The sequence below is a fragment of the Pleuronectes platessa genome, chromosome 17, assembly GCF_947347685.1.
Source record: "Pleuronectes platessa chromosome 17, fPlePla1.1, whole genome shotgun sequence".
Taxonomy (NCBI): Eukaryota; Metazoa; Chordata; class Actinopteri; order Pleuronectiformes; family Pleuronectidae; genus Pleuronectes; species Pleuronectes platessa.
In genome coordinates this window covers 7,405,248-7,477,336 of record NC_070642.1, presented here as the reverse complement: position 1 = coordinate 7,477,336, position 72,089 = coordinate 7,405,248, and the positions used below count along the sequence as shown (strand labels likewise).

At 41.0% G+C, this 72,089-nt stretch overlaps 1 protein-coding gene and 1 long non-coding RNA gene across 2 annotated transcripts; both read left to right on the top strand.

The window, feature by feature from the left end:
- Positions 1-47,369: 47,369 nt before the first annotated feature.
- Positions 47,370-48,495, top strand: LOC128460670 (uncharacterized). The gene is made up of 2 exons (XR_008342231.1): positions 47,370-47,730; positions 47,977-48,495. It is a non-coding gene; the product is annotated as an uncharacterized LOC128460670 (long non-coding RNA).
- A 173-nt stretch (positions 48,496-48,668) lies between these two features.
- LOC128460622 (uncharacterized) lies at positions 48,669-55,987 on the top strand. Its single transcript, XM_053445865.1, has 3 exons — positions 48,669-52,777; positions 53,273-55,222; positions 55,469-55,987. The coding sequence occupies exons 1-2, from the start codon at positions 48,713-48,715 to the stop codon at positions 54,854-54,856; spliced, it is 5,649 nt and encodes a 1,882-aa protein (XP_053301840.1). The 5' UTR covers positions 48,669-48,712; the 3' UTR covers positions 54,857-55,222; positions 55,469-55,987.
- The last annotated feature ends 16,102 nt before the right edge of the window (positions 55,988-72,089 follow it).

Genomic DNA, 72,089 nt, shown 5'->3' with positions numbered 1-72,089 from the left:
ACAATTGGGTAAATATTGAATGCGTTCGTCTGAAATCAATGACACACGGAGTGAACAGGTATTTTCATGAGGCTCACTCAACTCAAGTCCTTGACTTAACTACGCCTGGTATCTTGGTGACTTGCCATGTACCCCAGTGGAAGGAGAAGCACAGAAGAGGGTGTGTCAAATCTAGTGGTGTAGTGCAATGTCATACTCGAGAATAAATGCATGTTCCATTGCAGAGCTGTTGAAGGTAACAATTAATGGACCAAAGCATGATCGCCACAGTCTAGATAATCAATAGGAAACATTGCTTTGACATGGCAAGACCGGGCATTAGTCTTGGCAGAGGTACACACTGTCATAGCTCCCTTCCAGCTCTTTAATTTCCAAGTGATATATTTTTCTGTTTGTGAGAGATTAATGATTGCAACACAGAGTAAAGACTATTGAATGAAGAGTGATTCCTATCACCTCTGAATTTACTATACTAATGGCCTTTGATTAGTGTCTGGAGGATATCCCACCAGACAGGTTGGCCCATGTTCCGAAAAAGAAATTCAAAATGATGTTTCAGTTTCTGTCCAGTCAGGTCCCATTGGCAGCAAATATTTGACGCTGGTTGCATTTTTCAGATATAAACTGATAATACCTAGCCTGGATGCCAGACGAACTTAGCCCCGCCCACAACATTTTAGGTCGGGCGGTTCGGTCTGGAGTCGCTCCGTTGGGAAAAAATTATGCCCGACCGGGCCAATCAGATTGTCAGGGCGGGCTTTATACGATGATTGACAGATGATCAACGGTAACGTAATCAACCACGTCATCAAAGTGCCCTTGGGTTGAATTCGTTTTCAACAAACATGCCTGCCGCTGGCGAGCTGAGATGTGTAGATGCTGCCATTGAGTCTGTTTTAGAAGACATCGACAGCGCATTCATTTTGAAAGAGGAACACAGAACGTGGAGGCGACGCCAAAGCACCGCGCTAATCCCTATCGCCCCGGCGCTTGGCTGTTCACAACGGACACTGAAGCGACGCTGAACCGCCGGGCAGCGCTAATAATATCACCCGTTGATCCAGTAGATCGCTGCACGGCTTTGTGCCAGTCACACCGGAGGCTGAAGCACCGCGCTGCGCCAAGGCTGCCTCGCGGTGCTTCAGCCTCCGGTGTGACCGGCACACAGTTTTAACATGGGAGTGGATGGGAGCCAGCTGTTATTTAAGGCTTGGCGCTGTGCTGAAGCGTCCGGTGTGAACCCGGCGTTAGTAAATAACTCACAATGCGTTGCTTAGCATACGTCACATACTACGTTGCTGTGATTGGTTGTAGGTCTATCCAATTGAGCGAAGAAGAATTTTACTTCCTGGTCAGTTGAAACACGCCCCATAATCACAGCCCAATGGAGCGGTCTCAGACTCACATTCTGACTAGAATTGTGAGTCTGACAACGTCAGGCTAGATAATACCAAGATAACCCAGTCAAAAAGTAAAGCAGGATTCAGACTACAATCGGCTGGTTGAATTCCATCATGACCTACTCAATGTGCAGACTTTTTATTTCACCTGCCCTTACAGAAAGCCTTGACCTTTAAAATACATTTTAGCTAAAACAAAGACATGTCAGGCTACATAAAGCTACATAACCTATATACATATAACATATGTATCCTGCAGTGCAAAAGAAACACATTTTTTTCAATTGCCAATCGAGACTTCCATACTGCAGGGTTCTCCAACATAAACTTAATTCCTGATGATGTTTGGCTTTAGCTAAGCCTGTAAAGGTGCAGTGTGAAGAATTTAGTGACATCTAGTGGGGATGTTGCATCTTGCAGCTGAATACCTCCCCTTCCAAACATGAAAGAGAACATGTCGTAGCCTTCAGCTGTTATAAAAGCTCAAAATATAATTAGTTTGTCCAGTTTAGGCCACTGTAAAAGACATGGCGCTCCAAATGTAAATATAAAGTATTTCAATATAAAGGGCCCATTCTCGGGTAAAGAAAGAAACAGTTTGTACAATTAAGATGAAACACACTAGTCAAAACTTCAACAGTATTATTTTATATTCAATTTCCTGCGAATAGGTCCCTTTCACCTAAATCTTACTCACTGGAGCTTTAATTAATAAGTATTTAATAAATTGGATTAAAAAAGCAATCTCCCAACTGAAGATCGAGATTACTTTTTTTACAATACAGTAAGAAAAACTATACAATAGAACAATACCAACACCCTTTATCTGTATTACGGTAGAGTGGAATATACTGTATTTGGGTAAAAGTATAAGATTTATTAGCCAGAACACTCGAATCAATACTTCATGGGGAGTAATGGCACATAAAAGCTTCGACAAAAGTATAATCAGGTTATTTTCTGCCTCTTAATGATTCTGTTACACTTTATCAAGCAGATAATGATATATTACCCACAGCAAAAAACAAAGCCACAAAGGCAGAGGCCAACCGCTGTATATTTACAGGCCCCACAGTGTTGATAATGAGGCAAAATGCTGTGAAATTAACTTGCTTTCCACCTTTAATTTCAAGGGAACCAAGGGCTGCTGAAGAAACTAGTAACATTGCAATTGTGAGGACGTGTACTCAGGAGGAAGAGGAAGGAAAAAGAAGAATGTGTTCCGTCGCCGACCGTGTTTAATTACATCCTCATCAATAGAATACGCAGGCATCAATAATGGTCTCCCACCTACTGAATGTTCTGCATTAGGTAAACAGGAGGATACTGTTTATTCTTAACAAACATGCTCCAGAGAGCATGAATAATTCTGAAGGGCACAATCTCTGCCTTTCACAGATTAATATTTATGAAGGATATTTTCTCTTTTTTAATTTTCAACGAAAGAATGGCGGTAGCCAGGGTTCATAGGTATTTATTGGAGGGAATGAAGCGTCTGTGCTCGGACATCGTGGTGATCCAGATGTTTTGGTTTTTACTTTTTATATTGTTGCTTAAAGCAGGCCTGTCCCAGGCCTTTGCTTGGCTGAACCCGCAGATCGATCAGAGCTAACATCACATTTAATTATCCGAGATGAGAAACTCGTTCTCTGGCGTTCTCTTGCTCACACACACACACGCACACAGCTTCCTATATTTTACCTTTATTCAACCTCATCTCAAAACAGCTTCTCTCTGAACTTCCTCGTACGGAAGTGAACAACTTCTACCCATAGCTCTGAGGGAACTCATACACTATGTATGGCATATCGATCAGAGAACAAGCGCAGCACTTGCCTGCCTCCTCTGCTCCTCTCGGTTACCCCTGGAGACGTTGTTTATCTTGTTTATGTGTTGGCCCAGGTGCCTGGTCTCGGAACATGGTTGTTGTTTCCCCTCGCACGGATCAAGAGTGAGGCATCAAATGGGGGCACGGTCAGATCTCATGTCATCATGCTGATGTATTACACTCCATCAAACTGCCAATCAGCAGTCAACCTGGCAAAAGCGAAAAAACACAGAGATGAGAAGAGAGGATGATAGGATAGAGAATGTAATGCCCTTCAGTGTCTATACAATAAGATGAGAAAAACACTGGAAGAGGGCACAGCGTGTTTTAGTTTTTTTTCTTTGCCATGCTGCCAGGTGGAACGGGCCGTTATTGCAAGACTGTCTGTAGATCCCATCATCCCTCATGTCAATGATAAAAGCTAAACCTACACACACACAAACACCAGCTGAGGCAATGTAATCCTTCACAGTCACGGCTCTTTCAGCTGCCCTTCAGAGTCAATAGTTCAGATTTAATAGCTTTATAATTCCCAATGGGAACAAATGAAACCAAATGATTGTAGCAACTGTTTGTAATTGCAGTTGTGGCTTCAGAAATGTTTCCATAGACTCATTAGTGTCACAGGCCACATGCAGATCATTATTACCAATAAACAAATTACATCAAATGGGTTATGGACTGCAGTTTCTGTGTTTTTGTGTGTGTGTACTTGTACTGATATATTTGTGAGGACCATTGTGTGCCTAGAACTTATAGAGTTTTAGCCGGTCCTCACTCTGACGCACTTCCAAGGGGCCGTTTACGACTTAATTTTAGGTTTAAAGCTAGTTTTTAGAGGGTTGTGTGTGTGTGTGTGTGTCATGGTCAGTTCACTTCACACTTGTAAGAATAATGTAAATGTGACTGATGGACTGTCCACTTTAATGGCAGCTGAGAAACCTCTTCTCAAACACTCTCTAAGAATCTCCCATGAACACTCAGCTGAGCACATATCCAGTCATTTACACACAGGATGCACAAAAGATTGAGGGCATCATCCTCTTATTGAATAATTTGAGCCTCCTTCTTTGCACAATCACCTAAGAGCCTCACAATCCTTCCTCCTGCCTCCTCTTCAGTGATTGGCATGGATTTAATAGGGCAAAGTGAGACATAATAGCTTTTACCAGTATTACCCTAATAGGTGTATTTCAAGCGTAGAGCATATTTAATGCACGTTAAGTGAGCTGTGTATGTTTAGCACATGGCTTAATACAACCTCTGTGTTTTTCCTTATCGATGGAGAGGAGTCTTTTTGGAATGATGAGAAACATTTGTGAGGAAATCAAGGCGATCATCTGGCAGTGATTAGGATTGACTGAGGTTGTCTCTAGGATAATCAAACTGATTACCTGTCAATAAGCGCTCCTCTCATTAATTCCAAAAACTCATAAACTATACCGCTGATTGTAGAGACAGTGCTTCAGTAGGCATACAGTACATGAAACGAATGTCACTTCTATGATATGAAGTTATAAAATAAATCAATAATGTAATATTCTTCTTTCTATAACTATATACACATCGCTATTATCGCTATATTAATAAATTGATTCTTGACCTTGGTAACAGCAGCTAACAACAATCATCTCTACTCAAGATCCATTTACTCACTGCTTCTGGAAGTTTCACAAAGTCTTCATCATACTGAATCTGAAAGTTTCTTTAGTTGTTAGAAAAAGACCTGCAGAGCTCAACTTCTAAAAGTTCTCATAATAATGGAACATCTGTGTGAAGCATCTGTGCCATGAGGTTGAAAGCCCTTGAGCAAGTTTAACTGGACCTGCAAGGGAGATTGTTCCGTCAAATATATATAGAAAATGATCATAACCAAATTGTTTTCATACATTGGATAATAATAATAATATCATAAAATATAATAAAACTAGTTTTTTCTAGTTTTTTTCTTGTTCTTGTCAGCTTAGGCCTCAAAAAATTACTTACACTTTACTGTAAAGATTTGAAACATTACTATACAATATTCCCACGATTGACCTAGATCAGGATAAGGCATTAATTATTAACAATTATGGGGTTAACATGCTTTGCAAATAGGATATACCATTTATATTCCAGTTTACATTTTACTGAACATAGTCTGATTATACTACGCCATAATTTCTGATGTTCTTTTGCCATCAGTTCTCAACCCCCAACCTAAAATAGTTTAATATAAGAAGATATACCGTGTCACATTTTCTCTCTAATATTGCAAAAGCTAAAAAGCAAAAACAAACAAAAAACACCCCAGGTATTCTTCTTCAAGCAGTTGGTAAATGATGTACTTCAATGTCATAAAAATGCTGTGAAAACTCCAATATGATGTTATGATGTTATAAAATGTCTACGTACTGTGACAAAGTTCAGAATACTCCACTTGTCTTAATTTGATTATTGCTTATTCTAGTATGATATTAATCAGATTCAGGGTAATCAGTCAATGTTATTTAGAAAATTGGCTTGATCGGGTTAGTATCTGAATACCGGTGTTCATGTAAACATAGTCACTGATTATCATGATATGATTCCATCATTAATATTATATTATTGCTTAATTCTTAATTATAATGTCAAAGTGATATATTGGATGACAAGGAAAATAATGAATGTTTAATCAAATCCATTAAATATATAAGGAGAGATGAATATTGAAAACAAAAATAATCATTGTTTATTTTTCCATTTTTGACCTTAAATTACTATTTAATCTAGTGAAAGCCTAATCTGTTATTCTACTGATCCTGTGTTAATTAGAGATACAACATAGAAAGTTGCCATTCCATCAATACATACTGTTTTAAGCACTAAATGATGAGATTCAGTTTGAGATTTCTTATGTTTCTACAAGGTTTACTTTCAATATTATCTTTACACACGGAAACCCCCTTTGTACTTAAATGCAGACAATAGCACTTTATTTCAGCAGAAGTCACTTTAAAGGATACAGACTCTAACAAGCAGTGGAAATGAGCGTGTTGTCTGTTAAATGTTCACTCATATAGAGCTCCTCGTGCCTTCATGTCTTTAACCTCTTAAATCACAGCGCTCTCAGTTGCAGCTGGAAGCCGCTTTTATTCAAAGGCTGCAGTTCCCCTGAGCACACATGGCAGATTGTTAATTACAACAAGTCTGGGGGAAAATTACTTTATCGATTTGCATCTAGACAGCTACTTTCAGAGAAAATACAGTAAGGCCGAGGACAAATTTGAGAGAGTTGGAACTTGGTATAAAACAGTCTCCTCTGTATTAACTGCCATAGCAAATGTTTGCTACAGCGACAGTGTCTTTATCAGTTACGCATTGTTGTTTTGTGCTGCTGAGGTGAAGTCATCCAGCTTTAGGCCGCAGCAGTCCTCCATATGTCTGACATTGTGTGATATGGCAGTGCCGGCTGTTTGGCTATAGCACCTCTGGGAGCGCTGCAGTGCTGAGAGGGAAAGGGCAGTTGTGCAAGAGGCGCCAAGTGGAAAAAATAGAGCAGGATGAAAGAGGAAAAGATTGAATAGAAGGGTAGAGCGGAAGTGAGAGAGAAATAAAGAGAGGTCAGGGACCCATGTGAGAAATAGAGGGACATAGAGAGAAAATCTAATGCACCAAGGCCAGCGCCAGATAGACAGAGCCACTCTGGGCAATGGAGACATCCACGCTGACAGAACTGGCCAGAGTCCAGGTGAGGGAAAAAAAAGAGACAGGCTGTAAGGGGAATTAACTGAACGACTAGGGGCATGACTTCAACAGCCATGTCTGGAGAACTGACAACTGTAGGTGAGCCAAGAGACACTGAGGAAATATGTCAGGCAATCAGCTAAAGCTGACAAGCGTAGCCGTGGTTGCTAAAAATCTATTGACTCGATAGGAGCTGACTGCTTGATAGGTTTCTCCAGGAGCGCGCAGTGAGGTGTGTGTGTGGGGGGGGGGGAGTGTGGCCGGCTTGTTGATGTTTTTGTTTGGCCTGTGATGAGCGATGAAGGTAAAATTTCAGTACTCAACGGGCGAAGCAGCATAAAAGGTAAACTTATCAGCCTCCAGTGTCCACAGCTACGCAATAATTGCCGTGGTTTCCAAACACGAGATAGGCCACAATCATGCACACACACACACAATAACACACATTCTCTATTAAAACCATTCTTCTTTTTTTTTAAATACGAATCAATCAATATGTTCTACGAGAGAAAACAAACAGACCTATGTCTTTAATCCATAATACATCTGATATGGGCATGGATGTTTAGCCCCTGGCAAATTACAACTGCATCATGTTCCTGACATTTGCCGAGTGCATATGCCATGACTGAAAATTATCTTTATTTATTCCCTTTGATGAACATGTACCATCGTTGGTCCAAGCTAATAGCACATGCCTCATGAAACGATCCGGCAGAACATATGATGACAGAATCCGAGAAATTAGATTCCCAGTATGGCTTGCTATTTGTACTGCTAATATGATTTCTGGAAGGAGATATCTTTCTGTGTGAAACACTGATTTCATTTCCTGTTTGTTGTTCATAGTATACAATGGAGTGTTTTCAATGATCAGCCTCATCCTCTACCCTAGTTTAAATTCCAAAGGACGACCCATGTGCATTGTGAATGCTGATGCACGTTGATTGAACAAGCTCCACGCTAAAAACACCTGTGACAGCCGAGCGATATTTACCGGATGTTTATCTCCTTCAAAGCTTTATTATTATCTCATTATCTTTGAATTCTGGTGGGCCTCCATTTGCTGCATTGTGCTAAATGAGTCTTATTAACACCTGCCTCTGTCCTTGAGGAAAGAGGGAAAGAAAGGAAAGGTTGATGGGAGAAATAATCTCCACTGTAGCTTAACTTTAAGTGGTGATTTGTTCATATTTGCCGGGGATGTTATTCACAGGGAGGCATCACATCCATATCGAGCTCATTAAATGTGGATTTAAGTACAGAGAATGAGAAAGACTCTGTGTGACAGACTGTGACAGACTCTGAAGGTTGAACACTTCTCGGGGTAAATGTAGAGTTAATTGAAGTCTCATACCACATTATATTCAAGCAAAGGGAGCGTCCATGGCATTTTTCATTTACTGTGACAGACGCGACCAGCAGGTCTTCAGCCAACGCCAGCAGTCCTGTGAAGCAGCACTTAGGCAAAGTGGTGCTTTGAGCTAAATCCTAACATGCTGATGTTTGCAGGTGTTAGCATGCTAACATTTGCTAATTAGCACCTAACACAAAGTACAGCGGAGCCTGCTGCGAATGTAGTTTCAAAGGCAAATCAAAAGGTCAATCCGAGTTTGATTCTCGGGTACATATATTGTTGTGTTTATCTATGATTCATTGGCACCTTGAAATATAATTTATTATTTTGATTATTATTATTTGTTAGTTGGTAGAGTTTAAGCTAATTTTGACAACTTTAAATGCAATTACCCTGTGAAAAAACAGTAGGAAGTAGCAGAATATGGAAATACTGAAGTACAGTACCTATACATTTGCTCTTGCAGTCATTCAGATTGTAGTGGTGGGATTACCTAAGGCAGTTGGCTCCATCGTCTAGAGACCCTTGACGTTAGACATTTCCACTGCAATCCATCACATAAGTGGTTAGATATGTCAGTCTGGACGAAAGTCTTGAATCGACAGCTGCTTGCTAGCTTGGCTAAAATTGAGAGAGGTTTGCCATTACTACACAACAGTATATTTCCTTCCACCAAAGCATGCATTTGAATACACTGCCCCAATGGATTTGTACAGCTAATCCATTTACTGAAAGAAAATGCTAATGAAACACTGTTATGCACGTTTTTTTGTTAAACAGTTAGGCGACACCAAATGTTTGGCCTCTTTTTGCCAACAGTTCCCTCAAATTAACTTTCAGTCTGTAAACAGAAGCACATGTTTTGAATCAGGATTATTAATTGCCTGGGCATCTCTTTGCCAAGCACATTACAGCACTGTGGTGGCGTGGCTGACACAGTTACTTCAGTAGCAGCCTGGCTAACAAACTAAGCATCTGCTGTCCCTCCCCTATTCTCCTCCTCTAATGTCGTTACGCATGATTCAAGGCACTTTGTTACCATCGACTGCGGAGCAATGATGCATGGTTACTGATCACTCCAACAGTTTCTGTCTTAAGCCTGTTGGGTTTTTTCTCACTACTCAAACAAATCCTTTTATTCCAACCAATAATCCATCAAACCATGAAAAAGATGGTGTAATTAAGTATTGATCACAGAGTGCAGGTAAAGTATCCGATAACTAAATGTGGCTTTCTGGCCAGACATTCATCATAAGGTGAGACTAATGAACATCCGTGACTTTCCCATGAGTCGGGGATGAGATAGGAGACTTTCCAGGACCAGGTCGAGTTCGTATACGCAGATATCTGCCTCCGCATGGTGAATCAAAAGTTTAGAGAATGGCTGGCTTGTTCTGTTTATCCAAGGTTAATATAAAATTCCTCAAAATAAATCTTTCATTTTTTGCGTCCTTCGCCCCTGTGCTCTACATAATACCCTCTCTCCCTACATTGTGCAATATTACATTCTGATACGTGATCGCGGCGAAGAACCTGATGAGAGGGAGTGTGTACGTGTGTGTGTGTGTTATTGAAGAGTCATATCTGCCATTCTCCTGTTTTTATGACGACTGTATTTTCTATGAGTGTGGTCTTTATTGCGTGTTAGGAGGACTTTACTGCTAAAGGGATCACAATGAGACTTTCTCTACTGCCCCAATATACCTTTACGCCCATTTTGTTTGGTTTACACACACAGTGATACAGCAAACAACCTGAGAAAATCCCGACAACCAACTTAATTTGACCTCACACAAATGTTTTCATTGGACACATGATTTTTTGACTGCTCTGTGGGAAAGAACTCCAGGACGGATGTCTAAACATATAATTTAGTAGTTTAAACATGGTTTTAGGCCTGTGCTGTTATGGGGGACTGTGAACTGTTGCAGTGCATAATCTCCAGGGACCTTGTGGGCTTTTAAACGTTTGGAAATGCCAACTAAATCTACCTCTAACCATCCATTTATACAACATTTTAGCTGATATTACATCTCAACCTTTAATGGTCAGAGAATTTGCAGTTTGAGTGTAGAGGTTTGCTATTGACCTTTAAGTTTGAAAAAAAGCCAATAACTTAAATATAGGTCCTCTTTTGCCAGCTTTCAGAACATTTCGCCATCAAGGGAGGATGCTATTCCATGGGCTAGTGGACTATTGGCACAACAGACGCATTCCCATATCTCAACCACAGACAAAACCATTTCATAAATGTTCATCTCAATCTACAACTCACAGAACCACCATCTGAAAATGGTCTCACACTTCCCAGGAGGTGAGACACGACTCGTACATTTTACAGACCAGTTCTGGGGGTTTTCGCCTCAAACATGGAGCTTCTGCCTCTTTGGTAAGTATCTGATTTAATTTTAATTAAGCTGTAAAAATGTCACACACTCAACCATATCAGTCCCCTAAATATCTCAGATTTTTCATCATGTTTCCTGAGTTTTTCTCTTGGAAATCAGTGAAATTGTCAAAATAATACCCTTTCACATAAAATTAAAGAAAGTATAAGAAATTATCCTGGATCTGCTCTCAGATCCGCAACAACTTTAAACAGGTTAATCCTGACCCATACCACATCATTTAACCAAGTTTTATGGTAATCTGTCTGTTTGCGTTATCCTGCTAACTAACAGACACAAAAGATGATAAAAATCACAACCACATTAGTGGAATAATTACTTAAACTTCCCAAACTTAAATAACCAAACCGTTGATTGTCTGTGCCCTCAAGAACAAAATACAGTGACAGTTGCATATCTGTGGTTTGAGATTAGAAAATGGTAAAGGAACCTTCCGATGAGAATTCATTGACCCATCCATCCGTTCTCGCTGTGCAGACTTTTACGCCATGTAATAACATCACCTGACTTGCTCTTCCTCTTTTCTCCCCATCATAATTAGTATGCCAACTAAAGCGCTTCGTCACTCACACGTCAACACATGTTGTTTTGCAGCACTTACTGAAATGACTGTTGCTGTCACTCTTGGGAGCCCCGTCTCAAATTGCAACATTTGAAGGGAACCAGGACAACTCGAAGTGGAAGAGTTGTTGGCACAGGACTGTAAGTGCCTAATGGATGATCCTGAACAGCAGAGCAAGCACTTAACCACTATACCCACTGATGCCCTAGAAAACCCACCCCCACCTCACATTAGCTCGAAAAGCTGCAGAAAACCAGATGGCAACTACCCGCATACATAATAGAAAGGGTCTTTACAAAACATTGGAAATTCAAATTCCTAAAGGGGGTTGGTTCAAGGTTTTTTTTTTTATTGATTTTTCTGTCTATTTATATGGCAATTTACTCAAGAAAAAATATAGAGATGTTGACAAAAACTAGAATTACTGCCCTGCGATTTAATGCGTCAGCCAACCAGTGTAGTTTCAGTCTTCATAACTTGTTTTACAGATTCATATTAAGTTACCCTGACGTTGATCTTTAACCACTATAATCTTGTAAATTACTCTTTGAGTTGAAGGGACAACTGGTCAAAATGCTAAGACATTTCCTCAGGAATACTTTAAAAGCAAAACAAATTAGGCAGGTGTAGAGTGCTACTATCTGTGAAATTTGGTGCAGATCAGTATCTCTTCTCAATATGTTGATAAAGTAGCCAATCGTCCCTGGTAGAGATTTGCACTCTCCGAGGGCCCATCTAGTTTATGTCATGTTTTTTAAAATTTCAACTTCCTGAATGCTGCGTTCAATGCCACACATGACAGAACCGTCTTCTTAGTTCAAAACAAATGTTTGCTTATGTGCCTTTTAGCAAAAAAAAGTGTCTAGTTTTGTGAAACGTTTCATTATGAACACCCGAATCTTTACAGATATTTACGTACTGCTCACTTACACAAAATTACCAAGGACCAAGAAATTGCCTTTTTCTCCACATTCTGGAAGTAGACGATTAACACATTATTGCATCTGTGTTACACCACTGCAGATGCAATGAGCCCATTAAGACTAATGTATTTGGATTCACTAACCAAGACTGTCTCTTCTATATTTGGGAAAAAATAGTGGCAGCGAAATGAAATCGACGCAGCTGGAAGGGAAATAACACGCATGTTTCCTCCATTACATCCTGCACTTCATGACGTGTTTATGTGTGAAGGGGTGTCGGCATCCTGCTTGCCGTGCATGACTTTGCACAAGTATACGCATGTGTGTGTGTGTGTGTGTGTGTGTGTGTGTGTGTGTGTGTGTGTGTGTGTGTGTGCGTGTCTGTTTTGTGTGTAAGTATGCAGATAGAGTATTAGAAGACAGACTGTACCCCTGCTGTTCCCCACAGAGACTGTGATTAGCTAGTCTCTCCAGGACAGAGACCTCAACCAGCATCTGTGTTGCTGCTCCACGACTTCATTGATGAGACGCCACAAGTTTTGACAAGTGCCGTATGCCTTGTGTCGCAGCACGCCTCCTGTAGGAGAATCATGGGCAAGACGAGTAGCCTGCAATGAATTCTGGGCCTCTCCTGGGACCAGACCCCTAAACAAACCTTTTTGTTGCCCGACACTATGCTCAGTATAATAAAGAACATATTAGGGCTGCATTTGTTTTGGTATAAGATACTTAATTCACCATCATTTTAAGTACTCTAAAAATGATTTCCTGTTACTCAACATTTCAAAAGTTATTCTAGATAGATTTATAAGTATTTATACTCCAGTCATCTTGAACATAGCAGATACAAACAGGTGCGTAGGGACTGATTTATTCCATCTGATGTTTCTATGACTCCCTATTGAATGAATAAGTGGCAAGGATATATATTATCTCCTCATTATCTCAATGTCTCCTGGTTACATGGACAAAGGTGTGTGAAATGAATGATTTAGGTTCATGTTCGTTAAGTGACTCTTTTCAAATTTTATTTTTTTCATTGCCAAATACAGAAGATAGAGTTAAGCCAAAAGGAGAGCTCTCAGGCTGAAAGGACCAGAAATAAAATACCAAAACTAAATAAACCAGACAACATTTTAATTAAGTTGAGATGCTAAATCTCACTCCCTATCAATACATAAGGGAGAAAACTGGACAAATAAAAAGGAAACCAAACAGCTGCTGTTACCTTAAGATATATCTGGCAAAGGAGTTAAGAGGCAAAAAAGGCAATTTCTTAAAATAATTACCTGACCTGATTATCTGTTCACACTGTGGACAATGCATGCAGTAAAGCACGAGTCCTGAGAGAAAGCGATTCTGCACTAAAGTGCCTTATATCTGCTCAGCTCATTCTAAAGTTACAACCTGTAGTATTTCTTGCAGCAGCCACTTTAATTCAAGCCATTCTCTTTCTCCGTCTGTACTGGATATCTTTCTACCCACCAGTGCAGCCCTCCTCTGTACACGTGTGAGCATCTTATCTGGGCAGCTCTGTCTTCCCAGAGGCACAGATGTTGATATCAGGCTATTGCATCACCCCTTTCTCCTGGAGACAGGTACGAGAAAAGAAAGCACTACAAAAGGAGCAGGAATAAATCATCCGGCTTTTGTTATTATAATTCAGAAGGGTATAAATGGACAGGTTGACTGCTAAAAATATACAGTCTGCTATATTAGCAAAACACGTTTATAATAATATCATGTCGACTCTGATGTAAGCCATCGGTTCAAGAGTTGAAGTGTCCAAGGCGCATTGGGCTGAGAATACATTTCACTGGTATAAAGTACAATTTACAATAAAGAGACATAGAAAATAATAAATGGCAATGCAGCAGTCATGCATCTTCCAATTTTTATTTACAGACCCAGACATAATATGCAAAGCTTAAAATAAGGCTGAAGCTGAATATCTAGACCCTTAAGGACTTGGTTTATTTGATGATTGCAGCACTAACATAAAGTGCAGCGAGGGCTGATGGGAACGTTATTATTTTTGCTCATTTTTTGGTCAAATACCAAATGACTGAACCGGAAATTTCATAATAACCATGAGGTTCCATATAAAAAAAATGATACGAATGTCTGAGCCAATTGTCATAACCTATCCAATAGTTGTCATAATCTATCCAATAGAAAACATCCTAAAAAAAACACAGGCATCAAACTAATGGTGATGCTAGCAGAAAAGTCAAGGATTAACCAACACCCTTAAGATTGTCAATGCAAAATACAACAGCCGCAAATTTATTAGATGATAAGATATATCACAGAATAAATAAAAACATTAATCTCATGGTGGTGCAGTAACATTAGCCATCGCAGATCCACCTTGAGTCATCAGTCATTGGAATTTGTCCAAGAGTTTTGAAAAACCCAGATCTCTTGCCAATGGCACTGGTCAGGATCAGACTTGGGTCATTAGGATTCATCCTCTGGGTACCGTGAAAGATTTGTTCAAATGATTTTGTTCATTCAATAGCTGTTGAGCTACGTCACTAAATACTAAAGAAGTCAACAGGAACAATTTAGAGTTCAACCAAATCGACAGGTTTCATTAACTGGGCACCATGAGTGTTTGCACCAGTTGCACCCAGTAGATGTTAAGATATCTGACAGTTTTAAATGAACACTCAGTGGCAATGTGACAGATAGTGAGAGTCAGAAGAGCCCAAAAATCATTACGATTCATCTTCTGGGCACCATGAATGTGCACCAGCATTTCAAGCTAACCCATCCAATATTTGTGAGATATTTCAATTTGGATCAAGAAGTGGACTGACCAGCAGACTGACAGCTGCCATCCCTGGAGCTACACAACTAGTATACCTGAAAATATTGCTGTATTTTAGACAATATTCCTTCTCACTATTTCTTATTTACCTTCAGCAGCATATTCTCTCGAGCACGCACAGGAAATAGTGAAGTGGGCTTTAAGTGCAACCCCCCGACAATGCATAAAAATGACTTCTGCACTCTATTCTCGACGAGCCAGGACAGAGCAAACACATGGTTTGAGAATGTGTCAGAGGGTGAGTCCAAACAAGCTATTACTAAGGGAGTGAGCCACAGAAGGAGGTGGATGAAAGGGGACATGTTTAAGGAGATTCATACGTACCCCTTTATTATTCTGGGAAATTTGAGGGAAACCAACCAATTCCCCTTCCAGCCCACCCTTTAGTTCAAGCTGAAATGCAAACACTGCTGCTTTGAGGTGGTTTCTTGCACACGTTCATCGACCCCCCTCGTCCAAAAATAATGTGGCTGAAGCTGTGTGAGCGTTTGCAGTTATTCATCAATTAAGTTTAAGGTTATTGAACTTTTTATTCAGTAAACAAATCTCTCAATTCATTAAATATTGCAGACATTTCTCAGCGGAACCATTTGTGCTACAGCTGGCTAACAGAATGAATGTTGGGACCGGGAATAAATAAGCACACGATTAAATGCTTCTCGAACAATATTTGGCACATTCATCATCATCATCATCAATTTTACCTTGAAGCGAGTGTTGTGTGCGCGGTGCAACGTGTGCGGACACAAAAGCCCCGGACGTGAGCCCCACTGTGTATAAACACAGGCACCGTGTTGATGCTTGTTTTCCCAGCAGAGAATGCAGTCGACCACAGTGACACTAAACCCGGTGGACTTAAAGAACAAATGGCAGGAGTGGAGCGCAAACAAGTAGCCAAGGTCCTTTCTGCCCCTGTGGCTGCTCACTGATCGCGGATGATAAATGGCTGAACATGGCCGAACCCTCATTTGGCTCTCACAGCATCAGGTGATAAAAGCGGAGCCCCTGTCAGGCGTGGAGTGCGCTCTGCTCTGCAAGGACAAGGCCTCACACCCACAGAGACACTAGAGGAGAATGGACTTAATATTCACTGCAGGCAGGCAGTGTGTTTGGAGACTAGCAGTGGAAATGCAGGGGGATGTGTCAAGACACAACTCTGAAGCCATATAGGGAGAAGTATATACTGCTCGGGGAAGGTGTAACTCCAGCACAACTCTTGGCTAGCTATGTATTAAATACGTGCACCACAGAGTTGTTGACAGCATAGTCATACAGGCAGTTAAGGGTGGGGGAGCCACTTGGCAACCGCAGCACAATTTTGGACGATTGGACAATTAATTATCTTAGTGGGCCTCACCAGGCTAATCACTTATCAAACATCCTTGTATGGTGTGAATATACGCCGACGAAGTGAAAAGAAAAGTCTTTTAATTAAAGGACGCAAGCAAACAAAGTAAAAGCCATGGCTAATTATATTCAATCAGTTTGCAATCACAATGTTGCATGTCTCTATTACAGAACTGCAATGCCCTCATCACTGTAATTCGCACACGGCGTGTTTGGATTCGAGCAGCCTGCCTACTCGGTTTAAAACTGCTCACCCAGCTTCATATTCTCGTATGTTGCCTCTGGGGATAATTGATTTGGTTTAATATAATAGAAGACAGTGAACAGGATTGTCTCAAAGGAAATAGGACTGTCATGTGTCTTCCATTCTAATATAACATATTGTACCCTCACCTCAATCTCTGCATCTCCAAAACTAATGAAGTTGTATTTGCATACAGACTGACACCACATGAAGACAGATTTTCTACATGGCTGTAGATGTTCAAAATGATTATTCTGTCTTGTGTGCGCAGACGAGCAAACAAAGCTGCAGCAAAGGGAATTTCAGCTTTCACGTGATGACAAATGATTGGTTCTATCATATAAATGTGACTATTGTTGTCTAAAACCTCATAAAACACACAAAATACAAATCTGCAGCATTCATTGCACCAGGGATGTAATGCAGTCACTTTCTGTACCTGCATTTGTTTATTTTACAAAAATCTATATTCCAGAAGTCATTAGAAATTATCTGCTTGATGTTTCATAAGAATGAATTGCAAATTTAACCTTGATACATACAAGATACCATTTACGACAATATATTTTAAACCTGCAGCTAAATCAAAACAATAGACAGTTATTTGTTTTTGAATCCCACTAACAATAGCAACAGGACAGGAGTAGAATTTGTAATTGGATCCCACTGCTTAATTGTTCTTTTTATAAATGGAGGCTGTATATATATATATAGATATAAGTTTGCCATCTTATTTTAAATTACCACCAAACACAAAGTACAGCCTCTGGGGAACATGAATTACATTAAAGATGACAATCCATCCAGTAGTTGTTGAGATATTACTCTCCACCCCAGTGGTCCCAACTGACCAATAAAAACCAATGACACCAACGTCAAAAAAATGATTCCTATTAGCTCCTTGGGCCATATTGCATGATTTATTAGAAAATATATATTTAAGGAGATGAACATGATTCACTGATGACTTGCCAATTTTCCATGCACTGTTTTTGTTCTGTTTCTCATCTGTTTCCGGTCATCAAAGGCACCAGGCTTCAAATTGAATCATGAGATAAAAATAACAACACTGAAACCTCACTATAGTATTATTTCCCAAATCGTTGATGCTGTTCGTGCTGAGTAGTGGGTTTTATAGAGATATTCTACTTTACCGGCAATGAAATACTGGCACATGATTATCTATCGAGGAATAAGAAAAGTATAAATTTACATAATGCTAAAAGGTCCGCCCGTCCGTCTCTCAGTGCATAACACAATTTGAATGTCAAGAGCAGAAGGTTCATCAGTCATGATTGCACTAAAGTTTGCAAACCTCATCACTCCATATCCATTTGTCATGTATTTGACATAAACATGATCCAGAGACTGAAAACTAAATTACATGTCTCGTGTGAAGACAGTGATTTCCACTTGAATGGCTGACTGTATGAATGGAATCATAATATCAAGAAATGCTTCTGTGCACTTTGCTTTTATTTGGTATATGGTGGATGGTTGTGTCCCGAATGAGTGACACTTCATCAGAATAATCCAAAAATGGGATTATTTTTGTCATGCAACTGGTGTTGGTCATTAAATATTAGCTGCCGAAAAAGGATCAGGCTGTTTAGCATATGCCATGTATGAGATGATTATTCTAATTATCCTTTTAATCCTTTGGTTTTTTTGCGGTTATTCATGCCAATATTAATGTCAATATGTCAATGTTCTAATTTACCTCCTGTCACTCCGTTGGTTCTTGCCAAACATATACCATCTGGTGCTGCAGAGTGTGCGGGTACAGATCTATCCTATCTGTGTACTAAGAAGCTGATTATGGATGATTTTTTAATAGGTGGCCTTCTGAAGCTTTCATGAGCGGGAATTTCCATAACTTATTATGCTGCAGGTTTAATAATAACTTTAATAATATTAATACTTGGAGCACGCATAAATCAAAGATATTCATGGGTTAAGGGATGTATGACTTCTGTTAACAATCGTTGATTATTTTCTGATGGATGGGTCAGATCAGGTCATCAGGGAAGAGAAATTAAATCCAGGTGAAATTTGTTCTAGTGTCGAGTCGAAGGTCACATTAAAAAAAGACTGTTTAGAAATCATTAAATACAAACTGTGTACTGTATACTTACATTTTATTATATATTATTAGAATACCATTTTTAAAAACGTTTTGTTTTGAGTCAGTTAATTCTGGATTTCCAGGATCTTTGCAGTATAAATTCAGCTTAATTTGAAATGCCTGCGCTGTGTTACCTCAAAGCCATAATGTAATTGAGAACATGTAGTTTAGATTTCACTTTTGATCACACAACATAAACAAGCTTCAGGAAAATGCAACTGTTTTTTTTTTTTTTTTTTTATTTATTGCAGAAATTAATGGAAACCAATGGATTCCTGGTGAAGTTCAGTAAAAAAAAATTGTATCAACTAATTTGTAGAAAGAATAAACGTGGAAACATTCCCAGATAACTTAAAGCCGCAATAAGAGCCACTCTGGTGCTTTAGGAAAAAGTTTGAAATACAAAACTGACATTAAAAGTTGGTATAACTAAAGTGTTAGAAAACAGTTGTTAAATTAAACATCCAGCCGACACTGGGCATCCATTTGAAGTCATAAAGAGACTGCATGTAAAGATGGACGACATGTCTTCACTTCCTCACTGCTCCCCCCGTGTTGGTGGAACATTTAGTGTTACATACTGCAAACTGACAACAGAGAGCGGTCCAGGTAAGTTGGCTTCACTTTCGGGAACTTTGTCATGTTGTCCATCTTTATATACAGTCATTTAACTCTTATCATACATAAATATAATATAAGTCGAATGTTCACTCCCACATAAGCTTGGCTTTTGATTGCCTGTATATGTCGAGATTAATATCAGGCTCTTAAACTGCCAAATGGTCTGTGTATTCCATTTATCTCCATAACCTTTCCTTTATACATCTCCGCTTGATTCGTTTTCAGTGTAAGAAATATTGATGATGGCAACTTCAGGTAAATAAGAAATCTAGAGCAACTGTACACCACGGTTGATGAGAATTCCAAGGAAAATTCCAATGGAAATAACAGGAATTAAGCAAAAACAAGAAGGAAAAACAGTAACGAATATAACTAAGGCTACAGCTATAACACAACGCAAGACCCACAACACAACTGCCAAAAGACAAAACACAACTGCACATGTGCTGTGTCAAATAGCCAAATATTACATTTTAAGAGGCAACTGGCTTGATCAGGTTTCACGGAGAACGGCTCTCTTTGCTGCAGTAACTCTGATACTGTCAGCGTTTGTTGTCGCTCACACGGTTTTGTTTTCGTTGTGCGTCTTTTTGCGGTTGTGTTGTGGCTCTTCAAGTTGGGTTGTGGCTTTTGTATTTGTGTTTTCTGCTAAAGTCAGACGTCTTGGCCACCACAAGCTAGTAACTATTTCAGTTTTTGTTATTTTCAAGGACATTAATTTACTGATGCAAAGTTAGAACAGAAGCACAAAGTAACCCTGAATATATCCAGTTGTCTACATCAGTGAATTTCAACCTTTTTTGAGCCGCGGCACATTTTTTACATTTACAAAATCCTGGGGCACACCACCAACCAAAATGACACTCTATGGACTAACACAGTACATATAATACATATAGTTAGTAATATAATTTCTAAATGTATTAAAAAGCACTATTTTAAATTATTTCAGCCCTTTCTTACTCTTACCTTTTAATGAGCACAAATTGAATCAGATTTATGAAACAATCTTTGATTTAACTAAACTTTATTTAACTGAGACATATTATACCCATTTTATCACAGTTGATATGGTTCCTTGGGGTCTTATTGAAAGGTCTGTAACATATTTTGGTCAAAATACCACAAGGATCATTTAAAACAGGACCTTTTAACCCTGTCTAAAACAGATTGACCTGTTTTGAGTGCCAATAGTTACTCCCGTTTACCCGCGCTTCATTGAATTTCTTCACTTTGACATTCAGAGCACTGGGCTGAAATCACATTGCGTCAACACCCACCGTGGGCCTTCGCGATGCTTTGTTTTATTTAAACCGTCGGATTCCCCTGGTCCGCACCAGTTCTGGCTGCTAGGCGCCAGCCCAGGCGCACCGCCGGAAGGGGCCCCCCACGCGAACGGAGGGTTCCCCCAGCGGGCGCCGTAGCTGAGGTGATCCGCGAGAAGGGCCCGACACGCGTCCAGAGTCGCCGCCGCCGACCGCCGTACCCGGTCCCCTCCAACGGCCCGCCTTCCGCCCCAGCGACGGACACCGCCCCACGTACCAAGAGAAAGAAAGCCCCCGCACCACTGACGCCGTGAGGCACCGCGGAGGAGGACCTCCCCCCCCAAAAAAACGTCGAGGCGTGCCGCACGCCGAGTCTCCGGCGGCGTGGAGAGGAGGGCGACTGCTCCCCCAGCCGCGGCACCTGCCCAGCGGTTTAACCACAAATACCAATGATATCGGTGAAAGTCAAGTTTATTACCGATGTGCAGATGTCGGTAAACGTGGCAAATATCTGCCGCTACCGATGTTCGGCCGATACTTCGGTGCAACACTAGATATTAGATAATTTCCCACGGCACACCTGACGATCTCTCACGGCACACTAGTATGCCGCGGCACACTGGTTGAAAATCACTGGTCTACATGACCTATCAAGTCCCAGTAATTTGAATACGCAGCACGCACATTTCACACCGAGCAGTGCTGCCTTGCCTGCTCTCGGCTTATATTTAGCCACTGCAGCTACCTTGCATAAGTTGATAACTAGTGATACTCATTAGCTGTGACAGTTGTATGAACTAGCTTTGGGGGCAAATGTATCGAAATATCTCCAAACTATCGTGCTGGCAGACTTTAGGCCAGCTCATTAATTAAGAGTAAAGTTGGGCCTTTAGGACATGAATTAATATGATTTACACCAGGATTTTGTATTTGAAGTTGTTCCAGTCTTAATATGATTCTATACTGTGTGTGTGTGAATGGGTATTGGAAAAACTGTACTGTAAACGCTGTAAAACACTTCATCGAGAGTAAAAAAGCTTCATAAATATATACAAAACCCACATTTAGTTCAGCTGAATTCCTCCGCTCACTCAAACAACCTCCTACTCAGGAGGTTGCTGGCTTTTTTTGTTGTTATCTCTTCATCTGAGAAGTAATAACGATTTTCATATCTTCATCTAATGTAGGAAAATCTTTAATTACAGAGCCCCGGAGTGCATCCTGAATAGGTGTTAACCTCAGGCCACATTCACAAAGTCGGGGATCGGGTGATGAGATGGAAAGAGAGGCCAAGATGCCCAGGTAAAAAAGGTGAGGGCTGATATTAATCCAAATGAGTTTGCCGCTTTTGCGATTAGCACATTTATTATACCATCATTGTTTATTCTCTGGAGGCTTTTTTATAATAGTGCAGCATTTATTCATTTTGCTTCTTTGTGATACTGTTGAGACACATTTAATGATGCGTATGTTAGCTTTACAAATAACATCATAATACTTGTGATTCATCGTGTAGCAATTAGTACAACAAACCCAAAAGGGTCTAACAACTGGCTTCAAAACAACAACCCACATGAAATTTTAAAAAAGATACAGGATTTGTCCTTATCCTCCTCCACTGTTGTGATTTACTGTTTTCAGCTGATGTTATTTGGCTCTTGTTCGGAAAAGATGAGAGCTATTGCCAAGAAGGTATACGCTGAGTAATAGATAAGCTGGCAAAATAACTGATAACTGTAAATCAGCATTGACTTACTAAGCTTAAATGCTGATCAAGACCATTAGATACAGTTAGAAGCACAAATATGTTTAACCTTGCGTGGTCACAGTGTTTCCCTTTACCCCCCCATTACACCTACATTTTTGTGAATAAATTTGGATGTTTTCTGAATTCAAATTATTCTCCGTTATTTTTTTATTTCTACTCCATGGAATGAAATTGTTATAAAATCGGTTGTTGTCTAAACCTCAAATCCGTTCTCATTAGCTCTTATCTCTAAACCAGGAGGTTTACACAGTCCAGCTACCTTCCCAGTGGTGGATTAAAAGCCGCCCCGTAGTCCCAGTTTAACATCACTGCACCCTGCAGACATATATTGTCCTCAGCTGATTAGCCTGCTGGACGTCCTCAGCTCTGTGTAATAATGGCTCACAAATTAATTAGAAAGGCAAAATGAAACCTCTAATATTGCCATTAGCTAAAGCTGGCTATTACAGTGGATTTATTGATGGCTGCATGAGGTAAGTGTGGTAGTTGCTGAATGAGAGCTCATCTATTAAGTGAATTATAATAGAGCAGCAACCAAATTAAATTAATGTAGCACTCGCCAAGACGTTATTTGAATGCTTTTTCTATATATAATCTGCTATAAAGAGGTTAAAATTAATTATTAATTTAAATGTATTTTTAAAACATTAGGTAAAGTGAATTATATGCATTGTTTGTGAATTAAAATATGAATTAACATATTTATCATTGCGTCAGATTCCCTAAGAAAATATCAATGTAGTCTTAAGGTGGAACTAAATGATATTCTGCATTACATTTAAAAAAAACATTTCATTTTAGATTCCACATAAAACAAACATGAAAACCATTTGAAGATATTACGGAAACAATCCAGTCCCATTCTGAATTTCTAATTCGTTACATCATAATTTGCATAGAGTGTTGGCGGGAGAAGCAGCTATTGTTTACAGCAATGAGAACACGTCTCTGAGGGTGCTTGAACACAAATAATACACTGTTTTATACTGGTAACGCTCTCCATAGGGTTTCTATCTGTGAGTGAGGCTCCTATGAAACAGATGTGATGGACCAACGCTGTTTCCGCCTGGTCCTCAGCCTTTTGTAAAACATTGTGATCATCACAGGATGTACCGGGGACAAAGAGAGTGTCCCGATTGTTTCTCACTCTTGCTGCTATCTACTGTGCTGCTGCCTCTGCTGTGACAGGGAGTGCGTTTCTAACCTGTCTGTCACAGCGGATTGGCAGGAGAGAGTATCTTACTGTGTGTGTGAGTGTGAGTGCGTGACTGCGTGCAAGTGTGCGTGCATGCACAGATACATTACCTGACTGAGCAGACTGAGTGGCAGGCTAGTGTCTCGAAGGAGTGTTTCGAAAATTGTCACTCAGGTTGATGCGCTGTGTCGGTTGCTGTGACGTTAAGGATGTAAATTTATTCTGCTTTAATCATAACCTAAATACAGTAACAACTCATACTGAATAAAAATTATGTAATTGTACCTTATCTTTCAGTGTTGAATACTTTCAATTTATGCAGTCACAAAATGCTGGGGAGAGTGCTACACTTTCTACTCCGTCCATTTACTACATTTATTGAAATATCTATAGTAATTTTTTGATGATTTTAGACCTCGGAGGTAAAGAAAGGCTTTTCACATTTTCACGATAATAATAACTTCCTCTTTGATCAGCTGCAAATCCTCACCAAAATTAGAGGTGTATAATGCGTTGATGGAGAAGCAACAATTTTCACAAACTAGCCAATTCATTTACACTAACTTAAAGCAAATCACTTTTACTGAGAAGTAGCGCCCTCTGGTGGTTAACTCTGTTGGACTATGTGTCTGAACAATTAAGTGGTTTTCATGTCAAGACAAAAAAAAAGGCTATCAACGGGAAGCCCTGCAGCTCAACTATGTTTAGTGTTTATATCTGGTATTCATTCCTCAATGAATATCAGATATAAACACTAGTTAAGTATAATTAAAAGATTTAGGTGAAGGGGATCTATTGGCAGAAATTGAATGTAAAATATTCCTACTTATGTCTTCACTTGTGTTACATCTAAATTGTATGAATAGGGGTTTCTTTACCCTAGAATGGGACCAATAATGTTGCTTTTGCTGATGTCATTGAGTCCTCTTTCTGATTCTGGTTTTCAGGTTTGGAGAACTTTTCATCTTGGTATGTGTGTTGTGAAGAGCCCAAGGAAGGGCAGCAGTGATTAAAGCTTCCCCAAACTTTGAAGGTGAACAGCTCTTTGTGCAGCAGCTTCAGGGTTCTGTGGCAGCAGGTCCTTACTCGCATTAGCTCAATTACTGCTGGTAACCTTTACAGTTTCAGAGAGAGAGGTGCAGCCAGCGTTCCCACCTGCCAAGCAAACTGTCCATTCCCAACAGGCAGGTTTACAGCAGGTACTGAACTGGTTGAATGTAAATATATAGAATGGATTTGTAAAAAAAAATTGGAGCATATACAGGACTAAAAACAGGATGTGACCTCCGGAAAATCGAATGAAAGATGCTCCCCCCAAATGAAAGACAGCAGATTGTCATTCTGATCGTGTAGAGTAGTAATCCGGTGTTCTGATTGCAGGTTCCAGCAGGTAATCTGTAAACTATTACAGTTTCCATTTTGAAAATAATCCCCGCTAACCGAGCTATCGTCGTGAGTGTGAAGTACCTGCTCTCTGGTGACTGTCACTCTTTGCTGATTGGCAGGTTGCATTCTGGCTGAGAGCCATGAAACTGTCACCTCAGCAGGTGCCTGGGGCCTGGCTGTGCTGATATGATTTATGTAGGCGCTGATTGTGTCAGTTGCTCTGCAAATTGATTGTGTCACGCCTTCCTGTAAACCAGTGCTCTGCTGAGGCTGTCTCACAAGGCAGGGGGCAAAACTCCTGCAGGAGGGACATTTTACAGAGGAAGTTGGGGCGAAAGGGTTCCTGCGTCATTTTAAAATCAGTGTTGAACATCTTGATAGCACTGCTAAGTGTAAGTTTTGACTTTGGAGATGTAGGTCAGCAAATTCTTTAACATGTGGAAAGTGTCTGCGTGGCTTCAAAAGAGAAGAAATAAGTGGTTTTGTGACCAAACACCCGGTTCATCAGACGGCTCAGGCTCATTCATTATCTCTCCACTCCTGCATCAGGCTGCTGCAATGAAAAGGAGAGAATTTAGATGAGTGCTCCTCTGGCCCTCGTCTGGTTTTATGATTCACCCAGAGGACATCTGCAACCGGGAAAAAGGGAGTGTGGTGTTGAAAACATGAGTACCGTTTGATAAGGCTTAGAGCTGTGGCATGTCCCCAACATAAATTGAGTTGAATGAAGAGCAGTTCTTCATTCATTTAGATTTGACAGATACTGTTTATTCAGGAGCAGATGTTTCAGTACTTATGTGTGGACAGTGAAATTCTGATATGTTCTGAATCCTCATCTCTCCGTACCCCACACCGAACGTTTAGGACTTACCAATTAGCTTGCTAAAAACCATCTTATCTAGCTGGTGTAGGTCATCCCGAACACTTTGAACTGCTTCCATAAGCGCCCAGTTCTGTGACATCTGGAGCCACCATGTGCAGTGTGCGGTGATCCCAAGCCATTTGAAACGCCGGCACAGGCAGAGCTCTCAGCCAACGGTTCATACGGTGTGTGAGAGACAAGTGGGGGTAGGGCAGCCTTGTCTGCTCGTATGACGACATGGATGGACAGGAAAGCATGGGAGACGTCTAATGGTAGATTATGTGGTGGTTTGAGGGTTTAGTTTAGTTACTCAACATGGAGATTCCTGTGATGGACACGAGTCTGAAGTTTCTCGTCTCTCTACAGCAACAGTTGCTGTGCTCTTGGTTGGCATTTGAAATGCAAGCAATGCCATTTCAGAGGCAATTCGTTGTTCAAACCACTGCTGTAACCAGGCATCATTAACTGGGCATTAATTAAACCACTCTCTCAGAGCACAGTGTTCCACGTTTGAGCAGCTGAAAAATGCGATAAGCTGAATTCGTTCCCAAAACAGTGCTCGAGCCAGAAGTGAATGAGCGAGTTGCATGTGCACAGCCTTGCTATTAAAGAGAGAGGTAACACAAGGTTCATGATTCAGGTACTAAACTATATAATAGAAGAGTTGTACATTTACATTATAGCTCTACTAAAAAAAAAAACGTTTAATGTTACAGGGGCTAGAATTATCACCTGACTCTACAGTTCTCTTCAGGACTGCAGAGCGCCTAGCGAGTCTTACAACAATAGCAGCCTATTAGAACCTTGTTGTAGACCACCTGCCAAGCACCAAATTACTGACATGCACAGTTAGCGAGTAGCTAGTGAACATGGTGGAGTATTTAGCTGCCGAATAATAAGAACAGGAGCAACTCGACCAAATCTGAGCTGAAACATCTGACTTACATTTATCAAGTTGGCTAATAATGACTTAATGTCTGATGGATGAGTAAACAGATGATTCAATAAGCAGTAACCTGTTCACTGGGGAGGACATGGTTGTGAGTCTCCGGTATGCTTTGGTAGAATTTCAGAGAGTTGGTTGTACCGTTTCAGTCTTCAATTACCATATTGACTGTGGTGATTTATTTTATAGTGTCCAGCATCGACTGAAGTCAGCAAGGCTCCAAGACACACACACAACAAGCAAAGTGCATTTTATTTATGCAGTAAACACACATGGCAGAAGTAGCTTCAGATTAAGAAGTGTGTGTTAGAGGGGCGGGTGGTGTGCACAGGGGAGGGGGGAGTGGGGGATGTAACTGCAGGAGAGCTGCAAGGGCTCTGATCATAGCCAGTAACTGCTGCGTCCCACTGATGGTAGCATGCAATGTCCCCGAATTGTGTGCGTTTTAAGAGCACTGAAATTTTGTTCTGAATTTGCATTCAATGTAACAAGTTGTCGACATCTCTCTCCTCCACCAAGCTTTGTGTGTCTGTCATCTCTCCCCACTCAGAGACAGAGAGGAGGAAACGCAGTAGAACGTCTCACACTGAGCCGAAATAAACTGAGTGCTCACGGATTACGTTGTGACATCAATATCTGTGTCTCAAGTCAGTTTGTCTACTTTGCTGTCAGCGGGAACTGAACATGAAAAAAACATGTAGGACACTGCTATTTAATTTGCTCTCTTCAGCATTGACACACTATTCTTGAAGGATTTCTTTGGCAAGCTCAAGCATTCCTTTTTCAATGTTAATTCTGCACTTTTGATATTGTGCCTCTTGCACATTTTCAGCACAATTTACATATACTGCGAAAATTCTGATAACAGTGATATGTTTGTTCTATATAATCGTATGACAGGATGTTTACAGCGTTTCATTTCCAACGTTGTATTTGTGAAATAATCGTGACTTATTATCTTGAGTTTTTTTGCACTTATCCCCAGAAGCCAAGAAAATGAATATGGACAGGTTTAACTTTTGGTCATATAAATGGCATTGTTTTTTTGCATGTTTGAAGACCTCTATGTTACCCTCATCTTCTCCCTCCTGTACACAAGTATCAGCCAAACTCATCCTGGTTTACTGAGCCACCTGTTTCTTCCAAATGCTCCCAGTCACATACTGAACAAAACCCCACCCATGTATCCTATAGCTGCTAGTGAGATAAGAGGTCTTCCCACATCCAGCCTCTCTGAACTCAGCTTTAAGGCCATCACTCAATGCAGCCTCCACAGCACAGGACATCACTCACCCACTCAACGGCCACTTTAACATAATACCACCGGGAAACAGATACAGGTCGATAGGATGCAACAGGGAGCGCTTCAGCAAAAGGCTAATACCTGCAGCCAATGCAGTACCACCCATTACTAACACAGATATTGACTGTCAGTCAATGTTTACTGTTTTAGATGTCCATGTTTGTTATTGTCTTATGATGTACACCGTTTGCTGGGTGTTGCACTGGTGTTTCATGGCACGTGGTTTGTAATGTAAAGATGTGAAGGAAATGTGCATTGTTATGAAAATGGCATAACTGTTAAGGAAAATAAAAACAACTAACTAATATAATAATAGTCAAAGTTGTACCGAGAAAATATACACAGCTGACATCATGCAAAAAAAAAAGCTACTCGAGTTCCACAGCATTTTAAATGATGATAACATAGATCTATATATTTAGTTCATATAAAACCCATTCAAGAGGGCACAACCATTATTTGTGAGGCCACGGAAATCGAATCAATTAATCAGCAAGTCTAAGAGAACATGTGTGCCAAATCTGAAGGATATGCCCTTGAGATGTTTGGAGAGATTACATTCAAAAGGCCGAACAAGTGTTTTGAGAGGTCACAGTCATTTAGATGTTCGACCACCAAAATCGAATCAGGTCCTCCCTGAGTCCAAGTGAATTGTGCCAAATGCAATGAAAACTCCCTTTGGGCGTTCCTGATATATCGCGTTTATAACAACGTGATGTCATGTGAGCCTTTTGACCTTCGGTGACGAAAATTAAATCAATTCATCTTTGAGTCAAAGTTAATGTTCGTTCCAAATTTAAAGACATTTCCTCACACTGATCTTCAGATTTCACGATCAAGCAAATCATGAACATACTTTGTGTGGCCACTTCATCCAAAGTGAGGTAAAGTCTGACAGATGGACAACCCCGAAAACATTACGCCTCTGGCCACGCGCTGTCGCCATCGCAGAGGAATGAGAAAGGGCTGAATTGTATTTGTTTGAAATTTAGATGGGATGTAAGCATGTGGCAGAGGCTGTTATTCCCAAGCTGTATGCTGCATTCACTGAATATTGAATTAGATGTAAATATTATCTTCTAATCAAAATCTGTGGATTTTTTTTCGGGCTCTGATTATCTCCACAGCCAAGAGCCAGTATGTCTGGATACTTATAGCCGTCTGTTAGCTGATATTTAGCCATAGCGAAAAAAAATCTATTTACAATTTCTGAATATTTGGACAGAAAACAGTATTGAGGGGCTCTTGTCATGTCTGTAAATATGAGCTGCTGTTTCTCATATAAATTTTCAGTCCAGGTAATTCAAAACAATTCAAGTTTCTGATGTTTTTCGCTGAGAGTGGCTTGATCGCAATTTATTCTCTGAGGAATATAAATAAACCACCTGGGTAATGCCGACACAAACTCCCAAAGGAACAGTTGAATAAATATGGCACATGCGTCACAGTTTTCAGACAGATCTTTTGTTTAGCGAAGAATATCGTGTACGCACTAACACCCCCCCCCCCCCCCACACACACACACACACACACACACATTCTTGGAAGTGGCCCGTACAATAAATAATACCTCATGTGTGATGGCTCCTGCATGAGCCATCACACTCGCACAGTCATCATCAGGGCGAGAGCGGACTTTGTCACTCACATTCTGTGTCTCCTCTCAATGCTTCAGTGTCATATCAGCACATCCCACTCTGCAGACAGCATATCATGAGCTCATCATCCGCCCACACACTCTCACGGACCGTAATTGTCTGGGGTGAAGGCCGTCTGCTCTGTCGATGCCCGTGTTGATTTGTCGTGTCATTGTAAAACCTTTCCTTCAGGGACCCGTCCGTTATGGCTTTGAACCGCTTTGCAAGGAAATAGCTTAAGAATGTATAAAAGCGAGATGTAATAAATACAACAAATTCCCACCGGCTGCTACTTCAAATGTCCTGATGCTTTAATATGGAGGGAATATTCGGCATGCTAAAGAAGATTAATGCCTCCAGCTGGCACGGCATTGCCATCTAGCAGAATTCATTTTGCATGTTTAAAAAAAAAAAAAGAGCCATTGCTTGCATCAGTCACTGTATATGTAATACTTAAAAGGTATTAAAATTTAAGGGGGAATTGGAATGATCTGCCTCTGTTGAAGTGTCTGAATCTCAATCTCTCTCTACTGGATTTTCCCTCTTGCCATCTTCTTCTAATCCTTCGCTTCTTTGCGGTGCTGTAAAGCTTTGGAAATGCAGCGATAATGAGAGGCGCTCGCCGTCCATGGAAACTTGGGAAAGAAGTACCAGAGGAGAGCGAGCAAAAGCAAGCTGTGCGACCTGAATCCATGTCAGCCTGTTCTTTTTACACAACATCAAAGATGGGGAATCAAAAGGACAAAATCATACACATGGATTCATTTAAAGCAGCGACCGCATCGTCCCTTTAGTTCCGCAAAACTTTTCTGGGAATAAGTCTCGGGTGCATCTGTAAAAAAAATGTGCGGACAGGAGGCTGAAGCATTACATCATTTTGTGGAGCCTCGAAAAAGGCCCCATTCCCCGGCAGGCACCGACGAAGGATGGACACAAACGCACATTCACACGTATTCACAACGCCCGCACGTCTGAGCCCGTGGGAAACTCCATGGCCAGACCTCAGTTGCCTGGTTATGAGCTGAAGGTTGCTCATAGGGCAGCCGTGTTAAGCACGACTGGAAAGGTCAGCCACGGGGTCCTGCCAAGTATTTTATCAAATCACACAGCTGTGTGGCTGATGAGGATGGGGGGGAGTGGGGAGAGTGTCCATGTCTGATTTGCAGTGTGTGTGTGTGTGTGTTGCGTGCGAGTGTTCATCGCTGCTCGCCTGACTAGACACGCACTTGCAGTTGTCTTTCAAACTCAGTACCTACAGGGTTATTCTCGCTGCTCGTTGTTCTCAGACAATACACTTCATCCGCGACTGGCTGATGTTACAAAGAGACAGCAACAACAGAATGCGAAAGGGGGGCGGGGGGCGGCGGGGGGGATGAGTTATTAGTGCAGCATCCCTTTGCAGCGTGATTGTGTTGAGACTGTAAATCCCATCAGGTTTTTGGGGCTTTAGGATCCAGCACTCTCGTTTTCTGATTGGAACATGGAGTCCTTTGAGGTTTCACAGAGAGAGGGAGACGGAGAAACGGGCAAAGAGAAAGTGAAACAGCAGACAGAGAGTCTCGATGTCTGCTAGAGACGCGACTGCAGCAGATACAAAGGAAAAAATAAATAGCATTCCCTTTTGATTCAACAGCAGAAGTGGGCTTTATTCAACTGTGCCCTGTCAAGTATGGCATGATCATACATCCCCAGCCACTGTAAGGATAACACTCTCAATATCACATATCCATATCAGCCCTTGAAGTGTGGGCTCCTGCAGCACACACTCTTTTGGATTTTCAATAAACTGACAAATCCGAATCCTCTTGTAAATATTATCTCTGGCAGTTTTGGGGTCTCCAACTAACGAGTCCATCGTAGCCGCAGGGGTCCTTTCCAGTGAGGAGAGTCACATGAGAACTTGTCATGAGCGGAATAGCAAATGAACAACGCGTCACCCTTCACTCAAGCAATTACACACTTGCCTGCGAGAGATAACCCAAGCACGCAGGTGTTTTTTGCTAAGCAGGTCAAGACTGAAAAGAAGCATTGTTAACTGAAAACAGCATTTTCATTGCCGGCAGAACCAGCATTCAGCAAAGAGAAAAACCAAACACTATTTTCGTCTTTTTCCCAGAGTCTCATTGTACATGTCAGAACAAAATAAATATGAATACCATTACTGGATTCCATTTGTCTGGTGTTTCAGACAATTCTGATATGAATCAGAGCTATGTGTCACAGTGTGCGGCAGTGCCATCCAAGGTGGCTCTGACAAAGGAATTCATTTATTTCCTAGTTTTATTTCATCCTGTGATAAAACCACCTCAGCTCCAGAAAAATATAATGTACGTGCATTATTAGGGCATTGTAATTGTCTTTTCATGCCATACGGTGAAAATTTGGGAGTGATTAATCAAAAGTAATCATGTTACGCAGATCATACATGTTTGCATTTTGACCATAGGAACTTTCCCCTGGAAGCTTTGCAGGCTAAATTGAAATCTTAGGGTTTCCATTAAACAGTCCCGGCTCAGGAGGTTATTTCTAGGGTGGGGCCTGTTGATGTCTGGTTGGTTGAGCACATCAGTTTTTTTATTTCAGCCAATTAGTCTCCCTAATTAATTATGTAGTCCAGCATTTCAGGTGTTTTCCACGTGCTTTGTTCTCCTTTCAAATATATCGCAAAATTTGAATCTTTGTCATGTTTACTGGTGTTGCAGTGTTGCTTGATTTATCCATAGTGTTTTCCATTTATTACCTTCTATGTTCCGGCCTGCCACCAATTTTTCACACTTCAATTTCATAATAATCCAAATATTTGTAGAACCTTTCATGGTGACATTAGCAATATCTGGTTTGTGATGTTGCTTCATTGTAGAGCTGCTCCACTCATGTGACTAAAAGTTCCAGGTACTTTTACACCTTGTATCTGCTATTAAGATGTATAAAGATCTCAGTAGAAGGAAGTATAATAAGATTTTTAAGTAAATGAGAGTAAAGCATGTAAAAATACTCCATTACAAGATAACCTTAGAAAAGTATAGAAGTATGCCTCTCTGCCTTAGGTCTGTTCTTGACCAAGGTGAGATCAGGGGACCGGCCCAGCCATTCGAGGATGTTCCAGTTCTTTGACCTGAAAAAGTCTTTGGTTGGTTTGGTTGCAGGTTTAGATGAAATGATCTGCTGAATGATGAAATGTTGTCCATTGAGTTTTGATTCAATTGACTGAATCTGAGCTCAGACTGCTCCTATAAACCTCTGCATTCATCCTGCTGCTTCTGTCAGCAGTGACATCAACAGTGAGTGCCGCTGGAGCCATAACAGCCTGAGTCATTATAGTCCCACCATGTTTGACAGATCAGGTGGCGGCTCTGGGTCATGAGCTGTTGCTTTTTTCTCCACAGTTTCCTCTTTCCACAATTTTTGTAGAGGTTCATTTCATAGAACTTTGTTCCGGAACTCCAGTTTCTTTTTGTGTGTTGTTGTGAGCCACAGCCTTATCGGTTTTTGAGGTCGACCAGAGGACTGTGTATCTTGTGGTGAATCCTCTTGAGGTTCTGGTCATGGACTTTTCTCTATTGATAGATTTGCTTGAACCCTGGAGAGCACTACTGGCTTTCTTTTTCAGCCATTTAATGTAGTTCATTGAAATGCAAACGATTCTCTCCTCATCCAAATAACCTGAGTTCCCCAACCCACAACTCAGTTCATCACTTCTTGTGGATAACTGTTGTTTTTTTGGAGTGAAGCTGAATTTTGATTGTGTTTTTGTTACATGAACTAACACTAAACTGACACACAACTGCCCAAGAACCTCTCAGTGTCCAAATACCTTTCAACCCCTCACATTTTGGCAGGAAGTGTTTAAAGGGCCATGTCTCCCACCAAGTGCACTGTTGGCATTTGAAATGTAAGAATGTGTCGACCTTTTAACTGGAAGCCTAAATATGGGTGTCAAAGAAAGACAGCTAAGTAAACAGTACATTTCTCTGAAGGGAAGTGGTATTTGTAGGAAGAAGCATAAACTGGAATTACTAGATTACAAGGAAACTGACACTGCACTAAAGCACCATAATGAGAGAAGAGAACATACATGACACAGCATTTCTATATACAGTACAAAACGTCTCTGCTACAACCACCACATAACACAAGCTGCTCAGACTCTGTTTTGGGTAGTTGTAGGTTTGATAGAACATAACCCTAGGTGGGACTTCTCCAGCTGCTTGGTTACAGCTCATTCATATTCACGCTCGATGCTAAATATGTCACCCGGGGTTTACAAAGGCCCTTTTCATTATGTATAAAAACAATAGTACAAAAAATGCCAATGTAACTGAGCAGAAGTGTACAGCAGCTCCAGTCACCACTTTGTGCATTTCTCGCAGACATAATACTGGCTTCAGAAGGCAGAGAATGTGCAAAATCATGAAGTGTGACATTGAAAAGGAATCACAGAGATGAAGTGCCTCACAGGCGGCCTGGTGGTTGGTGTATTGCTCTACTCTTTTTTTTGGGTCATAATTCTATCTCTCCACTAACCCCATCCTTTGTCCGGCCCTGCTGTGCCGGCCCTGACAGTTTTCGCGATGAACATGTTAAGAGAATCCCCTCTTTGTGGAACATGATGGATGTGGCCCCCTCTCACGACAAAGTGTACATTTATATTTTACATTTTAATGGAGTATGAAAGTTCCCATTTTAGCAGCTGACAAGCAAATGCAGATCCTTACAAAGGAGAGACCCTCTGTGCATTTTCATAAACACCATCTTTCTCCTGGGAGAGCACCCAGTCTCCTGTGGCATGCGATAGATCGACAAGCAATCAGCCGATTCTAAGAACTGCTTACTTAGCCCATCACTGTAACTGAACTTTGCGGCTGCTAATACAGCTGGAAAGGATTTGAAGAAAGAGTGCCTCTAGAAGTGCTTCGGTGCAGTTCGTGCCTCATTCTCTCCTCTCCTCCTGTGACGTTTAGTCAGTCAGGGGAGACATTAGTGGAAGGAAATATATATTACAAACTTCCATCAGTCTTTGGAGAGCCATGAGTGTAATGTAGCTTCGGAAGAATACATCAATCCAGCCAACCTCAAGCTATAAAAGTTTGTTGAGCCAATGTCTAGCGATCCCTGTGATATTCTCCCTGCACAGGGCCTGATGGATTGAGTGTGAATCCGAGCTCCAAACTGAACATCAGAGTTTCTTTCCACTGGAACAGGAAGGCACCAGAAGACAGGATGCAAAGCGGGCTAAGATATTAGGGATTCACGGCAGACCCTTGAGTCGTGTCTTCTACCGGTTACAAGAAATTGCCTTCGTTTTTGTTTTTTTTGTCAAAATATGTGTTCTTGTCTGTCAGCACTCCGAGCGCTAAATTCTGTTTTTGTCACAGCTCACAGCACATACACAGGCATTTAGACACGCTATTGTGTGTTTTCCCTGTCTTTTGAATCGAAAATGTCAGGTGATCAAGTCCAATGAGAACGGCATTTTAGACAAGGCAGGTGGCACCATGCTAAAAGCTACATAAAATCAGGTTAAAGCTCCTGCATCTGTTGTGAAGGGGAAACGCAGGTTTTATGAAGCGCTATGTGTTGTTTTGTGCGTTATGACGGCGAGATGAAAACATGTCCTGCTGTGGTTTCAGGTCTCTTCAGAGGGCAGGAGCAGAGAGGCTGATAGCAAACAGCTCGCTCCCCGAGCTGCAGAAGGGAATGGATGGCCCTTTTGGTTCCATTCAAATGTTACAGAGCGGAGAGGAAGGAAACCAGCCTTGGCTGCTGCGCACATTCTTCACCGCTGACTTTACCGGTCCGTTGAGGAAGACGTGTTGAGGTTTTCACCAAAGGCTGCACCAATAAGCTCGGAGCTCGGAAATTCATTAAAGATCCAGAGGAAGAGGGAGCAATTATTAAGAAACTGCTAATGTCTTTGAGGCAAAAAAAGAAAAAGAAAAAAGAACCGCAGCAGATTCATCAGTTATAAATACGACCATTTAATTCTTGGACCCCTGTTCGGTCTGGTCTTCTAGGTGGAAATACGCCACAAACTAATGAACACATCAATACCACTATGCTTGAGGTGATAAGGGATTATAACACATTCTATAAAAACATAATGAGGGCATTAGCAACATTATTATTTGGACATTATATAACATTTTCAAAATGGGCCAAATCCCAAAGGATTTAGAGCTTTCTAGGGCAGAGGCATGACTAATAACATTTTCATGAAAGCCTTTCCACATTTTAAATGTTATTTCTATAATAATTGCCATAATTTGCAATACATGTCATTTTTCATGACAGAGATATACGAGAAAATGCTTAGATGAATTTGAATTGCGAAAAATACTCCATATTCAAGACTTAAGGGCTCCTCTGTTATGTGACATAATTATATTCTTCTCAACTGTAATCTGCTAAACTCATGACTGCGTAGCCGTCAAATAAGTCGGCTCCCTCCACGGCCATTCAAGCTCATAAATGAGACGTAAAAGCCGTGTGAATCTAAACTGTCAAATAACTGCTTTGGATGGCCCTCATCTAACTGAAGAAAACATCTACATTCATTCTCTTGTAAGGAAATCTGCCGATGAAACCTTCACAACAACTAAATAAAACTGAGACGTTAGATAGAAAATAATTAAGCACAAAGTGTGGAGGTTTTTTCCCATGCACACACACACTCATAAAGCTGGTTCTGTCAACGCAGATGGTGCTGGAGTTAATTCACACGGCATTCCCTGTGTTTAACTGGGTCATCCCAGCACCAGAGCCGTGTCTTGATACGATGTTTAGCCGACACGCAGTCCCAGGGAGCTTGAAGTGCACAAACGTTTTATTTGCCCATTAACAGGGAGGATGTTAAGACCAAACTTGAACAAAACAACGCTCTCCCTCTTGTCCTACAGTAGTTAGCAGAGAGAGGAGGGGAGATAAGAGCGGGAGCGGGGAGTTTTTAATTTGGGAAGCCTCGTAAACACTACGTGCATCTGCCCGCGTTTACATAATGTTGCAGCTGCTGCCGCTGCTACGGCTTTTTCGCCAGATCCTGCTTTTCTGCTCGGCCCAAGCACACAGGGGGAGGAAGTGGAGGAGGAGGAGGAGGAGGAGGAGGAGGAGAAAGATGAAAATGAACGTGCTGATGAGCCAGCATGAGTTTGAAATATTTTATCACCACAGCTATCATCATTATCGTCATCATCGCCTCTGTCATCTTTATGAACACAGTAGTTGTAAAAATGTCCTGATGATGATTAAGAGAAATGATGAGGTGACGATTTTGTGTGTGTTGCTGGGATTTTTTGATTTACTTTCACGCCTGTCCAAATTAAATTATTAGCCACAATTTATCTTCGGAACAATCGCAAGGTTTCTGCTTTTGAATTGCTGAGGACAGTATCGGTGCACTCTTTTTTTTTTTTAAATTGACATTCATGTAACAAAACGTCGATGCTCGGCTCCCCAGTGCACATTACAATCCATGTGAACCCACTTTCTTTTACCTCTCCGCGGGTGCCACAACAAGCTAATCCCCTCCCTGCTAACTTGTCCTCGCAGCCCATTACAGTCAGCTCACATCCAGACGTGCCACTGGGCCCGATGACAACAGGGCCTGATAAGCTATGAACGTTCCTCTGATTTTGGCCGCCTGATTGGCTCTTCGTCTGGACCAGTATAGGTCGAGCCCCCACAAGAAAAGCTCCCCCTTCCTCCTCGGCTGGGTTTCAAACTCACTTATATTTTTGCTCATACGCGGGTCATGTGCGAAATAAAATGTGCCTGTCTATAAAGTGGCCAATATACGGCCGCAGATTGAAAGAGAGATTGCCAGGCTTAGCATCTGCGACCCTCCGCCTCCTCCGTTCTCCGCTGCCCCTCTTGTCTGTTTCGAGCGAGCCAATGTTTCTGGCTCTGGGTATTTATCTGTGGCGCAAATATGCAGCCCGTGTCTTGCAGGGCAGCAGGCGTTTCAGCGACATCACAAAGATGGATTAAGTCATGCGTTAAATTGCCTCTTTGAAGGAAATGAATAAATAAATTTGAGAGACTAATTCCTTGACTCTCTGCACCATCTCTTGTGTGAGTGTGGCTGCATAATGCTGGCTTAAATGTACCCTCTGCTCTGCACTGTTCTCCGTTGTGTTCTGTTGGTGTGTTAATTCAAAAAATTACATTTGTCACGACATAGCAATGTCAAGACGCTACAAGTGCATTCGTTTACTAAATGCATTAGGACACACAGGGATGTTGGACCTATTGTCTGGGAAAATGTTTGACTACTTCAACAGTCGGACATTATAGACTCTACCCCTCGTACAGTCATCACTTCTTATATGGTGAGCCAGCGAGGACAGCACCTTCAAACACAGCAGTGAAGACCGATAGATATTTGGTAGGGCTGGGCAATATGGCCTTAAATAAATAATGCAATATTTTTAGGCTATACCGCGATAAATTATATAAATCTCAATATTTAGAAATCTCCTCTCAATCACTGTACAAATGTTAAATTCAGGAAGTGGCTTGGCTAGCGGACGTTAGCGTTTCCGATGGTCCCTGAATGCGCCTCGTCGGAAGACATCAGAGGTAGCGAACAGTTTGCTGTGAGAGGGGTATGAGAAGAGGAGCCAAAAAGGTTTATATGAAAGAAGCATCACCGAAACACGCATGCCCATGCAAAGTAATTGAAAGTGCAAAATCATTAGGCAAGTTATTTGGCAAATTATTGTTCCTTGAACTTAAAAATTGTGTAGGCAGCTCAGACGAGAGAAGGCAAAGGCTGGTTGTGCATGCAGTGACGAAATAAACTGAGAGAGAAAAAACTGAAAAAGATGATCAAATAGGTACATGTAGTAAACTCAGCTAGTGCATTTTACTTTTTAACGTCACCGGGGAGATAATGTTTTTACCCCATCCATTCAGTTTGTTTGTCAGCATGATTACGCAAAAACCACAGAACAGATTTCTACGAAACTTGGTTGAAGAATGATACATGGGCCAGGAAAGAACATTTCATTTTGACAGGAATCCAGTTTTTTTTCTCTCTCTCTCTCTCTCTCTCTTTCACCTTTCCTTTGACATTTTCACTGATTTCCCAGAGGATCATTCATGGACCTTGATGTCAAAAATATGCCATATTTAGATGACTGATGTGTGAAATTTGGTGCAGCTTGATTGATTTTAAGGGGACTAGTGGAGGTATGTGTCATGAAGTGCCATTTTAGTTACTCTACTCATACTTTTTGCTTTAGCTACCATCATGCCATTTAGAACCTCTATGAAAACTAGACAACCTCGGCTATGACTAGTCTACAACTAGTTTATATAGTCTGCATTTGGCCTGCATTGGCTTACATGAGCTGTATAACACAAATCCAGTCATGCACAGACTCTATGCCAGTAGTGGACATTTTAGTAAACAGCCTGCAGAGTCGGCATTCTGGCAGAAATACTTTCACCTCTATTGAAAGTGTATTAAGCCTGTGGAGTCTGAGGCCTCGTCAGCCACTTTAGAAGTAGTTTGACCTGCCATGACATTTTTATATATTTCACCTACCTGAAAACATTGATCCCAAAGGGCTGTGTATGCTTTTACTGAGCCAGGCTATGCACCCTTAATCTCAAGAGGAGTGGAAATGTCATCAACAGTGTGGTTGTGGAATCAGGAGAGTTGAAAGCAGGTTTTGTATGAGGAACAAATTTAGGCTTAGAAACCAAACACCTGAGGCAGCTGGATTGATACTGAAAACATAACCATTTTAACTTTTACTTCCTCAAATTGTAATTTTGATCTCTATATGAGTGAATGTTTTCAATGCACTGCATACTATACGGAGACAGGCTTAGCATTTCTGACAATCACAAGCTAAGAAGGAATATATTATTTACATTGTAAGGTAATATGACCAGAATTAAAGCCAGACAACATATCAGTGTATATCTAAAAAGAAAATAAAAGCTTCTGTAACTAGATCCACTACACCTCCTTCCACCATTAGTCCTCCATAAAAAACGGGGAGGAGTTCCATTGTGAGGCTTTGAATTTTCAGATTTTACAAGCTGTGAAATGTATTTGTCAGCCAGGCTACAACATTAAACGAGGTTGGCTGTCGGTTAGAGAAGGAATCACAATAAAGCGATAGTGAGGATTAGGGCCCTTTAGTGTTTCAAAACACCAACAGATGAGTCTGAAAACATCACGGACATTAAGCAAGTGAGCAAAGATAGTGTACAGCTGATTGCCACAAATTCAGGCTGCACCAAATATATGAAAGTGTCTATACTGCACATTTATTAGTTTCTGACTCAGGGAAAGTCGGAAGAACAGTAAAGTTCCGAACTACTGTCTCGCTGAACTATCCCTTGTTAAAAGAAATCAAACACATTTCTTTTCTACCTGATCTCCTTTAGATCTCCTTTATTTTTTTCACTTCCACTCACCGAGCATCTCCTGAAACTGTTTGGAGTCCCCCAGGATCCTGCCTCCCACTTTGAAAACCTCTGTTATTGTACAGTCACAGGGTCTATAAATTTCCCAGTTGTTCTTATGTAGCCTCTTATTCATCATTTCTTTGCTGCTAACAACAACCAAACACATCTGACTGGGGGAATATAAAGGCGATGAGATTCAGAAATCTAGTCTGAGCCAAGGGAGAAGAGCTCTGGAGGTTTATCAAAAATCAAACCTCGGCACTGACTAGCTTCAAACCGCTGTCACTTGGCAACAGCACATTCTTGATGCTGAACCTCTTCTTTTTCATATCTTATAATTCACTCTGCAGAGAATAATTATCCTAGATCCTTTGGTAATTTCACCTCAAAATACCCTGAGTGTCTCCTTCTACGTGCGTTTAAATGTCAAAACCAATATATTTCACTCTTTGCCAGATTTATCTTGACTTTTAAAACTCCTCTGGTACATGCTGCTGTGATTCATCAGACGACCAGTAGGGACTCTTTCGAAATTGTTGTAATCAGAGGGTAATGCAAAAATTAGGCCAGAAACGCCCTGGGAAAACCTCTCAAGGGAATTCAATCATACTGAGACAAGCTTCCCAGAATCCATTATTGCAGTGCCTTTACAGGAATCTGTGCTGTGGCAAATTTATACAAATCTGCTCTATTACACAGTGTGATATAGAAGAGTTTAACCAAAGATTGGAATGGACAGTGACAGTAGCAACACAGTAAATTTGCAACATGTCAGCAAGATTCATGGTGATGGAGCGAATCGAGCCCAAACTTACCAAGAGGTCCATTGATGGGAAGCAAAGTGAAGATATCACCATACTAATAAAGGACTTCTTAAACTAAATGGTCAAATATCTGAGAATATTGTGAACAACAGCCAGTACACAAGGTAGTGACATAATTCACTAGCCTTAATGTTGTCTTTAAAAGAGACTTATTATGCTTACATTTAGGTTCATATTTTTTATTTGGATTCTAACTTGAAATAGTTTGCATGCTCTGATGTTGAAAAAACACTCCACTCTCCCTTTTACTGTCCATTGCTGCAGCTCCTCTTTTCAGCCTCTGTCTAAAAAGCTTGGTTTTTGCTTTTGTCTCTTTAAGGCCCTCTTTCCGATTAAGCCCGTCTACTCTGATTGGCCAGATGGCCAACTATGTCATGATGGTCCACCGCTTCCAGCGCACTTGGGTAAAGTGAGCCTCTTTCGGCCTGCCAGACTTGCAGCAAGTAATGCATTATGTAAATGTGGGTCATGTGACATGACAATGATGCATAAGTACTTGCAGGACCACTGACCAGGCATTTCATGAGCTTCTTTTACATACACAAAAACCACTACAATACACTTAAGGTCTAAAGTGTCAGAAGAATGTAGACACACAAACACAAAACAAACCTCTGTGGTTGCTATGAGGTTTCACCAATTTCGTATTGTTGGAATTCAAGTCACCTATTTGTGATGCGTTAGCTTCTAGCAGATGTTCTGGGGTTTTCCTCGCTTGTTCTCGTCTGCTGTTTGGTGCTGGTTGTGTACAGTGGGTTTATCAGAGCTTGTTTGCTGAGAGCTGCCAGCTGCTTCGGGAAATTACACTGATGAGAGATGTGACATGGAACAAAAACAATAAAGTTGTGGACCGTAAAACAATAAGCTGAAAGGTATTCTTTTGAAAGTATCTCTCCCCATCATCTCCCCCCAGTCATCCCAAACCCTTCCCTGAGTCTATCAGGCAACCTTCCTGGCTTATCATTGGCTGTAGATATAACCCACATGTTGAATGGGTCACAGTGGGTATTCTGCGGTGGAGTCAATGTCTCTCTGAAATGTGCATTGTCTCCATTTTCTAGTAACTTAGAGACTCCCTAAGTATCCGGACCTTTCAAATGTTCTCTCAAAGGATATTTTCAACAAGGCATAAATCAACTTCTAACATCCACATTGTCCTTATGACTCCATCACCACCCAAAGGCACTACTTCACCCAAGAGCTAGCTGTACTCCTTGTCCACCCTTGCCATGTACAAGTGAGGCTGCATTTAAACATCATGACAGACCTACTTTAATATATTTTATAATGCACCAACTTACAGATTTTCTTGCACAGTTTGCAGCGTTAGTTCCGAGAATTTCTTTCTGCACAAGTAAAATCGGTATTGTACACTGAAATATCAATTCAAATCAAATAGAAATCGAATTGAAACCTTGTGAATCGGAATCAAATGGATTTGAGAAATCAGAGGCGATACTCAGCCCTAATTAGCATGTTCTTAGAGTAACACAAGTAAAAGCCTAGAATAGCCATATTCAGATTAATACATGACAGGATTATGTTTAAAGATTAAATCTGATGTCAGAGGGTCCCTGCGAGGGGACACAGTGGAGGACCTGATTAGAATAAGTCTTGATGGAACTAGCTTGGAGGAGTTTGATGCTAAGGAGGTGGTAGAGATGAGGTTCAGTCAGGGGTTAAAGAGCTAAAAGGCCCCAACTATAAGGGGTGGCCTTCAAAGGTGCCAGGCCCTACCGGTCCTCAGGGGGATGTGAAATTCCTTCCTTTGTAGTGGTTATGCTGTAATGACATAATGAGCTGGTTAGGTTTAGGTTTACCTCGTGTTTACATTTATCTTATATTTATTTGGTTTTAATAAAGAAAAAGAAAAAAAATTTAACTTAACAATTTTTTCTCAGCACATTCATCTACTCTTAAAGCACTACTTCCCTTTATGATTTAACAATAAAAAAGCACATTGCCGCTCTTGTTAGTGTCTATTAGCAAAACATTGTGCGCCTAAATTGAGTGCTGAAATTTCCAGTAAGTAGCATCAGTGCTACTAGTGGAAAAAGTCACTCTGGAGCCCTGATTTGTGAGTGGTGGTGATCCCATCATCCATCATTCCTTCACCCTGGCCCTTTTCTTATTTGTGGATTATAAAAAATAATACAATGCAACCCCACATTGATTTTCATGGCCTTACACAAATCTACACTGTCTTTAAACTGTAGCAAGGGCCAACCGTCTTGACTAATCTGGTCTTAAATTCCAGCCTATTATTCCACAGCAGGGGAGGGTAATTGCTTTGAACACTCCTAGAGCCGCAGTGAATACTTGGTTATACCCTTTGGTCTCAACAATGCCCTTGCTGTGTTCCAGGCTCTTCAATGATGTGCTGCGTGACATGCTTAACAAATGTGTCTTTGTTTATCTTGACAACATCCTCACCGACATCCAATCAGGCCCTTCCAATGAGGGTGGAGTCCCACAAGGAGGCCCCCTGCTTCGTTAGATTCTACCTTTCTCCAAGGTCATCAACCCTTTAGTGGTCGGCCTCCAGCTTCCTGCTGCCATTAGGATTCATTCCACTTCCCAGGCCTATCATATCAAACCTGTTAAGGGAGGCACTGAGGTGCCCCCTCAACCTGCCCAGCAAGCTGATGGAGAGTCTGCCTGCACAGTCAGACGTCTCCTCCCAGGGTGGGAGGTGTCTCCATTACCTGATTTGACCCATTACTACCTCTGCCAACAAGGTTATGCTTTCATTGCCATTTGTCTTTTTGTTTGTTTGTCTGACTTTTAGCAAGATTACGCTTAAACTGCAGGACCGTCTTTACTGAAACTTGGAAGAGTTGGGAAACAGATAAGACGATAGAATTGGACTTTTCTCTTTATATTAGAGCTGTGAAAAATAACGCGTTAACGCGTTATGATTAAATTACAGGATTAATTCGTTTTTTTTTTTTTAACGCATTTAACGCATGCGCAGAAGGACCTTCCAATTCCGCCGCCTCTGCACTAGTTGCCGCTCTAATGCAGTCAGACGGCAGCTGCCATTCAAACAAACAAACAACATGGATAATTCTGATGAACCTGAGGACCTTCTGGACGGGAAGATCGTGTTCCAAAAAAACAAAGATCGAACATTCAGTAAAACCAAGGTGATATGCACACTCTGCGAGAAGTTATCGTTTCGACGTAGCAATACCCGCCTAACCACCGCAACGCGAAGCATGTGTTGGTCCGCAAGGGGCGTTCAAGTGGAATGCGCCAAACCAGACTCACTCGCAGGACACATTGTGCAAAAGAAGCGGTCAGCTTTACTGTCAGAGAATTTGAACAAGTTAGTTTGCCTCACCAACTGGCTAAAGACCGAGTAGCTAAGAGGGCCTTTAGAGGCATTAGATTGTATCATGTTGTGGTTAATGGTTGTGTGACAAAAAATATAAAAAATGTCAACCATCCTATGGCTAAGAAGCTCAAATAATTTCTGTTTGATTTAAAAAAAAAAAGTTTTATTCAACCACACAATGGCTAAGGAGCCCGAATATTGTTTAGGATGAAGATTATATTAATGTTCCATATGGAAAAGCAATGATAACTGCTGAAGAACTGCTGAGTTGCAGCACAAAAGAAAAGTTAAATGTCATAAATCTTGTTTTCACAAAAATATTCCGAGAAAATCGGTAATGTGATTAATCATGATTAATCCATAGAAACCTGTGATTAATTTGATTAAAAATTTTAATCATTTCACAGCCCTACTTTATATACAATTGCAAGATCTAAGATCAAGCACATTTCAGGTAGGTTCTATTTATGAGTATGTGCAATTTAGTGAGGCATGATTGAATTTAAGGGAACTGTTGAACCTAAGCCAAAGTATTGGCTCTACTGAGTGACTTGTAGTTGGTTTTAAAGTTTCTATAAAAACATGATTTTGTATTTCAGATATAGCATAGCCAAGAGGTGACATGATACATGAACTGACATTTGTTTTAGCTCATTTCTAAATGTCCTTTTGTGAATTGTCATTCCTTTTCCACCCCTGTCTTAATTAAATGAACACAGTTAATGGGATCACATCATCAAACCTTTTAATTGAAATAGGATCAAATAATCTTATTAAACAGGTGAAATATAAAATAATCTTTTTCAATGGCCTCTGCAATTATAAAGGTCTGCTTCTCCCTTCAGCTTAAGCAATCAAAGATGAGAAATTATTTGTACAGTGATCAGGGTCTACATCATTAAAATCATTATCTTTCCTGTTAAGATGTATTTGCAGACACAGGCTGACCAGAGGATCCTGTATTGTGCTGTATGTTGTTGTTAGATTAACTGTATTGATGTTGTTGTGGCTCACTGGGTACTTCACCAGGAAAGCTTGAGAAAAACCGAACAAACTCTGACAGGAGATACATCAAGAGGAATGATATGCAAGCCAATTGTAAAGTATCTAGATGGGTGTGAGAGATACTGTGTCTACCTTCGGCAGACACGATAGAGGGCAGAGCGATATCAACAGCTTGGCCTATTATCTGGTCTAATGGAGGCCCTTCTGTTAGAAACAAAAGGCCTCGGTTGTTTTGCATCAGCTCTTCTGATGACTGGCTGACATTCGTCCCACGCCGATGGAGTCAATTAAAAGCTCCATCCGTCAAGCGGCTACAGCCGCCTGACGCCCAGCCTCAGCGAGAAATACACACACTGTCGCTCATTCACCACTTTACTGTCATGTGTGTGCTTTTCTTTCTTTATTTTATTTCCCTCTGTCTTTTTACCTCTCTTTTCCTTTTCCTTGTCTCCGTTACAATGCCAGGCTTCTAAAAGCAATTTCATCCTTTCTGTGCTGTCACGCTCTGCGTTCACAATATCCGATTGTTTGGCTTCCAGTGTAATTTCTACATTTTCAATATATGCTGACTATATTTGAAATATACAGCTTGTGGTGGAGTCTTTAATATGTGAACCTTCCAAATATGGTCTTCAAACTAATTATGAAATGTCATGGTAAAACTTCACTACATATTTGTATTTTTTCTATGAGGAGGATTGTTCATTCCAGTTCCTGCCAGATGTCATTTCAGTGATCAAAATAGTATATCCCCCTCCACACACACACGCGCACGCACGCACGCGCTTCTGGATAACAAACTGAATTTTCCTCCAGATATGGAATATTCACCACATGGAACAGCATTGCAATCTTCTGATATGCCCCAAATATACTAAACAAGATTTAATATAGGGTATACAAATATTTTGCAGGTCATAAATATATAATTACTTCATACTTGATAAAGTGTGAAATGGTTGCTGGATATTTCAGTGTTGGTTGACTGCAGTTTCACTCAGCTGCCTTCTTGGGGTCTCTTCCTCCTCCTTTCCCCTCTCTTTAGAAGTCAGTGGCACGGTCAAAGATGTGCCTGTAAAGTTTAATTAGCAAGCTATGCTAACTTTGACCAACCACATTAAACAGTTACTTAGTTACAGCGTAGCAGCCTAGTTACAAGCAACTGCATTTATCACTCAGCGTTCTATTGGAACCTGTAATATACTATCTGTAATGATACAATCCCTGACGATTTCCTCAAATATTAATATGCACTTACTATCTACAAGCTTGAGGCTCATATGCAAACCAATCATACCTGCTCAATCAATTATTTTCATAAAGTTACAGAACAACTTTACTTGTGTTCATCACACACAACAAATGAGCACCCAGGTGAGAATAGTGGCTACTATTGAGCTATTGAAACTCATATGTACGGGTCACCTGTGTGAAGCACCTTGATGCTGTTTTGTTTTTTCGTTTTTACGAGGCAGGTTTTTAATTAAAATACTATGACCAGAGGCACTGCACTATTTTACATGCATCATTCGCCAGGTGACGTTTTAAATGTCTGCCCTCATCAGGTGCTGATCAAACCCCACTTTCAAGCAGAAAGGCTTTTGGAAGTCAGGTGCGGCAGCATGGAGAGCGATAGTGTCCGCATGAGGAAGAGGCTGGAGGATGAAAGGGTCAAAGCATTTTAACCAAGAGACTGTGACTATGATGTATTAAATCAAAAGGTAATACTTAAGACTTGACCTGCTATCTGGGTTTCAAAGCATTTTTACCAGATACTCTTGCAAGTGACCTACTAAAGTGGTCACCTAAATTTCCCTTAGGATCCGTGAAGTAAGTTTCTATCTATTTATCTATCAATTTATCTATCCATCTATCTATCTATCTATCTATCTATCTATCTATCTATCTATCCATCTATCTAGAGAAAGCTTAAAACCAAGGACTAAATAGCCTCATTTGTCTATTCACATAGCATCTATTTTTGGTTCTTTTGGTCTAATTATCGGTGTACAACTACTGCTTGTGATCACACTTAGAGGGTTATAGGAAAACTATGTGTAGCCCTGTATAACAATCATTAGGATACAGTGCAGAAAGTTCATTATAAATAGACAAGTTCATATTATTAAAAAATAGTAGTTCAATTAAGGTTAAATACGGGATAAAACGTGATACATATAATATACACAGTTAATAAATAGATGTGTGGTCATTGGGCAGTAACAAAGTCACAGCCAATCCATCTAGAAAGGGGAGGGACATGAGGTGCAACGTGTGGGTTCAGCATGCTTTGAGCAGGTGAGAGGGAGAGAGAGATGGTCCGGAGTCCTGGAGGGAAAGTGTCGTGGTTTGGGAAACATTGGAGAGGTGTCTCGAGGTCGACTACTCGTTGTCCTGTTGTGTGCACTTCTATGTTGCCTGCCAAAGGTGAATATATTATGTATGCCTTCAATTGTATGCTGTAACTCCATGTTGTAGTGAAACAGACCGAATGTGAAATGCTATTAGCCACCCGCTAGCATAGCAACACGAGCCACCCGCTAGCATAGCAGCACGTGTTAAATAGCATAGCTTTAGCACTGTTGTTGTTTCAATGCTAAAACGGGATAATCGTTAAGTCTGTATGATTTAGTGTGAAGATTTTATGGCTCAACATAGTATGTGTAATTAAAGGAGACGGACGTCTGTGAAGGGAGAGAAACTGAGATGGTTGCTGCTGGATGGACCCTGTTGTTTTTCTTCTTCTCTGGATTTGTGCCTGTGTTTGGATTGACTGTCATCATCATCATCATCATCACCCCTATCTGAGATTATCATTGCCCTGTTGCTCCTCGTTTTGGACTTGTGAGTATTTAACTGACATGAAATGCACGTGCTTTTATTTTATGCTCTGGATTGAGTGAAGTGGCCACCACAGTTTTCAGGTCTCACCGCACCCGAGCATCATCACAGGCCTGCAACTGAGCCTCAAGGTTATATTTTCTGGAGTGGGCCCACATATGATTTTCTGTTTGTAAATTTAAACTTGAATTGTTTTGTTTGATTCATAGACCTGGGTAAGGTACATTTTTATTTAACATTTTAGAAATTCAGGAACTGTTTACAGCATTTAAAGAAACCCTGTATTTTTTATTTTGTGCATTTATTTTATATGGAAAATAAACACCTGTTGACGGTTTAGATTTTTGTAAATACAGTTGTGGTGGTCGTTAATAGTAATTAGGGGGATTTAAACATTTTTTTAGTGTTAATGAACTCAGGCCCAGGAGATCTGGGTTACATAAATGGAGGCACCACTGGGAAATTATTTTGTTTTATTAACGTAAGATAAATATAAGCCAATCAAAAGTAACTGGACCCCACAACTTTAGAGTATATAATTAAAAGTAATTTAAAACAGAGAACAATAATGGCAGTCACAACAAGCAGTCCATCGCAATTTGAGTTAATTAACTGGTGCAAAGGAGAATCGGTAGATGTAAAACATGCCCTCCTTCTTTATGGAGTGCCTGAAGGTATTTCAAGGGAAGATATTGAAGAAACAGCAGGGACTATCAAAGCCTTAGGAAAAGTTAAAGTCAGAGGCAAAATGTTTCACCCTCAACAACTATCGCTGATGGTGTTATGCGAGTGTCGTGAAGAGGTAGACCCCTCTAAAATTCCCCCCGAGATAATGCCTATAAGTGGCGGAAGGGGTTGGAAAGCTGTCTACTACACAGAGCCTCAGCTTGATAACTTTGAAGAGAAGTTACTTACCTTTTTGCAGAGTGAAGGGAGAACCTTAGAGAACATCCAAGGTCTATGTTCCCCCACCAAAGAAGGTAACAGCAACCCTGAAGACATCATCCGTGCAGTCGGTGATGTTATGAGCAGAACGAACAAACAACCTGACAGCCACCCATACAGACGGCTGCGGACATTTTCTGGGGTCAGTCCCACCCCCACTGGAGAAGAGTCTTTAGACAACTGGCTGGAGCAAGCAAAACTCCTAGTAGAGGAAGGTGAGTGCTCAGACAAAGAAAAACGACGTCGGATATTGGAAAGTCTCAAAGGGCCCGCCTTTGAGATCATTCAAGCTGTGCGTCTGACTCAACCTGATGCTAGCCCCCATGAGTACATAGAGGCTATAGAGAGCATTTTTGGTATAGTAGAGTCCTCAGAAGAACTATATTTGTCGTTTAGAGCCCTCCACCAACAGCCTGGTGAGCGTCTGTCTGAGTTCCTACGAAGATTAGAGAGATCCCTTGTCAAAGTAGTAAAGGGAGGTGGTTTATCTGTTAGCGTTGCCAACAGCGCTCGATTAGAGCAGCTTATTAGAGGGTCCACCTCTGAGATCATGTTGCTTCAGTTGAAAATTAGGGAGCGGAGCAGTAATCCCCCTACATTCCTGAACCTGTTAAGAGAAGTGATGGAAGAGGAAGGTCGCCAGTCAGCCAGACAAAGCCAAATGGCACCCATGCGTCCTCAGCGTGTACGCACCATCCAAGCAGAAAAGGAAAAAGAATCGGAATCAGTTTCTCAGAGTGAACTGCGAGCTCAGATTCAAGAGTTGAGAACACAGTTAGAGGAAAGAAACAACCCATGGCCTCAGCCGCCATCTGATGATTCCTTTAAAGGTCCTACAGAGAAACCAAAACAGAAAAATGAGTCACAGAGTGAACTGCAATTACTGAGGAAACAAGTGACAGCACTAGAAAATAAAATGAGTGTAATGACAGTTAAGTACACATCAGACCCCCCACGAGAACACACACCACAGACTCATCGATACAAAGCAGCTCTAGGCCACAAACCTGCTCCTTTTAAAGTATCCTCTCCCAAAGACAATGATGAGTTTTTCTGTTATAGATGTGGAGAAAATGGCCACATAGCCACCAGATGTAATGCCCCTGAGAACCTCCAGAAAGTCATCAGAAAGCTCATACGCTTGGTGCGAGTTTCCCCTCTTCCCAACAAAGAGAACCCAAAGCCTGCAGCTGAAGAGCATTGTGTAGCTAGAACAAATAAGGTTGAAGTCCCAGAGAACAACACTGACTTACCTGAAGGTCTTGTAGGTCCATCGTTTATACACACCATCAAAGTTAATGATGTGGTCTGCGATGCTCTCATCGACAGTGGGTCTAATGTGACTATTATCTTTGAAAGCTGGTATAACAAACACTTACCAGGTATCCCGATAAAACCCCTCTCCTGCCTTGGACTTTGGGGCCTCGCTGACACAGAGTATCCTTACAAAGGGTATATTGTTGTTGAGATGGAGTTTACTGAGGAGATCACTGGTGTGTCGGGACGTGTAGAAGTGCTCGCCTTGATTTGCCCTGAGCCAAGAAACCAACAACAAACCCCTGTGCTGGTTGGAACTAATACATCCCTGTTCCGCCGCTTATGGGAGCTGGTGAAGACAAAAGGTGACAAGAACACTGTGTACTCCATGAGAATTCAGTCTGTGTACGCCCCTGTTAAAGCACATGAACAGTTAGCCAAGAATGAAATCTTGGGACAGATAAAGTGGAAAGGACCCGGCTCACTTTCTATTGCTCCAGGTGCAAAGTACTATGCAACCTGCAAAGTAGAAAGACAGAGTGCCCCGTCAAAAGACCTTGTGCTGATCGATGCACCCACTGCCCAGTTACTCCCTGCCGGTGTGCTGGTGCAGCCTGGTGTGCTCTCAGACACCGATGTAGACAGCAACAGTTTCACTGTGCTCATTCAGAACGAATCCAAAAAGACAACTTCAATCCCAGTGGGGACCATCATTGCTGAGATGTATGCTGTGGATACAGTTACCCCAATCCAGCCTTCCGACCTCACAGCTGAAACCGTAGACCCAAGTCTCTTTAACTTTGGGGACTCCTCCATCCCTGAAGAGTGGAAGAGTCGGCTTCAGCAGAAGTTGGCTAAAAGGCGGAATGTTTTCTCGCTGCATGAGTGGGATGTTGGATTGGCTAAAAGGGTTGAACACCACATACGCCTGCATGATCCCAGACCCTTCAGGGAAAGGTCAAGGAGACTAGCCCCTGCAGACATTGACGATGTGCGGCGGCACATACAACAACTGCTGGCCGCTGGCATTATCACCGAGTCCCGTAGCCCCTACGCCTCACCGATAGTCGTAGTACGCAAAAAGAATGGGAGTATAAGAATATGTATCGACTACAGGACACTTAACAACCGCACCACACCAGACCAATACACAATGCCACGCATTGACGACGCTTTGGATTCCTTATCAGGCAGCCAGTGGTTCTCAGTCCTAGATCTGCGTAGTGGCTACTACCAGATAGAGATGGCTCCGGAGGACAAAGAGAAGACGGCGTTCATTTGCCCTCTCGGATTCTATCAGTTTGAGCGCATGCCACAGGGAATCACAGGAGCGCCGGCGACGTTTCAGCGTTTAATGGAGAAAGCTGTTGGCGATATGCATTTTCTGGAAGCCCTTGTGTATTTAGATGACATTATCATCTTTGGAAAAACACTTGAAGAGCATGAGCAACGTCTCCTCAAGGTACTTGATAGACTAGAGGAGGTCGGATTGAAAGTTTCTATTGACAAATGTCAATTTTGTCAGCCTCGAGTTAAGTATGTGGGTCACATTGTTTCTGCTGACGGAATAGCTACTGATCCAGACAAATTGGAAGTAGTAAAACACTGGAAAGTGCCCACTCACCTGAAGCCTCTCAAGTCCTTCCTCGGATTTTGCAGTTATTATCGGAGGTTTATTGCAAACTATTCTGCCATTGTCCGTCCACTCTCCGAGCTCACCAAGGGTTATGCCCCCACTTGGAAAGACCCCAATTCCAAAAAGAGTGTTGACCCAAGCAAAGTCTATTTCAAGCCATCAGAGCCATTTGGAGAACGGTGGACTCAAGCCTGCCAGGAGGCTTTTGAGCAGATCCGTGACTGTTTGATCAATGCCCCAGTATTGGCATTCGCTGACCCCACTAAGATTTATATCTTGCATGTGGACGCCAGTATGAATGGGCTAGGCGCTGTCCTGAACCAGGAATATCCTGAGGGCCTCAGGCCAGTAGCTTTTGCCAGTCGCAAGCTTAAAGATTCAGAGCACAACTATCCAGTCCATCAATTGGAATTTCTGGCATTAAAATGGGCTGTCGTGGACAAGTTTCACGATTACTTGTATGGAGCTAAATTTATTGTAAGAACTGACAACAACCCGTTAACATATGTGTTGACCTCTGCCAAACTCAGTGCAGTCGGACATCGTTGGCTCGCTGCCCTTGCCACCTACGATTTCACCATCCAGTATCGTCCTGGGAGGCACAATATCGATGCTGACTTATTGTCTCGACAATACACTCCAGAAGAGGTCAAAGAGTGGACTAGTGTCCCACCTGCTGGCATCAAAGCCCTCTGCAAGCGAGCCTGCATCAGAGAAGAGGCAGATGTGCCTGATAGATTGGTGGATCAGCTGGGAGCTCCCGCCACTGCAGTACCAGAAGCTTATGTGTTCCCAGTGAACTTTAGCATAAACACCCTTGATCAGCTGAGCCCGAAAGATATTCAGGCATCACAAGATATGGACTCAACGATTGGGCCGTTAAAGAAAGCATTCGAGAGCAATAAAGGGCTGACTCGTTCAAAAAGTGATTCGCCCGAGACTGTGTTGTTGCTACGTGAAAGCCGCAAGTTGGAATTAAAGGATGGATTACTCTACAGAGTAAAAGAAAAAATGTGTGGAAAACAGATCAAACAACTTGTCTTACCAGCAAGATACCGCCCAATGGTGTTAAGGTCTTTACATGATGAGTGTGGACACATGGGAGTGGAGCGCACTACCGAACTGATCAAAGACCGATTTTATTGGCCGCGGATGACAGCTGAGGTCGAGCAGTACATTCGAACCTGTGGAAGATGTATCTCTAGGAAGACACTCCCTCAGCATGCCTCGCCCTTGAACCAAATAACAAGTAATGGTCCCTTAGACTTAGTATGTATTGACTTTTTGCAGATAGAGCCGGACTCTAAAGGTGTTGCTAATGTGTTAGTAGTGACAGACAGTTATACACGTTATGCACAAGCATTCACTACGAAAGATCAAAAGGCTATCACTGTTGCAAGAGTATTGTGGGAGAAGTATTTTGTGCACTACGGCCTACCTGCACGGATAGACTCGGATCAGGGCCGAGATTTTGAAAGTCGCCTGATCAAAGAGATCTTGTCCATGCTTGGGGTTCGGAAGTCAAGAACATCCCCCTACCACCCTCAAGGGGATGCACAACCAGAGAGGTTCAATCGAACGCTTTTAGCAATGCTCGGTACCCTGGACACTCTAAAGAAACAGTGTTGGAGTCAACATATCACCTACCTGGTACATGCGTACAACTGCACAAAGAACGATTCCACGGGATACTCACCGTATTATCTCATGTTTGGAAGGGAGGCAAGGTTACCCATTGACATCTGCTTTGGAATCTCACCAAATGGTGAAAGTGAAACCTCCTACCAACAGTACGTTGCCAGGATGAAGAAAGAGCTGCAAAACGCTTACCAGTTGGCATCTGATTCTGCTACAAAAAATCATCTGAAAAACAAAGCACGATATGACCAGCGTGTGAGAGACTTACCTTTAGAGAAAGGTGACAGAATCCTCATTCAGAATATGGGTCTAAAAGGAAAGCATAAACTCCAAGATCGATGGAAATCAACACCGTATGTTGTCCTGGAGAAGTTGCCTAACCTGCCAGTTTACAAGGTCAAACCAGAGCATGGTACAGGTGTAGTCAAAACTCTCCATCGAGACCACCTGTTGCCCATCGGTTACATGGTCAGGATGTTTAACCCCTCAGATGATACAAACTCTGTTCGGAGACCTGTAACAAGAGCTCAACTTACCCGGAAACGTCAAAGTACCAAGTCTACTGACAAAGTAGAAGAAAGTGACACAGAGTCGTCAAGCTCAGAGTTTGAAACTGTCCCCAATCCTCCAGATTTTGATGTGGTTGAGGTCAGGAGACAAATGGACATTGTGAATCACCTTGTGGAAAATGAAGAGAGTCAGAGTTTTGAAGAGAGTGAAAGCTCAGAAGAGGATGAAAATCCTGTGGTGGAACCAGAAAATCAACAACTCACAGAAACAGAGTATGAGGAACCCCATGAAGATGCTGCAACTCCTCTATCAGACTCTGATGTCCCAGACACAAATGATGAACCTGTGGAAGAACGACATTTAGAAGAGGGAGCGAGCTCGCCTCAGTTAAACAGAGCCAGAAGGGATAAAGCCGCTAAAACAGCAAGAAGTGAAAGTGAAAGGTCTTCTACAGTCCGGAAATCTCTGAGAAAACCAAAACCACCTATGAGATTGACCTATGAAAAACCTGGTTACCAGTCCTGTGAACCAGTTACCATCATGCACCATGGTATGGTTATTCAACTCAAGTTAAACCCTCCAGACCAAGACAACGAACCAAGGAAAAAGTGCAAAACATCAAAAAGGTTCATGGAGGAGGAAGAGAAAAGAAATCACCCTTCCAAGTTAAAGAGGGACAAAAGGTGTGATGAGGACATCTACACATTCAGAAGAGGGAGGGTGTAGCCCTGTATAACAATCATTAGGATACAGTGCAGAAAGTTCATTATAAATAGACAAGTTCATATTATTAAAAAATAGTAGTTCAATTAAGGTTAAATACGGGATAAAACGTGATACATATAATATACACAGTTAATAAATAGATGTGTGGTCATTGGGCAGTAACAAAGTCACAGCCAATCCATCTAGAAAGGGGAGGGACATGAGGTGCAACGTGTGGGTTCAGCATGCTTTGAGCAGGTGAGAGGGAGAGAGAGATGGTCCGGAGTCCTGGAGGGAAAGTGTCGTGGTTTGGGAAACATTGGAGAGGTGTCTCGAGGTCGACTACTCGTTGTCCTGTTGTGTGCACTTCTATGTTGCCTGCCAAAGGTGAATATATTATGTATGCCTTCAATTGTATGCTGTAACTCCATGTTGTAGTGAAACAGACCGAATGTGAAATGCTATTAGCCACCCGCTAGCATAGCAACACGAGCCACCCGCTAGCATAGCAGCACGTGTTAAATAGCATAGCTTTAGCACTGTTGTTGTTTCAATGCTAAAACGGGATAATCGTTAAGTCTGTATGATTTAGTGTGAAGATTTTATGGCTCAACATAGTATGTGTAATTAAAGGAGACGGACGTCTGTGAAGGGAGAGAAACTGAGATGGTTGCTGCTGGATGGACCCTGTTGTTTTTCTTCTTCTCTGGATTTGTGCCTGTGTTTGGATTGACTGTCATCATCATCATCATCATCACCCCTATCTGAGATTATCATTGCCCTGTTGCTCCTCGTTTTGGACTTGTGAGTATTTAACTGACATGAAATGCACGTGCTTTTATTTTATGCTCTGGATTGAGTGAAGTGGCCACCACAGTTTTCAGGTCTCACCGCACCCGAGCATCATCACAGGCCTGCAACTGAGCCTCAAGGTTATATTTTCTGGAGTGGGCCCACATATGATTTTCTGTTTGTAAATTTAAACTTGAATTGTTTTGTTTGATTCATAGACCTGGGTAAGGTACATTTTTATTTAACATTTTAGAAATTCAGGAACTGTTTACAGCATTTAAAGAAACCCTGTATTTTTTATTTTGTGCATTTATTTTATATGGAAAATAAACACCTGTTGACGGTTTAGATTTTTGTAAATACAGTTTTGGCGGTCGTTAATAGTAATTAGGGGGATTTAAACATTTTTTTAGTGTTAATGAACTCAGGCCCAGGAGATCTGGGTTACATATGATTATCATTATTTTTATATTAATGAAAGATGTAGTGTGAACGCACTCAGTGATGAATTCACTCAGAATTATCACTTCACTCTGCAGTTCACCTCAGCTATGTGGAGTCTTTAAGTTATTTTTAGCTCATTGTTTTGGTTTTACCATCCTCAACTTCACTGTTCCCGCCAGGCAAGTAGCTAGAGAACATAGTGGAGCATTTAGCCACTAAAGATTCAGATATCATGCCCAGAAGACAGTAGAGAACTTTTCATGTCATGGTAAATATTTAAGGTGATAACATAATTATGTACCTGAGTCATTTCAGTGATACTTGCATAATGGAAGAAAAGGGGAATGGGCTACTGATTATTTAAATGCTACCTGACAAGACAAATTAATAGTTTTATCTTTGAAGGTTGTTAACTGACCCTGTGGATCTAGACCCAGTGATCAAGTTGAAAGATACATCTGCAGACATCTGGGTTCAACTTCACAATCTAGCAGAGAAACCATCCAAAGAACAGTAAATCATTACAGAAAAATTACAGAAAACATGTAGCTAAGTCAAACTAAATCTGTAATGGTCCGCAAAAACGACTATCATTTGATAAAATTTATTAACCATTCAGAATAAATGATCTAGAAACATCTTGGTTTTCAGAAGACGGCGCTCTGAAATAATTCTCACCCTGCTTAACACTTACAATTTGCTGATGGGGTCTAAATTGAGTGTGAAAAACCTAATCATCTCGACTGCCCCCCCACCATTTACCGAAAGCAGCGAGCTACACGGATTAATTCAAACAAAAGTCTTATTATCACACAGCCAGAGAAATGGGGGATTGCCTCATAGCTCAAATATATTCAAAGAAAAGACACTTCCGAGTAAGAAAGTTAGTCTCTGAATCCGCAAGGCCTCACACCATATTTTTTACTTTTAACAAATGAATAAATATGTTCAATTTAGCTTTTATGAAATCAGTGAGACTGGTGGTGTAAATGACGAGATATTATTATTGTATAATATGGGTGTTTTTATCTTTGGTGGTGTATGTAGTAATTTTGGCCGAGTTATAGTGGAGTGAAGACGAGACAGTTGAAATGCAAGAAAACACATCAACCAACTTCACGGAGGGCCACCATCTTCCTTTATTCTTCTATTCTGATTTGTCGTAAAAAAAAATCCCCGCTAATTTTGGTGAAATTAGACCAATTCGTGCCATCTTCTTTAACCAACAAGTTTGTTACTTCAAAGAGCTTTACTTTCCCCTTAAATAACCTTTCACTGAACAAAAAGGGGACGCATGGTGAACAGAACAGCAGGTAGGAAATGAAGAGAAAACACAAGAGCCATTGTCACTAAATTATCGGTTGTCAGCTACTGCAGTTTACCAACTATCTCTGAGAGTAGCCACTACATCACCAAGCCTCTGGCCACACACATTTCCCATGTGTGAGCAAATCGCTTTGTGGAGTAATCATCCTTCTACACCTCTTCTCCACTGATGCCATCGCGTTGTATTGCTCTTCCCATATTGAACGGGTTTCTTGAAGCAGTTTTTTTGTCAGCAGCCAATATAGTTTCTAATTTGACATTTTCTTCTGCCTTGTTAAAAACACATTTTCAGTGGTGAGATACTCTGTGGGTGTACTTTACTATAGCAGCTTGTTGTGTCTCCGTTTATTTTGTGGGGTGACTGTTTTAGTGTAAATTAGCAGAATTAAAACTGTAGCACTCCTTCTCTGGCTTCCTAAACAATCGTTTACTGTTTGAACACACAGACAATTATAATTACGAATGAAACGCAATGTTAAATAACAATATCATGTCAATTGGCAAGGAAGGTTGAATAAGGGAAGGACATGGATCACGGCATTTGTAAATTGTATCGTAACACGTGGGGAATCACAGTTATGTAGTAAATAGTCCCCCTGGGCTGTTAATCAATGTGCAAATGTCTCATTTGTAATGTAGCAACCTCTATGACCTACATCACTAGAAACTGACATGTGACAGCTTGGACGGTCGGAGCTGTTACCCATTTTGACGAATGTAAAAAAAAAAAAAAATCCGTTTTTTACTAACAATTGATGAGGTGAACTACAATAGATACCTTCCAGTTAAATATCTGTAAAATGCCAAGGAAGCTTTGCTCAATGAAAATGATTCTGTTCGTACTCTGCGTCCCTCGTAAGCCACTGGTAGCCATTTCCAGGTTTTCTGGGAGAGTGCGGTTGAGACGGTTGCCTCGCACTTCTCCAAGATGCTATGCTCACACGTTAGAGTCACGCTGAATGATTTGTCAAATTTGGGCCTTACTTATTCCAAAGTGAGCACTAACAGCTGGACATACAGCGGCGAAAAAAATCACATCTTGGTAGCCTCCCACGTCCCTGGACAGTTAATGTCAACGGAGAGAAGAATTTAGTAATAGAGGCTTAGTATTCTTTATCAATAAACTTTTAACAATGATATTAAGAGCCAGTGGCTGCATCAAGAGGACGGGGAAGGTGGTCAGGATGTCAGTTATTCCCAAAAATAAAGTTAACTTGAATTTGTCATGATTTTCTGCTCAAGACTGCTTTGCTTGCTAGTGTCTTCCATTTTCAAAGGAAAAACGCATACCATTGCTGGCTTATTTTACCGATGGGTCGAGAGGGCATGCGATGTGAGAGCCGCTGGATTAACTACTTCAGACAGTCTATAGTTCAAATACAAACTTTTCCCCCATGTTTGAATAAACGTTTGAATTTTCGAACAAAACGAGACATCCCTGTTACGTGGGTGTATTTTTATACTTTAGCAAGGAATTAAAAAATTTGATTTAAAAAAAAAAAAAAGATATGGCTAACTTGTTAAGTAAAGCAATACAATACCTGTGGCACAAAATATGAGGGAAACAAGAGCAGTCCCAAAATCCAGTCAACATTGACTATCCATTGGAACATTTACGATCCTCTCAGTTTATGGAGTTTATTGTACATAATTATAATAATACGTTTTTCTCATGTATTATTTTAGAAAGTGACACTTGTGTTGACTTGTTGTTGAATACGGTGGAGGTAGTGAATATGTGAACCCATCTGTGAGAATTAGATTTAAAGCTTTCATTAGTCACTGTGCACTGAGTGATCTCAGACATGTTCATGTTCATTTGCTTGTCATGCTTTTTGAGGGGCACATCCAAATATCTCACGCTGTAATCACGAGCCATTTAGCTTGACTATTAACCAGTCCCATTGACCCATCCTTTCCATTATGAAGCCCTGCTCTGCATTAACCTCTCCGCATCTGTACACATTAACCTTTGCTGGTATTATTACATATGCTAATCCGGTTAGCGGGGCTGCCATCGACATCCACCCTCTCATTTTGCCTCCTGATTTACTTACTCACTCCCTCCATCTCCTTCTTTCCACTCCAGCACACAGGCCATAGCTTCGGAGCTCAGAAAGTCATCATTTGATAGCCTCTGGGCTGTGCTTATCTACTCCACAGTCATCAGACAATATTTCTCTCAGTTATCTTCCCTCCCTCCATCAATCCATCCATCTAGGGCAGCTCACTCACAAACTGATGATTTACCCTGGATGATACACTGAAAAGAGATGATCTGTCGGTGGAGAATGTGCTTCTTTTGGGGCCAAACAGTGTTACTTCATGATGTGCCCTGCAATACGATTCCTTCTTATAGTTTGTGTTGGTTCAGAGCAGGGTGCAGTGATGGTGGAGAGACGGTTTGCATGTCAGCAAGTATCTGCCCTGCTTGAAATGTCCTTGAGCAACACAACAAATCCCTTTAAGTCCCGGCCAGTTGTGAATGCAAAAATAAACAGAGCAGACTTTGTGCTTACAAAGTAGCGAAGAGGCAGAGATGCAACAAACAGTGCACTCCAAGTAAAGCGAAAAAAGCTGCTCTTTGGATGCAAAGAACTAACCCTGGCCTCCAAGACTTCTTCCACGGCCTCAAAAGGGAACATATATACCGGTGCTGAGATGAGCATGGCCATTCCACCAAAAATACCTGGATGCATTTTCTTTTTTAGGGATTGGCAATGTCAGTCAGTCAGTCAGTCAGTCAGTCAGTCAGTCAGTCAGTCAGTCAATGGTTCAGTTCACCACTGTGGTCCATATTGAAGTAGCAACTACTTAATGGACTACCATGAAATTGTGTGCTGACATTCATGGTGCCCAGAGAACGAAGCCTAGTGATTCCATGACATCTCCTCTAGGCACAACGACATACCTGTCTTTGGTTTCTATTGAAAAATAGATATAGCACAGATATCATACAACTCAGAATCTAACTGAATGCTGATAAATATGTAAATATATGCAGGAAATAGGGCTGCCCTTGTTAGACATTAGAGTATGTGTAGTAATTAGGAATCTAACGGCCGTGTGCGTCGCAGAACATCTTGCTTTTCAATTCAGCCGCCCTGTTATCAGGTTGGAGCAGCCACACTGCCCACAGGAGACGCACTGCTCTTCCAGAGATTCAGGGTCTTCTCTCACCACAATTTGTCTATATCTGGCGATTATGTAAAAAACCTAATTATACGTACCACTTCCTACACCCATTTCAGCTGTAGCGTTTCTGTTGACTGAACCCATTCATTTGTTTTAACAAGGCCCTTATTGTGAAATATTAACAGGAGCAGAGCAGGCACAGCATCATACCGTAGAGTCCAAGCACATAGGCCTAGTTTTATTTTGGGAAATACAATAGTCAACATCCTGCAATTTCTGGTGTGTGTCTGTCAACATGTCTTTATGTAGATGTATTAATATGGGAACATTTTATTTGTTTTATACATTTTTTCGGTCTTACTCTTGTCAGATTTGTTTTTATACACTCCTTGTTTTATCTCCGTAATATCCCATAATTCTATTTGTTCTCGATCTGCCACAGTTCGGCTCTGTCCCAATTCTTTCGGTTCTGTTTTTATTGCTCTCTGAAGCACTTTGTAACGTTCCTTTTTGAAATGCACCACACAAATAAAGATTTATTGTTTTTAGATTTATTATGATTCAGGAAAAAGCAAGTGGCTTGGTCACTCACTCAGTCAACCCTGGCCCCATTTCCCATCCACGGTCCCTTTGTTGTTGAAGTTGAACCCTCCCTCTCTCTGCCGAGTGGCTTCAGTCCTCTCCCTCACTCACTTTGAGATCAAAATCAATGATCTCCCACAGAGCTGTAATCAATCGCCTGGCTCCCCCTGCAGAGTAAGAGAGGGCCACAGGAAGCTCACTCATTATTTGTGTTTGTCACAGACTCTTTTGTGATGACATCAGAAGGACATAATTTAGGAAAAGAACTGGAGCAGAGACAATGTTGACTTGTGAGCACCTGCTACTTACACCATTTCCCACACCACTGAGATAAGACGTGCTAAATGGTACAGAACATAAGCTGGTTGCTTGATTGTAGAGCCGCTAAAAATAAACAACGTTATGATCACAGCTTGATGAGTACTTTTAATGAAAGCATCGACTTTAATATCGTACTATAAATGGAGGTATGCGCGTGTCTGCCTGACTTTCTCAACAACAGGTCATCCAATCAACTTCAAATGTTGCTGACATATTGCTAAAGACATAAGCGCAGGGTCGACTAAGAATATATTTGCATGCGCAGTTGTTGAGAAAATCTATAATACAGACGGAGTTATTTAAACCCTTGTTGTTCACTAATATTTTTACAGTTCAAAGTCAAACGATCCTCAAAAGTCACATCATTAGTGATGGGAGCCAGGTTTTAAAGCTCCACTCCCTCAGAGAGCCATTCATGGAACAGCTCATCGTTCTTTCTATTCTTGCTTTCTTTCTTGCTTTCTTTCTTTCTTGCTTTCTTGCTTTCTTGCTTTCTTTCCTTCTTTCGTGGGGGGTTCTAGGTTTTGGTGTGAAATAATTACCATAATTAGAATCAATATTAGACATCACATCAGTTTCTTTTTGCATGAGTGACCAAGATTCAGAGGCACTAAACGACTTATATTGCGAGACCTACTGTCAATTAGCTGCATCGTAAACATTACACAACGTGGGGCCATATTAATGTAATGAATGCGGGGGAGAAGTCCTGCCGCCCCGTCTTTTGCAGCGACGGAACTATTGTGTTTTCATTGTTCACAAAAAAGGGAGTGGCTTGGCTTTAGAGCAGCAAAATTTGGCCACGATTATTAACGAAACCTTAAGTTCATGTCGCCTACAACTCGGTTTCTTTCCTTCTTACCAAGGAGCTGTTTAAAAGAATCAGATTGTTCGTGAACAACACATCACTGGATATTATATCATATATCATATAGATATCATTGTCACCATTCAGGTAACAGGAATACTGTACGTTTGCCATCCACACTACACCAGAGAAAGTGGTAATTGGGAACTGCTGCTGGCCCCATTTTCGTTTGAAAACTCGTGGGATGCATTTAAGTCTGGATGGGCCGAAATAGAGATGTTTGGAGATGATGATGTTTCACTGACAACTACTTGCTGATAAGGTTTTTGTTGTAACAACATAGCCTTGGCTGATTTGTCAGGTATCACAACTAATGCCAGTTTCTCCCTGAAGAAAAAAACTGGCATTAGCATCGGCTACCAGTCGAAAACATAACGCAGATAATCATTTATAGGTGTTGTTGATCCTGTTGTCTTTGCAGTAATGCATTTAAATTCTGCATTTTACAATGATACAACTGTATACGAGCTATTATTCGAGCTAGTCCTGTTTACACCAGCACGTGCATGCCCAGTGTATGTGAGCAGTCACGTGTGTTTTTAGTTGTGTTGCAATGGAGAGGAATTCAAACTGATACGAAGAAAACATTGACAAAGATCCTTTTAGTCTCAAAACACACAAATGAAAACCTAGTAACGTGGATGTAGTCGTAATGGCTCCATTGAGATGCGGTTGATGCATTTCACTGTTTCACCACCAATGTTCACTTCACTCAAGGAAAACTTAAACGGATCACCACAGTCACCAGGATACATCCAAGTTATTCTATTCTCATCTGTAAAAGGATTGTACACTTTGCCTCGCACTACTTCAGGCACAGTGTTTGTGGATATATGCAGCTGTATGGCAGCGCTGGTTATTATACACACACACAGCAGTCATTCTTGTTAATTCACCTCCATTGTGCATCCTGTATTTTATCTCTCCTGCTGCCGGCTGAATGTCTTGTGTTAGCGCAGCAGTCCTGCGGAGTAACACAGACATAATGGAAACAACAACAGATATAAAACAGTTTCCTCGGCTCCTTTTAAGTCACACAGGGGTCACACAGCTGTACGGCTCCACCAGCGTGAAGTTTTCAAAAGCAGGTAAGAAACACTGGTGAACATAAAAGCCTTTTTCAGTGGATGTGCTTCAATGACTTCCTGCAAGGCTGTGAGTAAGGCTTCTGCATTTGTTCAAACTATGTATGAAGAAGGGTAGGTTGCTGCATACAGTGCTGGTATCGTGGGGAAGACATTTTATCCTGCTCACTAACTTAAGGCTAAAAGTTACTGTTCTGCTCTATCTTCTGACATTCACCCTGAATGCCTGGACCCATTTTGTTATGAAACACTCTTTGTTTCCTTCTCTTGACTCTACATTGCTGTATTTGACTGAATAACCAAGCAAGTGAGTGATGCAACATTGGCTCAGGAAATTTCGAGAGCTAAGGCCATTTTGCACTCATGCAGGGGGAAATTGTCAGTTAAAGAGACAGAGGTATTGTTTCCTCCTGCACCACCACCAGCCTCATTAAGTGGAAGAACTAGAATGGCACTCAGTAGAGCACAGCCCCGACAGTCCTTAAATTCAATCAAGCTGCACCAAAGTGCCCACACTCAAAGATGTCATTTTCTTAAATACGCCTTGTTCTTTTCTTCAAGATCCAAGAATTACTGAACCTGTGTAACGTCAAAAGGGGTTTAAAATTTAAATACACCAATCCTTCCACCATGTTCGAAGAAAATCAGTTCAGCAGATCGTCTGTTAATAATCCTGCTACACAAATAGCAATGACAGCTGAGCCTCCTTGGCAGAGCATGACCCATGATTCATCCAGTCAATGCAGAGAGGAGACTAGACACAAATTTACATCCGTCATCCCGGGCATCAAAAACTCTAAACGCGCCTGACCTTCGACTTGAAACATTTGAACTCGGGCGTCAAGTTCTCATGATGATGTTGCGTCATCCAATCAGAGCTGAGAATGAAACTCAGCGGACCCCGTCCTGGCACTGACCCGAGCAAGATGATGATCAGACCGGTCACTGCTCAGCCTCAGGTAGCGCTGGAAACGACAGTCATCCACCCAAAGCTCCTGTAGAAGCCGCTGGTAACATGTACAACACAGCAACTTGATCGCTTCAGCCAGGAGTCCTCCTCTCTCCTGGAGGAGATTAGGTTTAATCTTCTTCTTTTTTTTTGATGCTGTAAATACGGGGTGAAAGCTTAGTCTTGACAGATGAGTTGGGACTCAAGTAAATTTAGAGCTCGACTTAGCAAGTGGTCTACTGGCTTATTGTTTTTCTAAAAGGCAAATATGCAGTCATTTCAAGATGACTTAACACACTTTAGGATAACAGCGACCATGACTAATGAATCAAGCTGCTTTTTGATAACTTTTTGCATTATCATATATTATAATATTTTGGTTTGTTACTTTGGTTAAAGGCATCTTTGTTTGCTACTGGCACTGCTGAATAAAATATAAAGTAAAAATCTACTGCTGCATTTAAGCTCTTGATTAATATCATATCTAGCAATTATATCGTCAAACAAACAGCATGTGTGGTTCCGTTGTGTACTTGTCTGCTGAGAAATAAGGGAAAGAAAGCTGTAAGCGCATAAATGTGCCTCATAAAAACAAAAGCCTCCCAAGGTTTGTAAGCATGGATTCCTGCAATAAAAAGGGTTCAGTTTGCCATTATTGATGAAGAAGGGATTATTTTAGCTTTATTCTCCATGAGAGATTTAGCTCTTATTTCCGGCTTTGATGTTTCAGAATTTTTGTGAAAAAAAACTTTAATGACCACTCTCGAGAAATTCATTAAAATAATCTCATTTAAATTGTTAATGAAGCCCTAAAACTAGGTACAGTTACAGTTAATGATGACTAACCTTATCTTTATGTAATTTGGCTTTCAAAATTAAATGGAAGTTTGAAGAACTGATATTCCTCGATGTACCCTAGAAACTTCAAATAATACCTTCTATATATTTTCTTTATATGTTCGAAGTTAAGTTTTCACATGTGTGTTTCAATAAAAAAATGATGAAAAGAATAGTAGGCCCACAGAGAAGAAAGAGGAAGGCGCTCTGTCACAACTCACATCTTTCCCTCCTCTGCAGTTAATTAAGGACCTCAGCCGCACATGGCTTGGAATTAATTGTCTTGAATTAACGGTCCTCATTACTGTCGAAAAACTTGTCAGTTTATTTCCATCTTTTCTCTTTCAATTTGTTTCATTTTTTCATCAATGCGTAACTTGCTCACTCACTGTTCTTGTATGTGTGTTTTCCGCGCTGTGCATGGATTCATTGCTCATCCACCCACTTTACACTCATTTCTCTCCCTTCAAATTGTCACCTTGAGTTTCAGCTGATAGCTTCATGCGAGTTGGCCCACAAGTTAGTGTCACAGTGGATCTTGTGTAAGTCATGGTTCGGCAGCACACGTTTGTTTCTGTCGAGATGCAAAATAGATCTGACTTCTGATTGTTTCTTTCTCAGATAATTACACTGTTTGTAAAGTTTGGTCCAAATCTAACAATATGATTTCCTCACACCCAAGTAGTTTAGGGTTCCTTATTTATTTCAGCCACAGGAGCAATATAGTGATGCTTGGAGCTATATGCTAATGTCAGAGGGGTCTAAACACTGCAATACCCATGAGTCTGGGCCCCTGCTGTTATCAAAAGGCCAGTAGGAGCCATAAATTAGAGGGGAACTAAAAGTTTTTCGATTCCCCTAAAATTGACCCAGATTCTATCAGTCAACTTATTTAAGTAGCTTCCGGGCCATTACTGCAGCAAAACATTTGTGTGATTATATGTGTATCTCAGTGTACTGAGACTTGTTAATGTGCAGACATCTGTGAATGAAAACACAAATTTGTTTGGTTTAACCCATTGAGACCGAAAGTACAAATAAAACGTGCTCAAAAACCTAAGCATAGTTTCGTAACAACCTCGTAAAACCTGAAGACAGAATTTCTCAGCCTCTGACGTAGATAGAGATATAAAATAAACTCTTTTCCTAGTTTAAGCATTTGTCTTTCATCGTAGATCATTGGCTTTTCCCCAAATTGCATTAATGTTCTTTAAAAAAAAAAAAAAAAAAGACCAACGGAGAACCCCCTTCTTCCTCAAACTAGTCTCTTACCAACTGAGCCTTGTTCAGCAGGTGAGCAGGAAGATCACCTGGGTCGGAATCTCATTGTAATTTTTCCGTGATTATTTCAGCAAATCACGATGATTTCATCAATCACATGTCTTAAAAACAATGACATCATTGATGTGATGCAAACATCTTATTCGCCTCTCAAGAAGCTCCCAAATGTCACGCCCTTCCTGAAAGGTATATACACGCATATGTTGCTGACAATCCATCATATATTTGAATCTGAGTGACAGTGCTGGGCTGATGGATAACTAAAAGTCTGGAAAAGCCTTGTGGCCAAAGCACAAAATGCATCTTACCAAACTGTTGCCAGAAGGAAAGGGATGAGTTGAAAGCTATAAGAGAGCAGAGATTTATCTGGCCTCTCCTATTTCCATCTCTGCCCTCTCCTCTAACACCACTTCCACCTGCTTCTCTCGCCCAGCACAGTCCCCCCAGCAAGAGGAATGTCCACTCTGCAGTTATGTGGGCTGATATGGCCGCACAACGATTTTTATTGGCCCAATAACGCTGTGGCTTAATAAGTGTAATCTGTCCACGAGCCCAAAGGTTAAAGCCCGGCAATACATCAGTGTCCCACCGCTATATTGCTGATCTGTAATTGCCTTGCTGGTGGCTTAATTGTGGGGGTGTACGTGGAGATCATTTGGAAATGATCCATCACTTAGTACTGTAATAATGAGTTTCCAATGGTTGGCTGGGCTGAGGCAGCCTCCCCTGCTCCCCACAGAGGGAGTTGTTGAACCAGAGAGCTGCACTGTGTGCTGAGGTGCAGCAGAGTGGAATCGTACCATCGAGACTGTGCGTGTGAACAGGAGTGTAGGTTAGGTTTGTTTATTTGTGTGTGTGTGTGTGTATGTGTTAGTGTGTGTGCGTGCGTGCAGGCATTACTCACTGCACCACTCTTAATCAAACCAGCTCTATCCCCTTGCGTCCTTTAATTTGTAAGTACAAACCTGAGCTGCATAGGAATCAGGATAAAGTCCGTTCGTAATCCATGAAGCTGCATCACTTTAAATCATTATGAGAGTTAAAATTTAAACTCCCTCTATTCTCTCTCTTTATTTTCTACCTCTCCCTGCTGTGAACTGTCAAATAAATCCAAAGTGCCCATGTCTGGAAAAAAGAAGACGAAGCAGGACAGCTACTTTAAGCATCCTGCCTCCGGGATGCAGCTGAAACTCATTTCTCAGCAGATGTCGGCCTCATTCCCCGCCACCAAACACCACTGCTACCATTTACCCAGTGGACACACACAGCTCGCCAATTTGCAATTTTCATGTTTTAAATGTCAACCTGCAGTTGATTATGCAGTCTGCGTTGCCATTAAAGCTGAATCTCAAAAGAGTTAAATGCACTTTGAGCACAAAGGTTAGAAGGTGCCATTTTTGAAAGGCTCCCATTTACATGATAAAGAGCACACACTGTCTGTAATCAAACAAGGCGGCCGTCGCCACGTGGCCTCACACACAACACAGAGTGTAAGGTGGGCAGTATGAGCTGGTGAGGGAGAAATCTTTTCTTTTTTTCGTTTTTCCGGTTGGAACTTTATAACATGACAGTTAGAGATGAATGGGATGTCAGGACAAAAACGCCACGAGAGCTTAGGGGTGGTTGATTGAAGTTTCTGCTGTCATTGTGAAATATCGATGTGAGACTGTGTCTCCAAGAATTCTCTGTATCTGTGGATTTACAATGCGGAGCGAGAAAGTTGTCTAGTGTCGACTCTGACTAAAGCAATTTACATTTGCTGGATGCTCCCCACAGCAGAGAGCCATGCTATGGGGACAGTCCTGCTGTAATGAGATGTGTTGCTTTGTTTGCAGCGATATATGATCATCTGCCCATGTTTTGTTATGTAGTCAGAAATGTTATTTCACCAATATTTTTCCTTTACAGTCTCATCTGCTGACTTCAGTGCAAATTATTTTCCAAGAGGCAATGTAAAGAGTGACCTAGAGCTGAACATAAGGAACTGCTCTCTTATTACCTTCACTTCCTTGCATTTATATAGTTTAAGTATGAATTTATATGTGTAATTGTACATTAAATAAACATTATGCAAGCAATATATATACACAAATATAGAATTATAATATAGAATTTAAAAATATGAAACATTTACTGTTTGTGAAATATAAAGTTTATATTAGTTATATATTTGAATATATTTTTTTTTTTGGAATTCATCATTTTAGGGGCAAAGTCATTTGGCCTCTGGTGTCATAAAGATTTTGTGAAATAAAAGGATTTGGAGATTATAAACAAATAAATCAACTTTCTGATTCTTCAGATTATTATTCACTTTTAACAACATGTGTCCGGTGTTTTTCTTGCACAAAAAAGGTCAATTGTGTCATAATTCTTAGAAGAAATTACATCCAATTTTCAGAATCCAGGGTTTCTAACAATAAATTCAATCTATGGTGGTAATGGGCAAACACTTGCACGTGCATGAAGGTCTCACGCGAAAGAGATTCAGAGTGACTGGTGCATAGACTCAAGGCTGAAGGAGAAGTTCTCACAGGAGAACTGTATTGCATGCTTCAACTGCAGCTGAAACACTGAGGTCTGACTGTCTGCATGGACGGTAAAAACATTATGGACCATAGCACGAGCACACAGCAGCTCACGGTAGTGCAAGCACATGGTAGCACGCAAATCGCATCAAGTCAGAGCTGTCATGTTTTTATGAGAAGTGTAAAAAAATTGGGTTCATTTTGAAACTGTGGCATGACAAATTAGAATATGGCGGGCTGCCCCAGTTCAAGTTCTGAATAGATCAGATACCAATTAGTAGATAACAAGGTGCCCTATACCTTGCTTACCTGTATTTGGGTCCTTCCATTGCCAGTTCTTCTTCTCAGTCGGCCTCTAGTTTTTCAATTCACCCTAATGTTGTGTGAAGCTAGCGTGCACATGCTCACTACCCATCCAACTGCAAAGACAGCTGTGATTCTACCGACGCTTTGAAAACAACCTTGAGATTCAGACAGTGGCAGGGACACAAAGGCCTTAGGGCATCGCTGTCATGACTGCTGGGAAATTCCTACTTTGGTCCTCTCCCACTCAAACAGTCATAGTTAAATTTAGCTTTTCCTTAGTGTGAAATTCAATCGTATAAAAATATTGAAGTTAACATGACACTGGAATATAAAAAAAATAAAACCATCTATCTGAGTTTATTTCATTGGAAGTGTTTTCAAAAGTCAATTATAAGTTGGACAACTTCAAAGACTCCCCCCCCCCTAAATATAAATATATTTTAGGGTTCACAAAGTCAATTAGAAAATTTAAGTGTACCCAGTAATCTGAAAATTCAACGGCTAAAAGTCAAATCATATATTCTTGCTGTGCAAAGTGTCTTGGTCAAGTTCAGACGCTAAACATCAAGGATAAGACTTAACCTTTTACCATAATGCAATCAAATACAACAACACTTCTAACCATGAGCTCAATAACCAACATAAACTAGAGTTATCACCTTCTGACAGCGTCAACAAAGACTGGGAATTTATAGGGGCGCACTGAGGTACAGTTTATGGCAGAGCTGATGTATTGGATTGTATTAAATGGTATGGGTGTGTCTAATAAAGTGGGCAATGAGTGTTTGTTACATTATTTTTGCAATTTGTTATTTTGTTATCACCTAGTGTCAGTAAGTGAACATAACAATAACACCATCACATGTCACTACATTAATAGAATTATAAATATATTGTACATCCTAAATATAAAAAAAATGATAAAAGGCATATGGAAATCAAACCAACCGGTAATGGAGTGAAATACTTTGCTCATATAATGATATCTGTATAATTTCTATAGATGTATATAATAGAATATAAATGTGTCCCTTTTCTGAATGTCTGTTGGTGAAAATAACAATAATATCATAAAAGTTAATTAAATCAAAAACAACACTAAATTTAAAATGAGCATAGTCAGAGACATCATGAAGAGAAATATATATCACAGTCAAGATAATGATCAAATATAGTTGTGTTTTCCTCATTTTTACAGCTCCAACTAGCCGTCCCATTTTACTGTATAAGCACAAATAGACAAGCAACAAAAATGCAAGGGGCAGCAGACTTCACCGGGCTTTCATACATGACACTCACATGACATACATGTTTGCAATCTGTGGGCACGGATTGCAAAAAGGCACAGTTTACCTATTTTTCTTAAATCAATCTGACCATATATTTATATCCATATTGAATATTTTACATGTTAATTAGTTGATGATAACATGTGTTACAATATTAAGTCATATCAAATTTTAGGAAATTACTAGAATGACATCTATATATAGTCAAATATTTTCTAGGCACAGTGAACAAATTTGTGTTCTCATAGAATTTAGGAGAAAATGAAACAGTGTTACAAGTACATGTTCAATCCTACAATAAATCCATATGAATTATTTTAATTATGATTATTTAATAATAGCATGAAATAAAATATACAGCAATGTGAGATATATGGAGGAAGACTACAATACACTGTTTTTATGAACAGTGAATAGATTTCTCTGTCTCTTCTTTGAATGTCTGTCAATGAACATAACAACAATGCTGTTACAGGTTGTTCGGTACAACTACATATACATATTTTAGATGTTAAATAGTTAACTATACCAATAAAATGTTAAGTGATGTAAAACAAGTAGAGGAATATTATTAATATAATTGTTTATAATGTATAAGGGTTTTATTAAGTGAATACATGTCTGCAGGAAATCTGAAAAAAGAGGAATATTTTAGTAAAATTTTGTGTATTAGCTTTTATGCAGAGAGAATACATTTCCGTGTCTCTTCATAACTGTCTGTGAAGATAACAATTATTCTGTGAGAGGCGGTTCAATTCTCCTCACATAAAAGCTGAATTTCTGAGTGCTCACCCTTTACAATATCTTTATTTGGCCGCTGTGTAATTTCTGCACCGCAGCTAGGTTCTGGTCAAGCCACTCATCTTTCTGTACAATTTAACTGTCTCATTTCTCCACCAGAAAAGTGTTGCCATCACACAAGTGATTTATATCTTCCTCGTGTGTGTTTTTCCCTCGACTTCCTCCGACTTTTCTGGCAGGCTGAAATTGCTTTATTATTCCCCCCCGAGTCTGTCAAATCCCCCAGCAGCTACGAACTCATCACCCATCACTGGCTCTTTGTCTGAGAGGAAATAAAGTGTCTGCATTTCCTGGGTGACAGATTTGTGTAATCGTCCTTCGTCCAGGCTCGGGGAACAACTGAGTGGACACAGGAGGAGAGCAGAGGAGAAAAGCAGCCAGAGAGAGAAGGGCGATGCGAGAGGTTGGCAGATCAGTCTACCTTTTAAAGTGAAAATTGAGTTTCTTTGAAGGGGAGCTCCTCAGGTAGTGAAGGTCCAGGACCTTTCCTTTCGAGTCCTGAAAAGGAAAAAAGTCACTCTTCCAGCCCTCGCCTCAATCCAATACTTTAGTATTACTGGCTGACAAAAAAAAAACGACAGCTGCAGTCACACTGAAGGCTCCCTCTGCTCTTCTGGGTGGTGTCCAGCAGCGCAGATCAATTCTGAGGTTGCTTTAGATTCACGATAGGTTCAGCTGACACCGTTTTAGTCTTTTTTCTAAAAGTAAGT

What these genes read in the sequence shown, in the direction of transcription:
- LOC128460622 (XM_053445865.1), top strand. Translation starts at nt 48,713, where the DNA reads ATGGCAGTCACAACAAGCAGTCCATCGCAATTTGAGTTAATTAACTGG. An exon ending in CAGAAGCTTATGTGTTCCCA is followed by an intron (nt 52,778 to 53,272) that starts GTGAACTTTAGC and finishes GACTTTTTGCAG; the next exon opens with ATAGAGCCGGACTCTAAAGG.